Raw genomic sequence first — 72,089 nt, forward strand, 5'->3', positions numbered from 1 at the left:
TCACTTGACTGTTTAATTAAAGTTGACCTATTGAGCTTTTTTCCAGGTTCATACTTGCATTTTGGGTTTCTACTAGAACATGTTTAAATGCTTTCGTTTTCAAAACCACTTAACTTTTCTCATACTATCTGCCTGAATATTCACCCTCTGTTTGAAATGCTCCATTTTCGTGTCTGTCTCTTTAAGCCCCCCTCCCGAAAATAGCCCAGTCTGCGATGATTGGTCCGGGTCATGCTTCTGCGATCTTGGTGTCATTGCAGCTGGGTAAAGAATGTAATGTTGTCAAATTGAACAATTTGTGCGAGTGAATTACATGTGAAGTCAATGTAAAGACATAATAACAAAACTTTAACTTCAGCAACCAATTTGTGCTGCAATAGCCAATCAGCATTGAGATCCTCTGGGGATGTATGATGCCGAGGATGTACCGGCAGAAGTTCATTCATTGATTCAGCAATTTCACGCACGTATGACGTTACTCACCCGTATGAAGCAGTCAAAACAAAATATTCTAGCCTTCAAAACTTAAACGTGTAACGCAACACCATTCTCGGAACCCATCGGATGTATTCGGTGTCTGACTTCCGGCAGACGGCGATACAGCCTCTGGGGGCAGACCCCCGATTTTTTGGCATTCCGGTTTGATTTGGGCAGAGGAGGCGAATTTCCATTTCCAATGTAAATATGCTGAACCATTGCGATGGATTCAGAGTTTGCAGTGACGGCAATTATGTTCTGCCTCTTTACTTCAACGCACGGACCGTTTAACCTGGCAACAACTGCAGCCGGCTCAAATGTGATTGGTCAATATCACGCGGACTACAAACAGCCTACAACTGGAAACCAGGGCTCTTCCGCTCTTCTTCCGGAGGCAAGATCTCCAGGGTTTGCCTACAGACTCTACATTCACTGAATGTAGAGTCTGTATATAGAGACTAACGCAACACAAACATTTACATCACATTTGGTGGTTTCTGCCCTGAAAACCTCCAACAAAAGTGTTTAAACTTGAATCTGATTCTGAAAATTCTCCAGCAGGAATATGATCCAAAATCAGCAACATCGGCAACCAAGTTTGCATGTTCTCCTGACGTTAGCATGTGGCTAGGGGTTAATTGTACATATGTTCACCTTGGTATTTGAAACTGCCACGTTTACTATAAACATCCAACACTGTAACATTGTATGACAGATAAAAGGGAAAGGCATAACAGGTCACCTTTAAATCTAATTTGCTAGTTTGAAAGATTGACTCTGACTAACATTCATCTCTAAATAATATCAAGAATCTGTCAGTTGTCAGGCTACAAAAGACCATATCAGGTAGAGGTCTATCTATAATCAAAAATAGTGCTGATACATTTTAGCAGCTGCAGCTCAGGTAGATCAGGTTGGTTATTCATTTTAGGACTACTGGTGCACATGTCCTGAAAAAAACCTATTTTAATAGCATGCTACTATTTGAAGGTATGTTGTTCAGGATTGTCAGCAAAAGTTAAAGTAGAGGCCAACCCCATATTCACTCTCGTTTGGTGTTTCCCCTCCCTACATTTGCACTTTTTTCGGCACCGTGTCTCTTAGATGCCTGCTGCTTACGGTCTGTTACCTTTTTATAAAGTCTCAACCTCACCTGAGTGCTGTGGGGGTACACACACAGAATGTTTTGAAGACAGCAAATAAGAACGAAATAAGAAAATACAGGCAGAGGGCAGAGTCACCGCCACACACTGAGAGTGGGTCATAGCACCATATTCTGGGCCTTCTGCATAAGCAGTCTCTTGGGGCCCCCAGCCCTTGCTCTATTGATCCATGCCTCTCTCACGCACCTTTTGAATTTTATTTATTTTTTTTTACCAAGTCAGTTTTCCTTTTCTTTTTTGGAATCCTGATTTCCCTCTGGGGGAAAGACATGACAGTGAATATTGGTGCTCCAGCAGCTTAAGCAGTCACTCAGCTTCAGCTGCATTAAGAGTCGAGTCCTAATGCGGGGTGGACTAAACCATTTTGTGCCTTAAAGGGGTTAAAGAGACCTATGAGAGCTTCCACTATAAGTTCAGTATTTATAACAATGTATTCAGTCAATTTAAATTAAGCTCAGCGAAAGTTCAATCAGGAAGACTTTCTTTGCGCTCATCCATCCACAATTCTTTCCCTCCCTCTCCCACTGCTTCATCGGCTGACTATGGGTGTTCACTCTTCTAGTTATCCAATCAAACTTTGCCACAATCTCTATCAGCCAGCTCTCTCCTCTGCTGCCCTCCTGTTCACCTCCAGCCATCGTATCGAGTCCAGGACAAGCTCAACAGAGGCTCATTCCTCTACTCATCCAGATCACAAGCACTTCTCCATCTTCTCAGCATCTTAGCTTCACCACCTCTATCACCACCAGCGTCTAGACCGCGGGGGGGTCATTATTCAACTATGGATTCATCATCCTCCTTAAATCATACCATCTCTACGGGGTCTTATCGCCAAAGACGTTTCACATTTTTCATTCTTAGGTGCGCATGTTAACATTTTTTTCACTAAAAAACACAAGTCTCTCCTGATTGACATTTAGTTATGTCACTAATTACTTACAAATTAAAAAACTGCAATCAAAGGCAGACTTTTCATTCAAGGTTTTTTGAAAAATCCTGCATGGTGTATTTTTGAAGGCATCAGTGAAACACTAAATGGTCCAAATCTGATAATAGGACAAACTGAAACAACAAATAGACAAAATTCTGACCCAATGGCAAATGTACATTGTGGGGACTCAACTTCCTTATGGGGACAAAACCTAGTCCCCATAATGAAGGTTGATCATTAAATGTAGGATGAAGACTTGATTTAAGGTTAGGGTTAGGGTTAGGTTCAGATTCAGGGTACAGTTACACAAGTGGTGAATATGGTTAGGGTAGGTCAATGTAAAGTCCTATGAAGTGATGGAAACACGACTGTGTGTGTGTGTGTGTGTGTGTGTGTGTGTGAGTTTCAGTGGTGGATCTCGGAATATCTCCAAAGTTCAGACTGTGCTCGAGGCTCACTGTCTCATGCTACGTGTCATCAGTCTGACAGTTTCTCACTCACACACAGTGTAAAGGACAGAGAGCAAGAGTGGCACAATGATATGTTTATTGAGAGGCTTTGGATAATAGAAAAGGTGGTGGCTGCTGCTGGAATGTCACAACCATTGACAAAAAACATGGACATGAACTCCCTTATCTAGACACACACATACGCACTCACTCGCACTCTGACACGCACACACTTGTGACCTCCACCGCCATCACTCCAAAGAGAGAAAAAACTCACGGCAATGCACAGGACAAGACGATAATCACAGTTTCTACGAGCTCATTTCTACATGAAAAAATTCACAGTTACACACGTATGAGGGAGATTTTCTTCTTAGGCACGGCAAAAGCAATAAGATGTGTATCACAACAACAACAAAATAATGATAAAAATAAAACATTTTTGCACATGTCATAAATCCTCAGGGGGCCAGATGGACTGAATATTTACACTGGATCTGAGGTGGAAACATCCTCTGTGTGCAGCCCGCAGGGACGCAAGGGAAAGGTCGCACTTGCAGTCAAAGGAGACAATGGTATAGGGCGATATGGCAATAAAGGTGAAAGGACAAGTTAATGTCTGCATGTGTTTTCTCTTAGTACCAGAGTAAGGACTCAGCTCATCTGTTCACCCCCTGTATACATCTTTATAGTATCTCTCTTCCTATACATATACACATTTAGGATTTGCAGAACTTGGGACTGAAACATTTAATATAAATGTAATCCCAGGTCAGAAAGAAGAATGGCTATTAGAAGGTTGTCAGTCTACACACAGCTCCACTGGTCAATGTCCAGCGGTGACAACGCTTTAAAATGATCATATACGAATAAATCACATAAAGACAATATCACAGACAGTTACTTGGGCTGTTTTTTTTTTTGTTTGTTTTTTTGTTTTTGCTCTTTTTCTATATTTTCCATTCAAGTTCAGAAACTTCACTGTGTTGTCCTGTCTGTGTAGAGCGCTTCAGGAGTACGGTAAATATATAACAAGGTAAGCACTGATAATTTAGCAGCCCTCGTCTGTGCGCTGACACAACAAGAACACCAAGGCAGACCCTCACACTCCTCCTCGCCTCGTCTTTGGAAAACCTTGTGCTCAAATAGGAAAGACAGCCAGTGACGTTCTCCCTGTCTCTCCCTCTCAGGTATTAATACATCTACTGTGGCGGCTTGACTATGCAAAACACGGTAGCTCTTTGACAGGATGTAGCTCACACTGTAGCCATGTACTTTTTTTAAATGAGCACTGCTGAGTAGTAAGCTGGTGTTTGTATTCGTGTGAAGGGAAGCGAGCGCATTTGTTTAACGGGCCTAGATTTTTGTTGTCTGTTATTCTGTTATTTAGTCAGTACCTTACAGTAGCCTCGGGGAACCACGCAGTCAAACAAGGAAGCACTGAGGCGATAAAACAGTTGGTTTCCGAGCAGTTTGACAGCACTGAGTAGAAGAAAAGGTGCTCAAGAACTGAGGAGTATTGCTGGCATTTATAGTCAATTTCCACACAACTACTACACCCAAAAAAACCCATCAAACCTAAGAGATGTTTCGCTTTAAATTAGGATTTTAAACATGAATTCAACTTCCTTTTCAAATAAACTAAGGATCGTGATATTTGGCAAAATGATGTTCAGTCAAAAGTGAAATTGAAATTGGTTTAATTCAATCAAAGTCCACACACAGAACCCTGACTGGCTCACTGGAGTCAGCAACTCTGTTTCAAATTAGGTAACGCCTAATTAGTACTCAACTTCTTGGAAAGAAAAAATCTAACGTAAGAATGAGGTCTGAAATGAACATCCAAGCGAAAATGCAGGTCAGGTATAGGATTAGGGTTAAGTTTAACATTGAACAGCTTGGACTGCACATTTCATTTAGTCAAAATAGCTTACTTGCCAAAATCAATCTAAAAAAAAGTTGACAGACATCTAACATCATTTTATATTTACAGATATTAATAGATAGCAGTTGGGTCACTGCATCCCATCCAATCATGTCTTCATATGTTAATCCAAAACTGACGTCTAAATAAAGTAATTAAATTACAAATTTATGGCCGTCCCTACCTCAAGTATTGATATTTAGCCTGCCAATCGGAACTAAGTTAAGCTGTGATGTGTTTTCCTGAAGTTACGCTACATTCATGCCATATCAAAGTTATCGTAATTATCAGCTTCCACCTTGTGAATGTTCAATCAATATTCAACTAATCCAGTCACTGACTTGCAGGACTAACACACACAAGTTGTGAGCATGGGAATCTCTTCTATCTCTACGATCCATCCCTTATGACATGAACGCAGCATTTTTTAAAGACGGACCATCCAGACTCTGTATTTCATCATAATGAGCTAACAAGGCCTGTCACATTTCAAAGGCTCCTTCACAAAAGGCCAAGAAACACTGCCACTCCTTTTTTATTTAACAGCTGGCCCCTTAAGATCCCTAAATCCATTGTGCGCTGATTGACTGCTCAATGAAGCATTCAGGCAATCGTTGTCAAACTCGTAAATTCACGCGATCACGTCACATTGACCAGGTACTTCATCACCGGTAATCATTTCACATGGACTACACCGACAAGAGGTTGTAAATAATGGAAGGCATGAACTCCACTATTTGCAGCATGGACGTGTTGATCACAGGGCATTACAAATAAATGGAAGTCATACGTATATATCTACCTTCAACCTGGGCCACGTGGTGTTTAACATCACAGCTCTTACTGGAAACTTCATTGGCTGTTTGATGGCAAAATCCTATGACTGAGTTGACGATGAGCGCCTGAATGCATCATTAGTTTTTATCTCTGTAAGCCTAGACTGGCATCTCATTTGGCGGGGAGGAGCAGGTTCAACCTGACCTTCACAGGGCTGCATCCTTCGGAGGATTCGGCCCCTGACACATCTTCAAACTGCGTGAAAAACAATACAACTTTAAATGAACCATTTAAAACATTGCACATTAAAAACATCTTCTAGAAACTTTTTCACAAATGTAGACGGCGAAATTTTGAATTCCTGATATTATGGGTAACTTGAAGCTGGTATATTTTTCATTTATACACTTTCACTCTCTTGGGCTCCTGTTCTGAATGTCTGGCTCTGTGCTACTGGCTGAATTAGCTACCACAGTGATACTATTGCTTCACATACGGTAACGATTGCTGGATGCTCAGTGGCAGTATTCAAAGCAACAATATACACGTACAGCAATGAGATGGCATGTGGGGCAAGATTTATTTTAGCCAAAACTTGTTAATTTGAGATCAAACTTTTCATCTTCACAGCTAAAATGGTTTATCACAGTGGAGATGGCATTATGGCGCAATGTGCGTGTGTGTGTGTTTGTGTGCGTGAGTGTTTTCCTGCATGAGTAACAGATGTGTTTGTTTGCTGTGTGCTTGTTTAGATAAGCCTGTGCCTGGATGTACGGCTTCCAATGTTTCCAAGCGAGTGTGTGTGTCAGCTCAGCAGATGGAGTTTGATTCTCACCACTGGGAAATCTCAATCCCACAATGCACTGGGAGTGGCGCCAAATGAGGAAGCAGCAACAGCAGCAATGAGGAACCAATCACAGTTTAAATACTGAGAAAAAAAAAAGTGCTTTCCCTCTCCCTTGTTTTCCAGTGGCCATTGTTGTGCTATCCATCGAAATGAATGGGGTCTAGAGCATGAGTGAATTCTCAACTCATGATCATTAAAACACACACATGTATCACAGACACAGTAAAACCGATTAACACAGATCACAAAGGAAAATGGGGACAGTGTGTTGGTTCCCCATCAATCCCTTTTTGTTTCTGAGCAGAAAAAAGCAAACACAAACGTCTGGAAATCCTGACTTCACAAAATGTCTTCTTCCCCACAACAAAACCGACTGTCTCATCACTCTCAGGTCTATAGGGGGAAATTATTCCAAATTTAGGCCTACTTTTACATGGGATCTCTCCCTTTTATTCAGTGTCTTGTCCCAAATCCCCTGATCAGTCCGAAGGAACGTCTTTTGTTGGATTGCTGAGCCATGGAAAGAGAGAAAGGAAAGAGACGTTGATCGTGTTTTCCCAGCATCTTCATAAGAACAGTGGAATTCACCTAAAACACAGCTTATTATACACCTACCAGCAGTTAGGATGAGGATTCAGTAGCGACCAGTAAAAGCACAAGAATGAACCCGAAAATAAGGTGCAGTACTGCGAGATGATCTGTTATATCGTGATTTGTAAAAGCCAACTGATGACATCACATTCCCTTGCCACAGCAAGGTGGGTTCAGACTTGAAAAATCAAGTCATTGTTACGGTGCCTGAATGCGTGTGTGTTCGTGTGTGTGTGTGTGTGTGTACTAGGGCTTGACCGATATGTCATCCTGAAGCCAGTGTACGACGCCAAAACTCAGCTTTTGAACTGACATGTTATTATGTCCAAAAAGCATCTTAATGTCTGCTGAGACTTTTATTGTCGGGATGAAAAAGCCTCTAAAGCAGCATTTAGCTCACTGAGGGACAGTGAACGTTTTCACTGCAAGCAAGACTAATGACATTAAGGCAGAGTGAGGCAGGTGTCATTGCGGGTTTTTGAATGTGACACCATGGAATGATTTCTCTGGCCGGACATCAGGTTTGTTATGATCAGGGAATGAACTTTACCATATCAGAGATGGATGACGACTGATATCTGTTCATAACTAAATGTTAGCAGCTGCCCAGTCTCTACGACAGCAAAATCATATATCGATAGTGTTTGTATGTGTTTGCTTGCTCATAGCGAAAAAAAAAAAAATCCATGCCCTGTAGCCCTTCTTTGGCGGGTCTGGCACAAATACGAGCTCTTCACTCCCTTAATAACCATCACAGTTCAGCGGTGGATTGTGAGATTGTCAACATAAATGGCTACAAACACCTCGATGTGAGGTATGAGTGGGGAAAAAAAAAACAAAAACACTGAGATAAAAAGGGAGAAGGAGAAGGTGGCTGGTTGGCCCGAGTTAAGGGTCTTTATCTGATGCTTTCATCGAGGTGTAGTCCAGTTAGTCGTCTTTTCGTCCCATGCTACTGCAGGCCCAGCAACTGAACGCTGGTTTCCCATAGGCTCAGCTGCAGCTGGGGGTCAAAGGTGGGTGGTGTTGTCATCTCCCTACACCCATTGGCCCAGTAGCCTCCACCACACTCTCCCTCCAGGGCCGGTGACAGAGCGGCGTACACAACAGTGGCAGCGCCCTCTGCAGGAGTCTGAGAAACACACACACACAAACACACACATCTATAAATATATATGAATATATACACATATCTGATTTTCTTTCCATAAGCATCAAAAGGAATTGGAGTGACTGCAGGATGACGAGTTCAACAACAAGTTATAACTGCAAAAAACAAATAATGTGTCTGAATGTGTGTGTTTGTTTGTGTGAATGCCAGAGGAGGACCGATGTCACTGTATGTTAGCGTCAGGGAAAACAAGGCTCAGGGTGTGTGTGCGTGTGGGTGTGTATGCATGCCTGTGTTAGTACTGATGCATTTTAACAATGATCTCAGTGTCAGCTGTGAGACCAGGAGCAGGTTTCAGAGCAGAGAGGGGATCACATCCTGCGAGCATCAACAGTACACTTGCATACTGAATCATTGTGTGTGTTTGTGTGTGTGTTGTAGTACTCCACAATATTTCCAAACATGAATTTTAATTGTTCCTCTGAATGAATTAGTATTTTGCTTGCAGGGCTAAATCTTTCAGTACAAGTGACGATACAGGCAAACACTACTTTTACTACATTATTTATGTTGCTGTGTTTTCACACACAGAGAAGGGTTTAATTGTGGAGAGCAACTTTTGGTGAGAAGAAAATCAAACAAACATTTCCATGGATACAGGCCAGTAATTTCATTGCTCATAATGTCTGATTGCTTATGACTTTCCAGCAAAAGTGTCAGACCTTCGCCCTTGTAATTTTTCTATTGGCTGTCTGGTGGTATTAAAGGGGCTATTAATCTTTACTTCTTTCAGGGTTCCCACACATTTTTACTAATGAATTTTTCAGAACTTTTCCATAATTTTTAAATAATATTTAACCCCATCTCCGTGACTATATTTAACAAGTTTAAAATGGGTAGGCCTTTTAAAGCAAAACTGCTAGTGCTCGCTCACTTTACTTGCTTGTTAGACATACCTGCTGCCAACTGGCTGCTTACGCCAACAGACCAGACGGTCACCTATGAGTATGAAGGCCACACCCCTTTTGGGAAACAGAAAACCAAAGATTCTACTTTTGTCAGTGCAATTTGCCAGGTCTTCAGATTATAGTTGTGACAAGTCTGTATGCATTTTCTTGGCAAACAAACATTTGTTTCGTAGACATGTCAAATAATTGTTCGCAATACCTTACGAAATTAAGGTTGATCGCTGCCATGACCCGTCAGTCTTCCCTCATCCACATGGATCTGTGACTGGAAAAGGGGTGTGGCCTTGGGGATCATGCAATAATGTGATGATGAGATGCCAGTGTGGTCTATGTGTATCACACAATAATAGTGACGTTTCAATGGTCACACAGCGCAGCATTAAATTTTAAATTATTAACATTAGGAATGTATTTCATGTTATATCAGACATGTTTTGGGATTTTTATGAATGTATATTAAACAATAGCCAAAAACATATATATTCAAAACTTTTCCAAAACATTCTCTTACTTCCAAACCATTTCTAGGCCTGGATTTTCCTGCCCATGGGATGTTGTATTCAGCAGCATTATTGTGTCTTGTTTACTTTTGTAAATGTTTCCTGTCCTTTCCCTTCCTCTCTGAGATGTATTTACCCATATTTACCCAAGACAGAATGTCCTTGGTGTGTGATGTTTCAATACTTCAATTGTTTTCTTGAAAATAACAAAATACATATATATATAAAAATATATATATATGTAAAAAAATAAATATATTTGTTAACATATAAAAGGCTCAGCAGTAATGTTTTTTTTAACAAGGGGGTTAGAAATCTACATGCCCAAAGTCATTTTTTTACTTATCCATATAAAAACAGTTTCATTTATAGGCGGTTATAAAATAACAGCAAAGGACAAAAAGACGTGCCTGTGTACAACAACCCCGTTTTACCTGCCTTGTTCTCAACAAACTGCACATTGCATAGTTGGAGTTTTGCCACATCCTCTAACACCACCCAACTGAAATCCTGTTTCCTGGGTAATTAAAATGCTTGCCTGTGCTTCAGTTCAGAAGCTTTGTCTTAACCAATCGCCATTCAGGAGAGACCGATCAATACTGCGTATGTGCAACTGTCAACAGAGATAAATAGCAAGTGAGATGGCTCACTCCTTAGCTTCTTCCATCATCAACTCCAGATACAACAATGGGTTTAATTATTTATTACCACAGAATGACTGACTTACATCCACATAATGGAGGGGGACCTCGCTTACAGAGTCTCCCATGTTGTTCTACAGTAGCAGAACGGACAACCAAACACTGGCTCTAGGCAGGATCATTTGTGCTTTTCACGTTGGCCACCAAGTGTCAGTTCTGCAACCCCACTGCTAGATGCCTTTAGGCAAGAATGTAATAATATTTTTTTTTACTTCCCACCTCTGGAAAAACATAAAACAAGATTTTGACAGTTCAATAATTCTTCATTAGGGCATGAGAGACTTATGTCATTGTAAAAGGACAGATACACTACAGCTAAGAACAGGGAGATATTTGTAAGAAAGTACATTTTGATCGCTGAACTAAAGAAGTTAGAACAATAGTATATGAGGGACCCCAACGATTCAGAATGAAAGACATTAGTGCTACTTGCAAACTACATTATAGTTCATGCAGAAACATAATTTGTTCTACAAAAACTTCGGAGAAAATAGTTTGGGAGAGGTGATAAAGTGATCAAATATTAGCCTTAAAACTGAAACAAACCCAGAATAACTCCTCATTTCCTGTCATTCATAAAGACAAGAACTAATATTTGAACCTCATAAAAAAAAAAATTCAAAAGAATAACTCAAAACTATATAAATCTGAATGTTTGTCTTTGGCTTTGTTGAAAGAAACTGAGATAGAATATTTGGAAAGACAATTTCTCATAGTCAGAGATAAAGGCTGCCAGCAACACATTGGCTCTTCAAAAAGCACCAGGAAAGGAGTGTCACAGTATTGACTTTCATAAATGCAGTACTGATCCCCTTCCTCACTTTACTATGTAATAACATTATTGTCAATCAGTCAATGCCGCACAGTACGAATTTTACTGTGATTCTTCTGTTGCAAAATCCAGGCAAAGACCATTTTGCAAATGAATAATTTCCATTACTAAGTCTGCTGAATAATGATGTGTTTTCAAAGATGCTTGCAATACATCTTGAGTGAGTGGTTTCATCTTTAATTCATGTCGATCAAGTGGGGTTTCACGCTGGCCGCCTCACCTCTAGTAGCACGAGGACGCTTTTAAATATGATGTCAAGAGCGGTACAGTTCAGCATCCAGCTGGGGCAATGTCGATGGATGCTGAGGCATCAGTTGACAGGATTAAATAGCCACTTCCCCCCCCCATATTTATAATTATACTTTTAAAATTGGGCTGTGGTCCAATGTGTATACAGTGGGTTAAAGCTTTCCATTCATGGGCCATGGCTAAAGAACTTCATAGATGCCTTTCTATTTCTGGGTTATCCCTGTCTTCATGTCCAATTTGGAAGAATTCACTATTCACGGCTGTAGGGTAACTGGTTTTTAATAGGGTTTGGCAGCAGAAAAATATTACTAAACTGTGTCAATTGCTTTCTGGTGCTATTAATATGCGAATGAATGAACTGATGAACTGAAAATGCAGTATCATTTAAATGATGCCAAGGGCTTTCGGTACAAACAGTTAAAGATTTTACTAGGAAGTTACATTGCTAAGGGCATCACCGCTAAACATAACCACTAATGACAAAAAAGCAACAACAAAAAGGCGGCAGTGAGTGGCAAAGAGTTTCCCAACTTCAGAAAACTCATGTCATAAACTTTTTATAGCTGTTGCATAAATATAAGATCACAGTGGCAAAAAGACCTAGGAGTATTTCTCACTATGGCATTGAAATTTTTTAATCAAATTGTGTTAGATGTAAAGTCGTTCGGCAAGGTAAATGGAATGACAGTAGAGAGGACCGTACTTGCTCATTGAAAACTGAGAAAACCAAATTGTTTTGACCTGGAGAAGAGGCTTACAGATTATTTAGATTTGATATCAGTCGAACGAGCACCCACAGCTCTTCAGGAACGAAATAGCGGTCTCACAGACACTTGGAATCTAATCAGGTCATCTCTGAATATTTTCACATCAACTGGATCTTTTTTTTTTTTTTGTTTGAAGTAGTCAGTATGCTGATGATTTGTTCTTAAGTAAAGAGTGTTACTCTGGTCCTCCGTGCTAGGCTGAAGGCACAGCAAAGAGTTTGGCTGGTGGTGTCTCCACCTCAACACTCCTTGTTGCTCCAAACCTCACATTTGACTGTCTGTTGTTCTGTGTCTGTCTCTTGCATGTCCCAGGTATTAATTTTTTGGAATACAAAAACCTCAAAAGAGGCTACTCATTTCTGCTCACCTGTTGCTTTGTTGTATTAAACTTTACTGCTTTGTCTGCCAAGAATACCGTATCTTTCCCCACATTATTCACTAATTACAATGACTACTTCCTGCAAATATTGATTGCGGCATGCTACCAACAGGTGCTGCCGGTTTCATCGACTATTAAAGATCATCACATTGTGATTTTAGATTATTATGATTTATGCCTTTGTCAATAATTACACCGATAAGGCACAACATTAAAACCACTGACATGTAATGTAAATAACATCTATCATCTCTCTACAGTGCAATGTTTGCCTAGGAAACCTTGAGTCCTGGCATTTGTGTGAATGCCACCTGACATGCACCACCAAGTGAAACACTATTTCAGATCAAGTACATCTCGTCATTGCAACAGCACTCCCTGATGGCAGCGGCCTCCCAAGCAGGACAATGTGTTCTGCCAAACCTCAAAAACTGCTCAGGAATGGCCCGGGGAATGTGATTAAAAAACTCAAGGTGTTGACTTGGCCTAAAAAATTCCCCAGATTCCGAACCAATCAAGCATCTATGGGATGTATCAGTACCCCACCTTGCAATGCACAGGGCTCAAAGAGTCTGGAGCCAGAGGCCCTGTGTCCATGTCTCGACAGGTCAAAGCCATGTCTGATCCACAGCGATCTCTACGGTACCACTGTGTACCATGGATGTTCAATTGGATTGGGATCTGGGGACTACAGAGGTCGGGCTGATGCCTTGAGCTCTTTGTCGCATTCCTTGGGCCATTCCTGAACAGCCATGGACACAGGACCTCTGGGGTACCTGTATGTCCCACAGATAAGGAGGTGTACTTGGTCTGCAACAGTGTTTGGGTGGCGGGTGCATGTCATCCACATTAATACCAGGACCCACTGTCAAGGATTCACAGCAGAACACTGCATTGTAATAAAATGATCAATAGTATTCACTTCATCCATCAGTGGTTTTAATCTGTGGCTGATAGATGTATTCCTCATCTACCTCTTTGACTGTTCTCGTCCTGGATTAATAAAGTCCTCTTTCTTCTAGCTCTTCAAGTTCTCTCTCTACAATATCTCCTAGCCTTTGGCTCTGCATGCACCTAAATGTTACGGCTCTACATAAATAGGTGTCGTAATGGGAGAGAATCACAGGTTGTGTGTTTGTGCGTGTGTGTGTTAATGATTACATGCATGAGTGTGTGTGATTAATGTGTTTGCGTATGTGGGGCAGAACCATCCCAAAGGTTGTGCTCGAAGGCAAATGCCTGTGACAATTGCAGTTTTGGGCACGCACACACACACGTCTCCTTCCATTAAATCCCAGGGACATTAACAGCAGCCTGCGGCCAGCGCTTTGAGCTAGGCAAGAAATGTTTTAAAATATAACACACAGTGAACAGCCTGCCTTGATTTCTAGTAGCAGCTCCATTTTCAGTGACGTGGATAGACTGTGTGTATGTGTGTGTGTGCATGCTTGAGTATGTTTCATCTTGTATAATAAAATCGTGAATGTCTGCACTTGAGTTTGTTGTTTCAGGTCACTGCAGTAGGTTAAACAAAGTTAAACAGTGTCGCAGCAGCTCCTTAACAAGAGAACAGACCATGTGGACTGCAAAGTTACTGCAATCATCACCATTTTGCTGCAGACATCCAAGATTTCATCTTCAACAGTTCAGCTTTAAAGTCAATCAACGAAAACCTAAGCTCCTCTGGGTACAAGCTTGTACAATGTGTTTTATCACTGCAAAAGACTTGGATTGCAGATCTGTTGAGTCCTTTTTTTTGTGTGCATGTCTTTCACTACGGAAGCCGAGAACAGCTGTGTTTGCAGTTGTTTTAATGCCGTTATCTCAACATCACAAACTTCGTTAACCTGAAATAACGAGATAATCAACCCGTTATCACAAGAAAACAATTATTACTCATTACTAACATTTATCAGAGGTCAGGAGTGACATGCCAGCATGTATAGATGTAAGACATAACTTAACATCAAATACTCTGACAACACTGTGATCATGGACACCACTGACTCACCGGGACAATTACAGACTGAGTTGGACACTTTTGCAGGGTGGTGTAGGCAGAACTGTCTTGACCTCAACTCCTCCATAACAAAAGAACTGGTGATTGACTTCCATAAAGCCGCCTCCATCATCCCTCCTCTGTCAGTTAACAATCAGCCAATTGAAAGGGTCAATTCATACAGATATCTCGGGACCATAATCGACCATAAACTCACCTTTCACACAAACAGTGAAGCCATCTTCTCCAAATGTCAGCAGCGCCTCTTTTTTTCTCAGGAAACTTCACAGACTCCAGGTTCACCAATCAGTTTTAGCAGCTTTCTACAAGTGTTTCACTGAATCAGTTATTTCCTTCAACATATCAGCCTGGTTTGGTTCACTGTCCAACATCCACCGCAATCCACTAAACAAAATCATAACAATGAGCAGTAAAATAATCGGACTGGCACAGGAACCACTTCTCAGCATCTACAATAGAAGGACTAAACAACAAGTTTTTCAGATAGCTTAAGAAGACACCACCCACACACTGCACAGCCATTACAAACTCCTACCCCCAGGTCTCAGGTACAGATCTCTTGCTTTTAAAACAAAGACAGCCATGTCCAGCTTTGAACCCTCATTCATCAGATTATTGAATAACAGCTGATTTGATCTGGTATGTGTATGCTTGAGGGTGTGTGTGTGTTTGTTTATTTTCTCTCCTTTTAACATTTGTATTTGTATTTTTAACTTTTTAACATTTGTATTTATCTATTTATTTTGTTTAATATGCACTGTCGCTCTTCACAGACGAAGTTCCTAACGGAAAAATAAAGTTCTTTGAAATGAATTGAATTGAATTAAGAACTAACAGTTCTGTTATGAATCCTCCTCGACAGTCATGGCGATGATTTTGAAGGCTGAAATCAGGTTTGATTGGATGAACCAGAGTTCTCCATTGTCATCTGTTGATCTCAAGAAACAAAAACAAAAGTTGTGTTCTTGTGATAAACTGTCTCTTCATCTTGAGCAATCTGCCTTTTATTTTCTTGAGAATAAACAAAAATTGACTCTTATCACAAGAAAACAAGCTGTTATCTTGAGATAATTGAAAAAAATAATTACAAGCACCATTGTTCTCGGCTTCCATATTTCACAGACCTTTAGAAAACACTTAGATACATCACATTATCTTATGGACATTTAGATAATAGAGATCTAGCAAGAACAACAGCAGAATAAACTGCAGTTTGAGGGATCAAGGAAAATTTTAAAGTAACAAAGATTAGGGCCTTGGTGTCCTTCAAATGTTCCGTAACCATAAAGTAACTGAATCAAAATCGAGGATTAGAGACAAAGTATTTTGAGCTGAGAGGGAAAACTACCCATTGGTAACGTGGAAAAACACAAAGTATACTCTTCAACAGTAAAATTACTGGGGAGAAAAATTACACACCCTATAAAAAGGCTTTAGTTAATAAATAATGCTATCTGGTTTCTGATCAAAAACGGTGGAACTGTGTTTAAACCAAAGCTTTATTTTTCCACAGTTAATTATCACGTGTGCTTTAATATTTGTCATGTCTGCTTTGCTGCCTTGCAGGGTGACATAAATCAAATGTGTGAATGAAAGATGAAAGTCAGGACAGTGTTTTACCTTGAAGAGCAGGCGAGCAATGGCGCTCTGTGCCAGGCAGAGGGGCGTCCAGAGGTGGCGATAGAGAGCAGTATCCACCATGCCAGGATCCACAGCACATGAACTCAGTGGGAAGCCTCCACGCTGCAGCTCCTGGTGGAGGTGGGAACTAAATAACAGCTGGGCCAGCTTACTGCGACAATAAGCAGCATGGGCTGAATAACACTGGCTGGAGAGGGGGAAGGCAATAAACACTGTCAGACCTTTACACTGGAACTATGAAATGAGCTTCTGTTAAATATAACAGACAAAAGCAGGTAAGCAGCTGTTTTCTCTTCAGTTTATTCTGATAAACTGTTGCCACATATAGGTGATATTTTTCCATGTCCTGCTCAACAAGGCCAAGTTCTTCTTTCAGTGGAAATATAACAAGACCTCGCTGAATCATCAGGCTCAACCAGCCAACAAGGCCGCACAGTGTCATTGATGTGAAGCATGTGAAACCAAACAACATCGTTGGACTGCCGAGCTGCAGTGCCAGCTATCTACAAAGATCTATGACTCAGGAATTCCAGTCCAACTTGCACAGACTATCTGCAATGAAAGTGACAGCAGTTTAATTATTTTTTACTGTTTAGCAGAGGCAGCGCACAATACATGTATTATACCAGATACGGATAAAAGCTAGTATTCATTTGTAGTTCTTGAGTGGAAGCCACTAGTGACGCAAAGAGTAACAGAGATTAAAAAAGACATGTTGTAGTAAATCAAAACCTTGTGACAGAGGTGTAAGGGTAAAAACAGACAGTTCATCTGCACAAGAAATTACCAATCAGTCACTCAGTACCAGTGCTGGCTACCTTCAGTGTTTCGTAGCTCAGTGAAAAGTATATCCAATTTTCACACCAACCAGGCAGTCAGTGCTAAACTGCAGTTTCTTCCTTTTTATCATCTGCAGTTTGTGCCTGTTTGAAGATTTACAGCTCAGATATACAGCTCGCAAAGTGATTTTAATATCATTTTGATAGCACTGAATATATTTACATATCTGTTGATTTAAAACGTTGATGCACAGACTCCCTGTGATATTATACTAATATCATATGCAAACAGCTTCTCCTACTAAAAGACACATCTGTGAAACAAGATTAAACTGCCTGAGTGTATGCTCACTTGAGGATAATGATGCTGCATGTTATATTTTTATTTTAGCAGGTGGTACAAGTGCAACATGTAAAACCTCTCTCACACACACAGCTGTAAAATCAGAATTTGTTTTAACAGCTATTACTTTCCTTTCCTCTTGTGGACAGTACTGACGGGTCCTCACACAAGACTGCTGCTGTAACTCTCCTTTCCTTTACAGTAGGTAAGTCTGTCAGTTAGCTACAAGGCAGCTACATTCAGAACCTCACAACTTAAGATCTTAGCTTTTGGTAGCAAATTGCTGTTAAGCTAAAATCGGGTCACAGTTATATCTTGTAATATTATATTTCTGTCATCTTCAAATGACCCTTGTAGGCATCACTGAGGCCCTGCCAGCTATTATAGTGGACACCTGCATTCAGAACTGAAACAAGTTTGCGTCAGCTTTGGATAGTTTACATTACTTTATATTCTTTAACAAACTGGGAGAGGCTAAGCACATTGGTGTGTGCCTTTGCCCAACACAATATAGATATTCAGGCTGCTAATGCTTCTGGACAGCTGTGCTGCTAAGTGGAATGATACTGAGCCAACTGGAGCCAACAGCTGTCCACTAGTGCCAACAGGAAAATGAGATACTTGTGTTGGTGATGCCAGCACAGAAAGAGTGCAGGTGAGTGTGACAAGTTGGGATTTGAAATGTTTTTGCAACAAACAAAACAAAACAGGTAAAGTTAAATTCTTGTTTACTACTATGGTATTACTTTTGTAGTTTTAGTCATTGGTGTTTGTTTACATCCTGTTTAATTATCTGATGTCACTGTGTTCCCGAATCTCTCAAATCAAGTTGGTCCAATGTTGTTGTTTCTTATAAGATTGTAGGAAAAGTAAAAAACTAATTTCCCAGTAAAAAAAAAAAAGAGTAATCATTTACAAATTGATTAAATGTTCTTTAAACGTCATTCTTTTTGTAAAAGGCCTGCTCTGTAATATATCATCTGATATGGTTGTGATTACGTGTGTGTGTGAGCCTACCAGCTATTTAAATCGTTAAGTCTGATCTTGCCGATGCGATGGGCAGAGGAGGAGACGTTGACCACACGTGAGAAGTGACCACACTTCCCAGAATCCTTCAGTGTGTCCAGGAGCAGGCAGGTTAACAGGAAGTGGCCTAAGTAGTTTATGCCAAAGTGCTGCTCAAATCCATCCTCAGTACGGCCCTCAGGAACCAGCATGACACCCGCTTGACACACAGAAACAAAAACACACACACATACAATCACTTAAAGCACACAAAAATACATTTCAATGGGGGTGTAACAGTGCTGAAACTGACTCAACTGCAACATAAATGTCCACTGTTCTCGTGTTGTGGTGCCAATTTCTGCCACCTCAAGAAATCCAGCCTGTTGAGCTATCATTACGTTATGAGGCGGCACCCCCAACATGGCTGCTAACAATGCTGAGATTTCATGACTGGTGATGAGTGGGTGACTGGTGCCACACAACCTGGGTTTGGGTGGGTGAGGGGGTCAAAAAGTGACAAAGCCGAGTTCTGAGTAAGACATACATAACTTACAGAATCATTGCATGCAACAGTCCACCTTCCACGTTCTCTCCCACTCTCTGTCATTGTCTTCTCTCCTTCTCTCTCCTTAACACACATAAGTATGTGCCATGGCGCTCAGTCCTTGTCTCTGTCCTTGTCTCTGTCCTTGTCTAGACTGATAATCTTTATTTAGTTTATTTATAAGTTAAGTTCATTCATAAAGTTAATCAACCTCAGTTTTCCTTAGTGTTCTTGACATGTTCTTGTACTTGACTTAATACGGCCCAGATTTTTCCCATTTTTTCTTATTCATCGGCCACCCTCTAAACTATCCCCTCTGCCAGCAATCCCTGATAGGACCAAAAAAAAGTGATTAAAACAATGGCAGTTTAAACTGAACTGTGAATTTGGAAAATCATCACACCCCTACTTTTCAGTGTTTGAAGTTGACTGTATTCCCAACATGGTGAGTAATTCCTTTATGAGCACTAATATCCAAGTTCTTCGGTAGGCCTGATGTGCCTGATGCATCTGACACACAAGATAGAAGTACACACAAGAGCCCATACTGTGCAAACAGCTCCGAATCGGTGAATAATATTCCTAATAACCTGTACCATGGGGGTCTCTAATGTGTCTGCAGTGTTCAGCACGGAGTTCATTATGTGTGATCACACCTGTGATCTCTTTAGTGGCTCATCCGTGGCTGACTCATCAATAAGAAGACAGATCACAACTGTGGCCTGAACTCGAGGTGCTGAGATTGAAAGTGCATGAAAACTAGCTGACAGGTAAGCAAAGAAGTTGAAATAGATTATAACGGAACTTTGACAGAATACAATCAAAGAAAGGAGACCCACTCTGAACACTGACAATTTCAGGATCTCTATGGGCCTTTTCCCATTGCACAAAAAACCCACTGACATCCACTAACATCTGGCTTTTGTCTTTAGTGGGAAACGTTGCAATGGGCATTCATATTCAGGACAAATGACTCCGCAGTAGTCGCAGGAATTTATACACTCCAGCTCTGATCAGCAGTGATGGATACATGACACACAGATGACCACGCCAACTTTCACCCCTTTTGCGGTGTGATTGTTGATAACTTCTGTGACTCTTTGTCATCTCAGCAGCAAATTCTATCTGTCTCCCTCCAAGCAGCACTCCAACAAGGTTTCAAATTAGAGACAGATATTGAAAAAAGAGATAACCACCGTAACATTTTCACTGGCCTTCATGCTGCTATCTACTGTTTACTGACCCTGTTTTCTAGTGTTTGTGATGTCGAACATGATACACCAAAAAACTGGCAATGAGAAAGGAGTCCATCGCATATTTTAAGCACATTTTTCCAGTTTAAAAGCACAGGGCTTAAAGAATCTGGTGCCAGACACCACAGGACAGTCCTCAGAGGTCCTGTGTCCATGCCTCGAGAGGTCAGAGCCATGTCTGATCCACAGGGACCTCTGTGGTACCACCGTGTCCCATGGATGCTCGATTGGATTGGGATCTAGGGACTACCGAGGTAAGGTCGATGCCTTGAGCTCTTTGTTGTATTCATTGGGTCATTCCCGAACGGGCATGGACACAGGACCTCTGGGGTACCTGTATGTCCCACGGATAAGGAGGTGCACTTGGTCTGCAACTGTGCATGTCATACACATGATAACCAGGACCCATGGATTCCCAACAGAACAATGCATTGTAACGAGGTGATCAATATTATTCACTTCACCCATCAGTGGTTTTAATTTGGTGGCTGATAGATGTATTCCTCATCTATCTGCATATTTTAAGCACATTTTTCCAGTTTAAAAAAACTTCTGGTTTAAAATTCTGGTGTAAGTACTGTGTGAAAAAGAATTCAACTAAATCCACTTTTATATCATTAAAAGTGTTAAAAAACAGTTTTTTTTTTAAAATCAGTTTAACTGAACACATTTGGAGGATAAAGGGTGGTGTCTATGAGGGGGTACTTGAGCTCAGCGGATAGGGCTGTGGGGACACATAAGACATAAAAGGTTGTGCTAATTGATGAGCCAGCCAGATGGAGCACATACGAAACACAGCACTTGCACAAATGCTAAAATATACTGTGTGTTAAAGACTTTTCAGTGAGCTGAGTTTAATGCTTTAAATCCTATGAAATTCAGTCAGGTAACATTATCTAAATTACACCGCTTTGTAGAGGATGTCTACCTTTCTCACTGGTCTACTCTATATATGAGGTATACAGCCCACATGACAAGAACATGCCGTCTCCATCACTCACCATTATTGACCAGAATGTTTAACGGCAGGTCCCGCTCCGTGAAGCTCTGCACAAACTGACGAACAGACTGCAGAGAGGCTAGGTCCAGTTTGGTGAACTCCACTGAAAGGGACACACACACACACACACACACACACGCACGCACGCACGTACGCACGCAGACACAGACACACACACATCAGAGCCATTGTAAACGGATTATTTCTGCTGGCCATTTTGGCTGTAAGACATCAAAGAGTGTATTAATCATCTCTTACAGCGGGCTTGGTGAGTTCTTAAACTACAATACTGGCAGCGCTACGCTTCTGTTGCTCCAGCACATTATTTCAAACCTAATACTTCTTCCTGAGCTTCATCAAAGCTTAACACACCATTACATCAGGTCTAATGTATGATAAGACACAGGTACGACAGCAGTGCCCAGGAGCTGGTATCATCAGAGCGTGAAAGTGACTTTGTGTGCTTAAGTGTAAGCGTCTGTATACAGAGAAACACTTAAACATAAAAAGCTTGACAGACAGGTCATCTACTTAGCACAGTACAAAGAGTATCGATGTTCAAGCACCACCACTTATTGTAATACCTGCAGAGGCAAAGACAGCAATGAAAAGAGACTTCCCCTTAACCTCTCTGTCAATGTTATGGTGTCTGTCTCTCACGTCAGTCATGTCACTGCTCCAACCTGTTGAAGCGTGTGTCATATTGAACTGTCACATAATATTGAGTTGAGGTGTCGCACTTTTCCTGCTCTGGCACCATGTTTGTGTGTGTCTAAGAAAGTAGAGATTCAAACTTACTCACAAACTGCTAGGCTGATAGAGTTTTCCAAATTCAATTCTAAAACTTATGATTAGGCATTAAGCTCTGAAGCTTTGCATTCACCGCTCCCTGTCTTCTCCTTTATTTGCTGTCGCGATAAATAAAAGTAAAATGTTCTTTCTTTTCCCATCAGGCTCCCTGTTGTTGGAATGACCTTCCCAATCCACAGGACTGCAGAGTCACTCCTAATCTTAAACAGTAAATTGAAATCTCATTTCATCTAGAAAGCCTTTAAATTCCCACCCTACGTCCTCCTCTGAGTACGCATTACACGCTCTCATTTCATTTCCCTGCACTTCTCTGCTAGCAAACAAATTCTAAGACTGTAAAAGTACTGCACTTCCTATTGTTCTTCTTTTCTATGTGAAATTTCACAGCAAGTGGCACTGCTTTGCACCAAATCACTAAAAACAACTTCACCAATCCCTCCTCCAGAACATAACAGTAATATAAATGCAGGGTGACAATATAAACACGTCGTGAGTATAAAACACATTTACCGAATGACGTTCCCTGGTGCCATATTTCAGGTTTGCTAATGTGTGCAGTGTTTGCAACGGCAACGGGTTGAGGTGTTTCATTTTAAGTGTTTCCTTAGGCTGGCGGGGGAAACCATAGAGTTATGATACTCAGTGGTGGCATTGTTCGCCTCTCTAACACACTCCCGCTGGAGAGGTGACAGGGTAATATTCTGTATCAGCGAGAGCAGTGAGAAGAATGAGACTGTAAAATAAGGAACCAGGAGGTCATCCACAATGACAAGTCTGCCTCAAGATGCACAAAGCCTCAGGGCTGATCACTTGTTTGGACCCCGCTTTTTATATGTTGTTGTTAAAGCTCTGTCAAGTTGCACTTTGCCATTAAGAAAAAGACAAAGCGGTCAAACGTCGCTTGCAATTGTCATTTCTTGTAAGTGCACAAGCCGTGTTCGAATTAAGACACCACCTTGTCAAAATTAGTGCGCTACACAAGTACATAGTGTACATAGTGTCATACATGGAAGTATTGAGGTATTGTAATTATGGCACACGTCTTTCCAGAATCAGAAAAAATAACATATTGTTCGTCCCTAAAGCTCCGGTAAGCCTGCGGAGGGTCAAATAATGGACAAAGACAGGAAGAGGACTGAGGAAGGAGAGTTGATGGAGCTGATAGAGTAAAAAGCCACCGTGACAGATGAGAGTACAGCCATTCCTGATGAAGGTCTGATAGCGGCGTTATCTCCAAGCCATGCCACTCACCTGCCGCTGAGTGTGTGTGTGTGTGTGTGTGTTTGCGTGCAAGAGAGAGAGGGAAAGGAAAAGAAAAGAAAGACAGAAGCAGAGAAACCAATTATGTACATTTACATGACCATAAGTTTAATTATATTTCAGTGTGTGTGTGTGTGTGTGTGCGCATTTCAATTGTATACAAGCAAGCAAATGTGCAGGACCACAAGCACATACTGTATTTGTGTGTATGTGTGTGTGTCCTGCCTGTCAGTCCTTTCCTGTCCTCTTGAGTGGGCTCCCTTGGGATGGGGCCCTTTCAGACAAGCCAGTCATATCTCGAAAGCCCGCTGGGGGTGAAATGCCATCGATCTGGCGTGAGCCTGCTGCCACCAGCCCTCAATTAAGACCCCAGGATCTTCTATAAAGCTCGGCTTCCTCCACTTGAACACACTGACTGTGTTTTTATGACAGAGGAATTGTTTGAACTGACAGCAGGAAGTGCCTTTTTAGACACGCACATGCTGTTTACGACCTAATGAATCCATTCACAGTCTTCATTTCTAATTTATTATTATTATCATTTCAGCTGCATGTTAAAATAAATTAAACTGTGCACTACAAATTAAACCACTTATCTTTTTTAACCAGTTTTGAGCTAATGTAATAGCAAAATGGTGTAAGTGTTGATGTGTTCTGTAACATGGGAATTTGTGTAACACTGCTGTCTTATCCGTCAATTTAATGTAATTTGTACTGTACAATTTCAAGTTGACATTTTGATGAAGTTTTAAAGTGTCACTTTCTTCTAAACTTGATTTTTTTTATAATTTATTGTCACTTTTCAGTCTTTCAAATGGACTAAACCCTATTTTAGTATCACTTATGTCCTCTGTGCAATCATTTTCAGTTTAATGACATACCAAAGTAATCTAAATCAACAAACAACATAGGTATGCAAAGAGATGGTCATACAGTGGGTCACTGGGTACAAGTTTGCATGATTAAAATCAAGTATCGAAACCGGTTTTATTGTTAATTGAAATGTGTGGCACAACCTTGTTGTTGAAACAAGGTAGGGGAAGAGGACGACTGCTCAAGGGTAGGGAACAGACACTCAGCTCAAGGGTTGCAAAATTTATAGTGCTATGATTTTAAAATGTCTTCGTCCTTTTTGTCCTGAACGACCAGAGAGACAAACCTGCCACAGAAAGGTCTCAAAAGGATGATTTCAGATTTGATAAAATGCCTAAATCCCACTCCCAATCTTCACTGTCCATTGATTTCATCTGCTCATTCATCATGTCATTACAGACAGATTCTAACATGCCACAGTGGGAAAAACACAGGTGTAAATAGTAAAATTAATGATGGCTGAATTCCATTTAGCTGCTTTGGATTTAGGGTCCTGGAATTCTTTGCGCTGGCTCGCTTTCACTCTGTCATGACCTACTGGGACACTTGAATACAGCAGAGCCATGGTTAATGTCAGTCATAACACCTAATACTGTGCTTGTCCTTTAGTGACAAGTCCAAATGTCTGCCCTGAAAAAGGTAAAAGGTGGAGGTGCCATTTTGTTATTGTCTCCCCACACTAGTGTTGCCTCCAAAACAGCCGATTTTTGCCACAGTGTGCTTTTTGGTATTACTTCCAAACAAAGACACTTGAATGCACCATGTCACATTTATGACTTGTGAAGTCTTGAAGGGGGCAAAAGTCAAAGGATGGTTTCATGGAAGAGTAGCGATTTCTAACCCTGCGTCAGAGCTCATGGACCAACACCTTCCTCTTCCCCTTTGTGTTTCCTCTGCCACACAAACAGCTATGTCTTTTTGCGAATGGAAAAGCAGACACAAGAGTTGTTATGTAATTGCATCTGTAATTTTTGAACACTAAATGTGATAAGAAATGGGTGCTGTCACATCAGTGCACAATAAGACCCACTGTAGTACCACAAGAGCTACTGGAAAAATTAGAAGCTTGCTTCAACTGAAAATCTCTCAACTGTTTACACTGGGCTTCTGGTGGTGAAAAGAGCCAATTAACTAGAGAGGAGCGAAAGTAAGAGCGGTCTAACACGTAATACAAATAACACGACATGTGTGTATTAGTTGTATTAAGCTTATATAATAGGAGAGTGTGTGCACTGATGTTTTTAGCCTGAAAAATGCCATGTCACTTAACAGTTCTCCAAGTTGAATCTTTTTGAGCTAATTATTTCAACAGTGGACTGAAACATCTTGTGCCACTTTCTCAGTAGTCAATCCTGTTTCATTTAGCTTGGTGCAATTGTGATTTGATTTTGTGAAAAGGTGCAAATGCACTCTGGGTTTTTTTATCCAGCTGAGCTTGAGCAGGCAACAGTTAACATCCATGAAAATCTCACTTCTACATGCTCTGCTGCTCTTTCAAAATACGAGCGCAGTCAACACCCTGAACAGCAGGTAATTAATATGTAAGTCGGCTAATGCCCATGCCTCATACTCACAAATCATAGAACAAGAGTTCGATTTCTTGGCCTTTATGCTGCAGTATCCTCGTCTGCTCTATTTGGTGTTTCTTTGCAAAAAGGAATAAGTTTAAAAAAGCAATGCAGAGAAAAACAAGGGAGTGAGAGAAGACTGCCTGCTCCTCTCACTGTAAATCCCCTCTTTCCACCTGGCTTTAACATGCATCTTGTGCCCTGATTGTGACTACAGTAGACATGATTAAGCTGGATTACACCTAAATCTGATATTAAAATGCATCACTGGTAAACACATTAAATTTTCTCTACTGCTTGCCAAAAGGCGAGAGATCTTGCATTACTCACATGCTTTAAAAACTGACATTATAAAACAGATAGTTAAGCTCCTCGATTTTGAAAGGTTGAGCCATGTTCGAAGCCGTTGTAAAACACTCCATATACACACAGCTGTGTCTGCATAATAACAGTATTACTGCGCCAATTAATGGTTGTTTTTCGAAATGTCAGATTTTGTTGTGAATTTTGATTTACTGGGCTGGTTAAGCGTGGATAAGTGGTAAAAAGAGATTGACCTGATAGAGGGGAAAGATACAAAAGAAAGGAAACATGCTGAAATTAGCGGGACAGAAACTGCTGAGCTGGAAAAGTCAAGAGACGACGTTTGGATCACTAAAAAGACTGTGGTGTTTTCGCCACTGGGGTAGTGAAAAAACTTTAAAGGACGTGACAAAACATCCCACCACCAAGTGTTAACAGAGGCAGACTTTCAGAAAATCAAGCACTCTCAGGCACTGAATCCAAACACACCTGAGGGTCTTGCCAACAAAGTCTGATTCGATGTGCAGCTGCATATGAGACGCAGAGCAGTGCCGTCGATTCATGTTTGAGCAGCCACTGTGTCCTGACGCTTTGCTGGAGAAATAACTGTTGTGGCTAGTGCCCAATCCACCGGCCTGTTATCTCCATCTAAACCAAACAAACTACACTTTCTGTTTTGTGTGTGTCACTTTTGTACCATTTTGTGTCCCCTTTCTAAATTCTCAGATTTTTACAGGTCCGTGAACACAGCACAGGCGTAGGTTCTTCATGAGTTATTCTTTTCCTCAGCAGCAGTTTGTGGAGTTTCAGTTGTGGAGGTTGACAATTAATTGGCTCAGAGCTGATCACATCAGATTGATGGATGAGAGAAGCAGCTGCTGTATGGAGCTATATTTGTGTCTTTATTGCATGCGAGAAAATAAATGATATGAGAGGGAAAAAAAATGTTTGAGAGAAAAAAAAAATATTTGAGAGAAAAAGTTTTCACACTGATAGCAAAAAATAATAATATTTGAGGCTAAAAAAAGCTTTGAGAGAAAGTATTTTGTCATAGAATATAAAAAAATAATTTGAGATTTAAAAAATGATTTCCAAGAAAAAAAACTCTGCTATCAATGTGAAAACATTTTCTCTCTCTCAAAAAAAAAGTTTCTCTCAAAACATTTTTCTTCTCTCTCTCAAAACCTAAGTCTTTGCTCTCGTGTCAGGATTTTGCTCTCACTGTGAAAATAATGTCATGGGCAGGGCCACGTTCCTATTGGCCAGTCTCAATCGAATTGACAGCTAGGTGAGGATTGTCTTGGGAGTCGAATTCAGCTGAATCATTCATCCACCATGGTGGATTCACCGGCATAGATGCGCTGCATTATTTGGGAGCGGATATGCATACATTAACGTTATGCGTGTGTGGCCAAATGGAGAGGAGAGGGAAATGAACCGACAACGCCACCTGTGGAATTGCACCCCAGGGAATACACTCAAACCTGTAGACTACTCTTAACAACACAGATTGCATACTGGTAAATATGGGTACAGGAGACGGACTTCCAAATATAACAACACGGAGGTCCAAAGCCGCATGAATGCACAGCCGCGTTACAGTGTGCTTTAATCAGTCTGTGGAAAACCGGCAGAACAGCAGTGGAAAACGGAGCGGCCGCACTGGGGCTGGAGGCCGTGGATAGCTGTCCTTCAGGATGCCCAGCTGACGGCCCACGTCATCGGGCTATGGAGTGCAGCCCTACACAGTGCGCAGAGGAGGAGAAGAAGCCACAAGCTGTGGCCTCAGCTACAGCAGGACAGAGACCAGGACAACCTGTTAACATAAAGGTAACAGAACTAGCAGAAGTAGAAATAAAAAAACGCGAAGGGAGCTTAACACACAGCACACAGCTCAAACCCAGTCACCGTCTCGCAGTGAGGAAGAGCAGACACCACGCTTTTCAAAGTCCCCTCCGAAGCTGCACACAACAGGAACAGCCAACGCCGCTGTAAAGCGAAGAGTCACGGCAGCTGTGACACCATAATACGCTTTAACAGTACACAAACATTGCAGCACCCATGCCTACCTTATGAGTCCCAAGTTTGGGTACAGAAACCGGAGCACGCCACACACAAAGCACGCCAACCGGAGCACGCCACACACAGCCCTCACCAGGTAAATGCCAGGTAGAAGTGCGCGCGCCCATGAGGGGAAGACCAAATAACGCAGGTGCCACCACTGCGCAACTAGGCTCCGACAACTGGAAATTAGGCCCAGCTGATGCCAATTAAGGGCGGAGGTGTAGCAGCGCTCAACCTGCCACACATGGAATGCTGGAAGAGAAAAGGACCGTAGTAAAGTAACGTTAATGGGATAACCTAGCTAGATGTAAAGTTAACACTAGCTGGCTAGTGTAGTTAATAACACAATCTCGGTAAAATAACGTCAGGTGAGAAAAGGGATTCATTATAGGAATGATTTTGATAACCAACTTGCTCAGCTAGCTACCCATCAATTGTGTGTGTCACCATCTTACCCAAACATTGGAGTCTCCGCTCCCAAATGACGCAGCACATCTATGCCGGTGAATCCACCATGGTGGATGAATGATTCAGTTGAATTCCACTCCCAAGACAATCCTCACCTAGCTGTCAATTCGATTGAGACTGGCCAATAGGAACGTGGCCCTACCCATGACATTATTTTCACAGTGAGAGCAAAATCCTGACACGAGAGCAAAGACTTAGGTTTTGAGAGAGAGAAGAAAAATGTTTTGAGAGAAACAATTTTTTTTTTGGAGAGAAAAACACTGATAGCAAAAAAATAATATTTGAGAGTAAAAAAAAGTTTTTTGATTGCGTTTTTTTCCTTGGAAATCATTTTTTAAATCTCAAATTAATTTTTTTTATATTCTATGACAGTTTCTCTCAAAACTTTTTTTAGTCTCAAATATTATTATTTTTCTCAAACATTTTTTTCCCTCTCATATCATTTATTTTCTCGCATGTAATAAAGACACAAATATAGCTCCATACTGCTGCAGAGGTGGGTCAAAGCAAACTCTAAGACCAAGTGCAACAAATGGTTCACTTTCACTGTGCCTGGCATTCTACTGCTCCGTCTGTGCCCAGAGTACGTTCTGCGTTCCAAGAGTGTGGTGCAATGAATAATCAAACAGTTATATATGCCAACACACTCCTAAAAGACAGTCAAGATTAATATGTAGCACCCCATGTTGACATCATAGTGAGCTGCCACAAACACATTCATTTGTGGGAAACCCTGAATAAATTATTGCATTTTTTCTTTCTGTGTATTTATTTTAAAAAACACTGGTGTAACCATTTTCTAAAAGCAATAAGCCACGAGGGGGCATGGTTTATGGAGACTGTAGAACAGCTAAGGGGGTTTTAGGCAACAACGCCTCTTAGGTGTTCTAAAACCACTGTACACCACGGCCTCTAAGGCTTATTGCCAAAACAAACACCTTGACGCGACATCATTTTTGGCAAATGTTTTACTGTCAGAGATCTAACGAGAGTTTGGACTGAAAAAACAAGGTCTTAACGTGGTCAAATGTGACTGTCCATGTTCTCATCTGTCTGAATGATCACTTCTATTGATTTTTGCTGTAAATACAACACCGTAAAAGATCAGCGTCAAGTCATAAATTCACCCGAGTCTCAAGGTATATGTACCTTTTTTACATCACATCCTGCTGCAGCTTCTCACCTACCCTCCCACCTTTACTCTCTACAATACCGTTTAAATAAAGAGTGAAAACACAAAAGGATGAATGAAATGCCCTGCCTAAAGTAACCTCTTACGAGGTGACAAGGAAGTATAAATAGTTTCCCTTTGAACTCCACGATAAACAACACAGTGATATCTAAGAATATTAAGTCTGGGCATCGTGCCAGTGTTAGCTCCTCTAAAGACATTTTCATTCAGCTGATGTGGGAGAGAGGAGGCTGGCTGTTGCCCCAGTCAATTCCAGCATGTAGTGTTACAGGGATGATAAAGTCAAGACAGCTGTAAATTGAAATCTGTGTGTATTGTAAAGCTGTCGTATGTACACAAATAAAAAAGCACTAATACAAATGAACATACGAATATGTACACACACACAATTACTCAGAAATAATACACAGAACATATGCGACAACATGCACATTATGTCAGGGTCATATATGCACAAAAACATATTTGTTGAAGTACAAACACACATTCCAATGAGGTCAGTGTTTCATAAACTTTCACCTTAGAAATGCTCGGGTCAATGACTTTTATGAATGAACTACATAAACTAGGCACCTAAAAATGATGTTAATTGGAGTGAAAGAGCCTAGGTGAAATGATAATAGTTTTTGTAGGGAAGGGAGCAGCTGGGTTACCTAAGCGAGAGAAAATGTAATGTGTGTTAAGCAGACAAAATACACACAAACACATACACACGCAGGTTGCCTTGGTTCACACTGTTAATCTAGGCCCATGGTTTGAGGCACAAAGTGTTGCTTTCAAGTGCACCGTGACTAAAGTTAGTGGACAGACAGCATTGCCTGTGGCAAACATGCAAAAATACTGTGTGTGTGAGTGTGTATGTGTTTCTATAATTTAAGGTAAAATGCTTTAAGCCTCATTGACTAAAGCCCAGTTGCTGTCGAAAGTCATTAGCATATTTCCACAGGATTGTACTTGGGGTTTTCTAGGGACATTACCTTTGTTACCCCAGGCAATACAAAACAACATGGCACTAAATGGGATGAAAAACACCTCAATACATTTAACTATAAAAACACATGCAGTATATGCATACACACATATGCCAAGAATTGTAAAACACAAATGCCTGCATACTGCAAGGTGAAAGGTTCTTGGACATGATTTTCACTGTAATTTGAATTATATCTTAAGTATAATTATGTGTACATTTGGAATGAAATCTTATCTAAATCATGCCTACTGTGTCTTAGATACATACTACAGCTAATATTGTATGTTCAGGGATAGATTCTAGTAGACAAGGCAACCTAGGGCATGCTCAATTGGTACTAAGGGGCCAAAAGTGTGCCAAGAAAATATCCCCCACACCATTACACCACCACCAGCAGCCTGAACCATTAATACAAGGCAGGATGGATCCATGCTTTCATGTTGTTTACACCAAATTCTGACCCTACCATCTGAATGTCGCAGCAGAAATCGAGACTCATCAGACCAGGCAACATTTTTCCAATCTTCTATTGTCCAATTTTGGTGAGCTGGTAGGAACTGTAGCCACAGTTTCCTGTTCTTAGCTGACAGGAGTGGCACCAAGTGTGGTCTTCTGCTGCCCATCGGCTTCAAGGTTCAACATGTTGTTCGTTCAGAGATGGTCTGATGCTTGATTTAAACTTCAGCAGGTTGTCTTGACCATCTCTACATGCCTAAATGCACTGAGTTGCTGCTACATGATTGGCTACTTAGCTACTTGCGTTAACAAGCAGTTGAACAGGTGTACCTAATAGCAGTGACTTCCTAAAGTCATTGCTGATCGCCTGGCACTCTTAGAGAGACAACAAGACCAAGTTAAGCTTACTAGACAAATATAAGAGTGGTATCAATTTTGGTAAGCCTTGGCAAGAAGGGTGAATAAGCGCACCTCCCTAAATAGATTCAAACATACTTACATGTGCAGATGAATAGGCAGCTGGTTTTGTTTGTCAGCAAGTTGCCCTAGACCCCTATGTAGTTAGCTACAGTAGCTAGTTCAGAGGGGTTATTTCAGTGATTACTTTCCAGGCTTAGAGGTAAGTGTTAAAAATGATTTATGTCAAATTGAATTTCTTTTTTACAAACCTTTCAGAGCCTTGCCTCAATATAAGTTGTCTCGCCACTGTTGCAATCCCCGAACCTCTACAATGGAGGTGGCAAGTTCATAATTAGCATGCCTAGTCTGATTAGTCAGAATTATGAGAATAAGACCCAGTTTAATAAATACTGGAATTTTCTTGTATTAGTTTTCAAAGTGACCCCAATGAACGCAATCTTTTATATTCTACAAAAACACGTCAAAATGCTTTCTAGTGAAATTAAATACTTTGTCACTGGTGACACCTTGAAATACCCTGAAGGACCTCTGCAATTGTCTACAGGTCTTTTTAGTTTTAGCACCACCTCTGCAGCCTGCGTGTTTATTATGAGCTGTCTCCCATTTCTTATAACAGACAAATGTGCAAACACTAGGAAGGATGCCAAAGGGCATTTGGACAGAGATGTTTAAAGCTCCTGCCTCACATACTAATGAGAATCCATTACCGTCTCATTCAAACACACACAAACACACACACATGCACACACACACACTCACACACATTAACACATTCTCATTCAGTGCACAAGCATCTGGCTACAGACACCCCCCTTGTCCCCTATGCCTCAGTGCCTGCCAATTACAAAAGAAGTAATCAATTCCACCACGGCCCCGTCCAGGGAAATCGACTTCAATGACACCAGCTACATGGCCGCTGTCTCTGTACCTGACAGCCACTTACACACAGGCAGGGACCCAGCCAGCCGGCTTTCTGCTGCTCTCCACCGCAAGACAAACTACAGCTTGCTTCCCAAAAGGCAGCACTTCATTCAGTACCATACATTACCTGTAGCCAGCTCCACCAGTGACAACTTGTTAAGTACTAACTGACATAGTTACAGTGGGTGTGCTGTTATCTGATGATCAGCGTTTCACTTACTCAAGTTTGACTTCAAAGACATGTATTCAGTAAATTGACTGGAAAATCTCCAGTGGTAAATTTGTCTTTTAAAATGATCTAGTAATGAATTAGCGTTAACCCTGTTTGCTTTTGTACAAATGAAATTAGCTGTAATCACCAGGTTGGTCAGGATGTTACTTTTTCCCAGTTTCTAATTTAGCAAAGCAAAATTTGAAGGTTCAATTAATGAACCTTCCTTTCTCTAGTGATATAATATTTGACTCGTGTTCAATTACAAGAGAAAGAAAATGTGAGTTATGAGAGGAGAAATAAAAGGCACACCAAAACTAAGTGATGGAAATGGATGGAAAATAGGCAGTAAGAATTGGTCTTTCAATTAACATAATGTGCAGGGTTTTTATCATTCTATAAGCTAAGAACATGGCCAATTTGCACAGAATTGAGAAAAAGGTTTAAATACATATCTTTGGTATTTGTTTTGACCTCAGAATAAGAAGAAATTCAGTATACATTCATTGTTCTGCAGTGACAGTGCCACCTACATTAATGTTCTGCAGTGAGCATTAATATTTTTACACTGACTGATGATGTTGGGGCAGTTTTTAAACTGAGGAAATATCTGTGCTTTCACCGTGATAATTACTTTATTTTCAACAGCCCAACAGGCAGAGATCAGAGAAGCATGGTCAAGTTTGTGTGTGTGTGTGTGTGTGTGTGTGTGTGTGTGTGTGTGTGTGTGTGTGTACTAACCGGTCTCCAAACACAGGTGAGGTTTTAACCCCCCACTGTTTATCTCAGATTTCAAACACTGCACCATCTGGCTATCATGAAATATTGACAGTTGTGAACAAACTACTGTACTGGTTTAAACCAGCTCAGGTGCAACGAACAAAACATAAACACAACACTTTTGTTGTAGCTCCCATTTTTCATGAGCTGAAATCTGAGACTTTTACTACACTGACAAAAATGATTTCTCTCAAATGTTGTACATAAATTTGTTTGAATCTGTGTTAGTGAACACTCTGCCAACATAATAATAATGGTAACTTTATTTGTATAGCACTTATCTAAACAAGGTTACAAAATGCTAGCAAGCCTAATATCCTCAGGCAGAGAACTCTGACAGGAGTGACTTATCAAGATGGTGATTAAACAGCATCATTACTACACAGGTGTGCCTTGGGATGGTCACAATAAAACGCTACTCTTAAATGTGCAGTTTTATCACACAACACAATGTCACAGATGTTTCATATTTTGGAGGAGCATGCCATTGGTATGCTGACTGCAAGGCTGTCCACCAGAGCCATTAACCACAAACTGAATGTTTATTTCACTACCATAAGCCGTCTCCAATGTTGTTCCCGAGAATTTGGCACTACATCCAAGTGGTTCGGTGAGCCAGCCCAGGAACTCCACATGAAGTTCCTTCACCAGCTACTGAGATGAGCGCCCGGGTAGCTGCTTTCAGACAATCTGAATCTCCAGCAAGTAAAGGAACTGGATGTGGAGATGCTGGCTTGGCATGGTTGTACATGGTCTGCGGATGTGAGGCAGGTTGGATGTACTGCCAAATTCTCAGAAACAACATTGGAGATGCCTTAGGGCGGTGAGTGGTCATTCAGTTAATTGCAACAGCTCTGGTGGACAGCCTTGCAGTCAGCATGCCAGTGGCACACTCCCTCAAAACTTGCGACATCTGTGACATTGTTTTGTGTGATAAAACTGCATATTTTACAGTGGCCTTTTATTGTGACCAGCCCAAGGCACACCTGTGTAGTAATGATGCTGTTTAATCAGCACTGTGATATGCCACACCTGTCAGGAGGATGGATAGATCTTTTATTTCAAATCATGAAAAACGGCAGCAAAAGAAAAAGTGTTGCTAAAACGAACCCATGAAAGGTAACACAGCGTTCCAGACTGAGCGCAATTGGCTCTTGCCTGGTTACTGTTTGAAGCATATTTGCATGAGTTGAGCTTTTCTCTTGTTTCCCCTGTAGTGCCGCTGGGTGCCTTTTAAATCTCTGTAGCTCAACAGGCTGCATTGCCAGGTCCATTCACAAGGTATAGCAGCCCAGCACTCTCCTGGCTTTTGAGTCTGCATGTGTAAGCAGGACATCGTAAGCAACTGAGGCTCGAGGTTTAGACACTGTTTGTACAAATATGTCTGGCCACAAATGTATACTCTTTTAAAAACTGGAAAAATTGGTGTGTTTTTTATAGTATGATAAAATATTAAGTGAAAAGAACTCAAATTTGTGTTTGTCTTCAAAAACAATAATTAAATCATCACCGACTTTAGTACTGGTACAAATTTTTGAACATTCCTTGAGGTAAACACCCAGACAAGTTTTGCACAGTGATAAAGACCCAAGGCTGTATACAGAAAGGAATAACTTATGAGTTTCATTAGTCATGAGACTATGGTGGAATTTATGGTGCAGTGAAGGTCAGCCGAATCAATTTCTCAACATGGGAGTTACAGAGAACACTGTAAACGTTAGTCAATGGAGTAATAAATCTCTTCGCTGTTATCGTTTGTCTCCTCTCATCTCCATCACCTCCTCTGCACCTCCATTTTCCCTCTACCGCATCTTTCTTTTCACCCTTTTATTTTCCTACATTTGCCCATTTGTCATGTTCTCCTCCACGCCTCTGCCTCCTTCTGTGTGCGTCTCTCACATTTCGCTTGACTTATCTCCCCTCATCGTCTTCTCGTAGCCTTTCCCCTGTATCCTCCCCTTCCTCGCGGTGCGGCAACAATACTCCTGACATTGCAAAGCCAGCATGGAAGCACTGTGTGTCTCTGCGTGAGTGTATACCTGCAAGTGTCCAATTATGTGCGTGTGCCTAGTAAAAACTGTACAAACAAGCCTGAGGGACACACTGCTGCAAGTTTGCCCTTTATCTTACAACACTGGCATACAAAACGCATACACATGTGCACAAGCATATCTGTGTGTGTATGTGTTTGTGTTCTCAGAGATGCATCGTTACCTTTGGCCTCTTTGTACTCTTCACAGATCCTTCTGACGGCTGCCAGACCCTCCTGCTCATCCCTACCACCTGAAAGAGGAGGAGACACACAGATTAATACAATGTCTGACGAGCCCTTAGAGGCTTTTAAAGAATACTGATTTTCTTCTATTCTTCTCTCAGTCCTGTTCTTTCATCCTGGAAAAACATATTTTCAAGAAGGATTCTTCAAATGGGAAGAGTTCTTGATACAACTATTTAGCCCTTAAGGAAGACTACAGGACTTAAAAAATACAACGAATTTTACCATCAATCATATATATTACAGATGCACTAACGAAGATCCTTCTAGCCATTGTACAGGCTTTAAAAAATAAACTGGATGACCTCAGTGCCACATCAGTTTCCAACAGGATATCAGGATCTGTGTTATCCTTTGATTCACAGAAACTTGACTTAAGCCTGAACAGCAGCATTCAACCAGTTGACTCTTTTTCTGTATACTAATCCGATAGCGCAAAGGACTCTGGCAAGAGCAATAGAGGAGGTATGTGCTTTACTATGAGATGCTGTCCTGTTCCTGCTGATCACTGCTATACGCCGTTCAGAGGTGACTGCAAAGTGATGCTGGTGTGTTTGGGCAGAGTGACCTTATGGCTGACTTGAGGTCAGGATGTGTGGACTGTTAAATCCTTCCACAACCAAAAACCAAAGATTACCTGAACCATCCAGAGACATGGACAATTATCAAGCAGCAGCCATCAGCCAAAAAGACTAATTTACAGAGCTCAAGTTAAAGGAGCTGATGGGATCACATTTCATTGGAGTTGCACCTTGTATAATTGCACGTGACAAATAAATTATTGATGAATTGATTCACTGATTCAATCAAACACATTCATGAAACAACCTAGGGCTGGGCGGTATGACCTAAAATTTATATCATATATAAATCGAATCCCTTCATGGTAACGGTATATATCGCGGTATAAATTTAAGTGTAAAAGTTATAATAGAAGTGTTTCTGAATGGGTTTTGTAGTCCCTTAGCAAAGCTAAATTGAATTTAAAAAAAAAAAAAAGCAAAGATATAATGTATTTTTTAGAGCATTTATTGTGCAGAATGCAGATCTCAAAACTCAAAATTAAAACCCAGTACTCTATGGTGCAAAATGTCTCCTGGGATCTATATCAAAAGGTAATTTCCTTCTTTTAGCAAAATCCTAAATGACTGTGTTGTGTTTTTTCCACCTGGACCTTTATGCTCTGCCATTTCTCCTCTAATCATCACGCTGTAACCTGTGACAGGCTGCTATGATACCACAACTATCACACATTCACATATGGAGTTTTTTGTGGAGCCCCTAGCGTCACATAGGTTTACATTACCAAAGGTTTATGACAAACTCTCTTGCCGAAAACCAACTCCCATGTGCGCACGGCGAGAGAGGAGAGGGAGACACGCTGTGCTGCGGCCAGAGGAGACACTGAATGAGTTCCCTCTGAGCGGTAAGTCGCTAAAAGAGTCTGAGAAGTCCGGGGCTGTTCATAAGACATTAACTCACTCACTCACAAGTTCTCCAGCAACACATGTTGCATGTGCTACGCTAAATCACGGACGTGAACCAGTTCCTCTTGCTCCCCTGCCTCTGTGCTCGCAGCCATTTTCACACTGAGGCAGATGCGATGACGTCATCGACGATAGGACGGTAGAGCGCAAATCTCTACCGTGGGCCAAATTTATATCATTTCTACCGTCTACCGCATATACCGTGCAGCCCTAAAACAACCCTTAATATAACTTTGATAACATTTAAAATAACTGCGACAAAGGACTCTTTGGCCTGTCATACAGTACAGGCCAAAAGTTTGGACACACCTTCTCATTCAATGCGTTTTCTTTATTTTCATGACTATTTACATTGTAGATTCTCACTGAAGGCATCAAAACTATGAATGAACACATGTGGAGTTATGTACTTAACAAAAAAAGGTGAAATAACTGAAAACATGTTTTATATTCTAGTTTCTTCAAAATAGCCACCCTTTGCTCTGATTACTGCTTTGCACACTCTTGGCATTCTCTCCATGAGCTTCAAGAGGTAGTCACCTGAAACAGTTTCCACTTCACAGGTGTGCCTTATCAGGGTTAATTAGTGGAATTTCTTGCTTTATCAATGGGGTTGGGACCATCAGTTATGTTGTGCAGAAGTCAGGTTAATACACAGCCGACAGCCCTATTGGACAACTGTTAAAATTCATATTATGGCAAGAACCAATCAGCTAACTAAAGAAAAACGAGTGGCCATCATTACTTTAAGAAATGAAGGTCAGTCAGTCCGGAAAATTGCAAAAACTTTAAATGTGTCCCCAAGTGGAGTCGCAAAAACCATCAAGCGCTACAACGAAACTGGCACACATGAGGACCGACCCAGGAAAGGAAGACCAAGAGTCACCTCTGCTCCTGAGGATAAGTTCATCCGAGTCAGCAGCCTCAGAAATCGCAAGTTAACAGCAGCTCAGATCAGAGACCAGATGAATGCCACACAGAGTTCTAGCAGCAGACCCATCTCTAGAACAACTGTTAAGAGGAGACTGCGCAAATCAGGACTTCATGGTCAAATAGCTGCTAGGAAACCACTGCTAAGGAGAGGCAACAAGCAGAAGAGATTTGTTTGGGCCAAGAAACACAAGGAATGGACATTAGACCAGTGGAAATCTGTGCTTTGGTCTGATGAGTCCAAATTTGAGATCTTTGGTTCCAACCGCCGTGTCTTTGTGAGACAGAAAAGGTGAACGGATGGATTCCACATGCCTGGTTCCCACTGTGAAGCATGGAGGAGGAGGTGTGATGGTGTGGGGTGTTTTGCTGGTGACACTGTTGGGGATTTATTCAAAATTGAAGGCACACTGAACCAGCATGGCTACCACAGCATCCTGCAGCGACATGCCATCCCATCCGGTTTGCGTTTAGTTGGACGATCATTTATTTTTCAACAGGACAATGACCCCAAACACACCTCCAGGCTGTGTAAGGGCTATTTGACCAAGAAGGAGAGTGATGGAGTGCTGCGGCAGATGACCTGGCCTCCACAGTCACCGGACCTGAACCCAATCGAGATGGTTTGGGGTGAGCTGGACCGCAGAGTGAAGGCAAAGGGGCCAACAAGTGCTAAACACCTCTGGGAACTCCTTCAAGACTGTTGGAAAACCATTTCAGGTGACTACCTCTTGAAGCTCATGGAGAGAATGCCAAGAGTGTGCAAAGCAGTAATCAGAGCAAAGGGTGGCTATTTTGAAGAAACTAGAATATAAAACATGTTTTCAGTTATTTCACCTTTTTTTGTTAAGTACATAACTCCACATGTGTTCATTCATAGTTTTACTGCCTTCAGTGAGAATCTACAATGTAAATAGTCATGAAAATAAAGAAAACGCATTGAATGAGAAGGTGTGTCCAAACTTTTGGCCTGTACTGTACATCTACAGGGCTCAACATTAAGCATTTTACTTGCTGACAGCCAAACTTACTTGTCAGAAATCAAAAATGTATAAAATATGTATTAAAAAATAAATAAATAAAAACTTAAGAAAATTAAGAAGATTGATTAACATATAATTAACAGATAGCATCACATGGCTTGGCTGATTCTAACTTAAAACATTGCCCCTTGGCCAGTTTGAGGTGTCTGGAGGAACATTTTAAGCCAAAAACAAGATGGTCACTTGTTACTCCATTCTACACTGCATTTGAGATCAGAGCTGCAACACAGACTGACACACGAACTCTTACAAGTCAACAGACTCTACCCAAGGTGTCAATGTCGGCTAATTGATGGCTAACAACAACAGATGTTTTCAACATGGAAAAATGGAAACATAATCACAGAAGACATTCAGTTTTGGATTTATCATTATTGATTTGTTTTATAAAGTCTCCAAAAAGACATCAAAGTTGAAGGCTGGATTACAGAGCCTCCGAAAGGGATATGATTGCACCAGACAACGGTTAGCTTCTGGGCTAAAAAACCCCCCAAAGGAATAGTAAGTCTCTCTCATGCAGCATTCCAGATCAGTAATGTTCTTTCTTCTAAGTTTCAAGTGTGTTAGATTTTTCTCATCAGTGCCTGGTGGTGAGACAGACTGGCTGCAACTCAGCAGGACAGCTCTACTTTAGCGATAGAGTGCGCAGGTTGTTTTCAGTTAGATGAGACATCATATTTATATTTCATTTGCCTGATCGAACAACTGCATGAGGCATTCACCTACCTAACACAAACTCAACTGGCCCCTGGCAAGCATCACTGCCGAGCCATATACCTGTTTAAAGTACAACTACTGAAAAAAAAACTTCTCTGCCTCGTTGCAGCTCATTTCATTTGTCCTCTCATCCAGGATGTGAGATGCGGAGCTGGAACAGCCGCAGTGACCACAAAAAAAACCATCACAACATTTAGCCAGCACAACACTGATGCGACAAAACAGATAAAAATCGGACACCGCCATCTGTGAATGTCATCTTATTTGTAGATATGCCATTGGCATTGGATGATAAATCGGTGCATTACTTTAAGATATCAAATAAGAAGTAAGCCCGATGGTAAATGACACTATGATTCAAGCAATCCAGGAAAGAGAACAACATTTTCAAAACAGCTGTTGTCTCATTTTGGAATTTGACCGGGAAACAACAGACCAACTAGTTGTCAACAAAACATAATACTGGGTGTTAATATTTTTCTCTTAAAAGGAGAGGACCGTAGCATGTTGATAAGAAACAGAAAACACCCACTGCACCAAATACCAATCAAACTTCCGCTCTGTTATTAAAGTAAGATAAAGAGCAATAACTTTAATTTGTAAATGGGTGAACTATAAATAATCCTAACAATACCTAACCTAAAATAACAGGCACATTAAACATGTTAAACACGTATCAGAAACTTCACAAAACCGTGTGTTGTACTTTTAACATTAGATGCAGCGCATTATTATTTAAATATCTTTAACACGCTCAGATGCCCTGGTGAAAAACAGTCACAGACTCTCTGACTCAGGACAGAGTTTCTGTTTACAGAGGATGTTTGCATACAAATGAACCCCTGCCTCTATGAAAGAGAGAAGAAAGTATTTAGACTCAGAGGTTAAAAATATCAGACAGTCACACGGAGATGAAAGAGCTGAGAGCTGGTGTCTAATACTGACCCTCGTTTTCAAGGGAACCACTTCAAGACAGTCACATAAGGGCACCCGCAAACACACACACAAACTTCATGCACTCACTCCCTCCAAATTAGTGCTGACAGTTAGTCAATTAAGAGATTAGTCAATTGACAAAACACTGGTTGATGGAAGTTTTGTCGAACATTCGCCGGTTCCCAAATAAACGTGCGGATTTGCTGCGTACTGACACACAGATTCTGTGAAAACACACACAAATGCAAACTCTCTTTTTACTCAAACTCACACTCACAAATAGCCCACACTCTCATTTCCTCTCTGCATACACACACACACACACACACACACACACACAAATCTAGGATTATCATGCAGGCCTTTTCAAGGGCACAGCATCATTTACCCTGATGCACTGCAGTTCAAGGATGCAGCGCCTCTGAGTGACGTGTCACAAAGGGTCACACAAGCAGGACAGACATACAGTGATCTCGCGCTAAAAAATTTCATTGAATAAATCGTTGCTCTTCAACAGGCTGCTCTGCTTATGCACCAACAGTCACTGAGAACACTGCATGTCATTAAATACACATTTCTGCACAACTGCATTCAGCCAAAGCTCTCCATTAAAATAGCCACTGATTAAAAATATGCCCCGAGGTATTAATTTGCCTACTAAATATTTTTGGCTGGGGGTTAAAAATGTAACCTAATTAATTTACTTAAATAATCTTGCTGCAGCTGAACAAACGGATAAACTCGGCATGACGCAGACGAAGAAAGTCCTAACATACACACTTGGAAAATTATATCACACCTGGAAGAAAGTTCAATATTAATCAAGTCTGTGTGTTAACTAGAGAGCTGAAGACACCGTGGTTTGCTTAATTTGCAAATGCAACATCTAAATTGCGTGTTGGAGCTATTCCCACACATCCATGCAGTACTTCTGAGCATCATCTCCGGTTATATAAGATTTTATACAGGCTGCCATTAGTATGTGTGCCCTGCTGCCCATCCTGGATGTGGGACAGTGTAAGAAGGCAGCAAATTCTCACCACTTGCACAAGATGTCCACAGGTGTCAGACACTAAAATATAAAGGACCTTTTCAAGGTAAATTTAACACTGATGTTGGGGAAAATCATCTTTTTCTTATTCAAGCATAAGTGTAATATGGTAAGTTAGGTTAATTTACATATAAAGTAAAAAGAGAGTATTAGGTTCAGTGGTAAGATTAATAACATCAGAAATGAGGACTTTCAAGCAGAACTTTCAAAGCTTAAGTCCATCCTCTCTCTCAATGACACGAAGTCCGTAATCATCGCATTAATCTCCTCAAGGCACAACTACAGCAACTCTGTACCTGGGCACCATCTTTGTCTCGCCTGCAGCTGGTGCAGAATGCTGCAGCGAGACTTCCCACTTGTACCAGAATAAGGGCCAGCATTACACCACTACACACTACCTATTAAATACAGGATTGATTTTACGGTTCTTTTACTTGTTTTTAAAGCCGTACATGGACTTTCACCACTGTACATCGCTGAACGTCTCTACCCCTACTCCAGCTCTGGGCCTCTTAGATCTTCTGAACAATGTCTTTTACCTGTCCTTTGATTGAAGCTAGTGGATAAGGGAAGTCGTGCCTTTGCAGTGGCTGCTCCAAAGTTATGGAATAGCCTTACGCTTTCAATCAAATGTTCCTCCCTCTATTGACATTTTCAAGACAAATCTAAAGACGTACATGTTGTCAATGGCCTTTGGTTGCTCTTAGTGGTTTTAGTATTTTAGTATATTGTAATCTTTATGTATTTAATCGAGATTCACAGGTTTATTCAGATTTAGATTTGTGCGCATACAATGTTGCTTTGTATTTTCTACTGCCATTAATTGTTGTAATTTTTATTTAAATTTTAACTACTATTTGTGTGCCATTCATTTTAACTTGGAAAGCAGTTTTGGTCAACTCTGTAGTAAAGTACTACAAAGTAAATTTGATTTGATTTGAAGAGCTTTACTCATTTTAACATTACAACAAATAAATTAAAAGATGTTAAAAGTTATGAATAGAATTAGATCAAATGTTTTTAGCAATTAAGACCTGACAAATTCAACTTTAAGACTATTACATGGCTTTTAAGGCCTAATATTTATATAACTAATGACATTTTAAGACACCCTTTTACGAGATCTGGCTTATTGGTGTTGGGTTGAAACATTTCCTAAGATAAATCTGGAAAATATGTACACTTCTTGTGTCTGCTATGGTAAATGCAATAATGTAACTGTAAATAATGTAACTAATGTAATAACTTTAAAAGGACAAAGACGATTTCCTTTGCAAAACCACCGACTCAGACCCACATATCACAGTGTGTTACAAAAACCTAAGTAATAAAGTAATGTGTTCAGCTATTACTGTGCATATTTAAAAGGCTGCTAAACTTTTTCTCTTATTGGCATCAGCCTTCACTCATGACTTTATGAAATGTAGGCACTGGCACTGCTTAGGAGACAGATGGAGACAAGAAATTTTGCAGATATTGATTTCTTTATGATAGCTGAATTGCCTTGTCTGGATATTAAAATATTATGTCCAATTAGGAGAATGAAAACACTAAGTCTTGCTTTCATTTTTTTTAAAACCATGACAAGGCTATCAAGATGCCCCGTTTCCTTGTTATATCATTACGGTAATTAAGTTACTGAATTCACTCTGGGGATCAATAACGGCTTGTCTTATCTTGAGTCTACAATGGCTGTTGTGTTTGTCAAAAAAAAAGGTTATGCATTTAATTACTCAAGAACAAAGGCATTTGTTCTGCACATTTGCTATTTTTGTTCAGTTTGAAATGTTACATTTTACATTCATTTACTTTCTTGGTGGGATCTTCTAGTGTTGCTTTGCACAATATGCACACACACTGTAACTCATGTATTTCCAGTCGTTCTATTTATTCTCTTCCATTCATATTTTGCAGCTGCAAGGACTTTTTCCAACATGAATTATTTTAAGCTTTATTATCTAATCTTAAAAATACTCCAAAAGGGATTATTTTAATTCAAGACCTACTCAAAAACACTTCAAGCACAGTAGCACCCTGGTTAATATCCAACTGATATTTCACAGAGCAGATGCTCAAACCGTAAACTCTCCTCACACTGGCGCTATGCTACCACTCCACCTGAAATATGCATCCACTCCATTATCACAGAGGGATCCACTTTACCATAAATATTCTCACTTCATGAATTATCTCAAGAGGTGTGGTTATTTGAAATGGAGATTCACTCAACGTCCTGTGGGATCAGCAGCTTCGATACAGATGGGATTGTACAACAGACACTTAACCAACTTCTTCATATATTGATTTTCTGTGTGTAATCATACATAGGGCTCAAGTCTCATTTATGTTCAGTTCGAACCGTCTCCAAGGATACTCTGACATTGACTCTGTGGTGTACACGCTGAATGAATAAAGCAGAGTTTTCTTTAAAGTTTTGAAGCTCGTGAACTGAATGAAAAATGTGGTCTCGCCCTGGAAACCAAGAGCGAGAAAACATATTGCTGTTCTGTGCACGGCATCTTGCAGGTGTTTCGATCCTGCGGTGGAAAGAAAACAATTTTGTGCAAAAGTAAATTAAGAACATTATGCATTATGAACAGCTTTTAATGGGTCGCTTTCAGTAGTCATCATTGTCAGCTCAAATGTCTGTTACTTGTCTAATTGGAATGCATAACAACATGTTTCCTCCTCATATTCCTCTTTGATGGCTGTCTTGACTCGACACAGTCAAGCAGCTGTGATATAAATTATAATTATCAGGCTACACTGGTGCATACGCAGTTCAGTAATTATTTTCCCAATTAATGGATTGAATGCTCAGTCTGTAAAATGTCAGAAAACAGTGAAAAATGCTCACTGTAGTTTGGTTCATCTGGTCAGGACCAAGGGACAAAATTATTCACTGTTGCACTGTTGTTCTGGTTCGGCTCCTGTTCACACTGACTTTTTACAAACAAACCAAGATTAGTAAACATGAAGTTATGAATTATTGGAGAGATTTGGCATCTGCCATCCTGCATCATACATGCACCATTATGACTCGTGGGGAAATCAAATTCTGGGGACTGACAGAAGTTTATGCAGCATTTTAGTGCTTCTGGTGTCTATATTTATGTTGTCTGCTGTCACGTAGAGTTCATGAAGAAATAACTGAGCACAATTAGTATTGTTAGACTGTAAATTGACCGCAGGTTAATGACTAACAGGTAGAGACAGGATGACATAGGAGGCATCTTGTACGGTAATAATTCGGGGCTAATTACTGTGGAATCACTGTCACAACCTTTTTAATGGGCTTGATGAACAGACAAAGTACAGAGTCGGATACCGGCATTGCTGTTTTAACAGCTGTCTAATCAGGGAGAATACCCACATTTATGTGCATGTGTGCTACCGTGGTTACCAAATGTTAAGCACAAGTACAGTAAGTTATGGCCTTATATAGGTCATTGAGACTGTGGACAGATTTCATTATAAGCATATGGCTTTATAAGTGGTTTAACTTTTGAAATCATACTAAAATCACATATCTGCTGTCATTAAATCGTGTTGTTGATTCTCATGCTTTCACACCACAAAGAAACCACACCAGAGTTCGCTTGGGAGTGGAAGGAGACCCACTTTTCCAAGCAGTCTTGGTTCTGTTGCTTGATCTGCACCAGGGTTCGATTGACAGCTTTCAGACCAGCCCAAACTAACGGCACTAACTGCGCAAACGGCCCTGAGTTTTGTTTCGACCAAAACAAACAGGTTAGGTGTGAAAGCGGTTCATATTTGTAAAACTGGAACCAGGAACTGTTTGCATTCATCCTTAAAACAGACATAACCATTTATTCAATTGTCAAAGCAGACATTATTTTGCTGTCAATCGACTTGAATCTAAAGGACTTTATTGACTGAGTCCTTCTTTACCGATATAGAACTCAACAGCCAATAATGTAATTCTAGTTTAGTTTATATTTTTAGACTGTTGTGCGGTGGTGTGCAATCTTTTATTACACGCCATGAAATCAGTTTCTTTAAAGATATGAGTGCATAATCTGTGAGAAGAAAGTTACCGAACCCTAACCCCTAACAATCACACTCAGCAAGTTAAATTTTCCTACCTTCTTTTCTTCGCCTCTCTATTATAGTTGCATTAAGTTGCAGTGAAGGTACTGCATAAACAGTGGTGGAAAAAAGTTTTCGGACACCCCATGCATTTGTGAAATATTGCATTAAGAATCACTCTTAGGTCTTCAAGTGCAATTTCTTTTAGTACAGTCACAGCCAAAATACTAAATAAATCCTAAAAAAGCCATTAAAAACTTAAAATTGATTGGTTCCATAAAAATACATAAGAAATTTTGAGTATTGGGTCATTTTGGTACCAGTGATGAAGGTCGTTCTTTTTATTAAAAGACACAATTTTGTTGCCAAGCTTCGTGTCTACATAAAGCCAGCACATTTGAAAGTTCTTCAGACACAAAATGGCTAAAACAAGGAACCTAACGCAGGAAACACGCCTGAAGATAAAGATTCTCAGCCAGGAAGGGTACAGCTGCCGCCAGATAGCCAGGAAGTGCAGATGCAGTCCTTCAGCAGTTGGATACACTCTGCAGAAATACAGACGAACCAACAGCTTGGAAGACAAACCAAGATCTGGGCGTCAAGGGTTTCTTCAGCAAGAAATGACCGCATCCTGATCCGCATGTGCATGCAAAACCGCCGAATGACATCACAGGAGCTTCAGCAGCAGTGGTCAAACCAAACTGGTGTCCAGTGTTCCACCCGCACTGTACGTGGCCGACTTTAGATCATGGCTTAAGGTCCTACAAGGCTATCAAGAAGCCCCTGATCAATGAGAGACAGAGGTTAGCCCGGCGTCGTTGGGCCCAGGCACACAAGAACTGGACAGCCAGGAATTGGAAGAAGATTTTGTGGTCAGATGAGTCCAGTTTCCAGCTTTATCTTCCTCCTACTAATGTGAGGGTACGAAGAAGGCCAGGCGAAGCATTATCTCCAGCATGTACAGTACCTACTGTCAAGCATGGTGGAGGCAGTATCATGGTTTGGGGATGCATGAGTGCTGCTGGTGTTGGTCATCTCACTGTCTGTGATGGCACATTGAACTCTACCAAGTATTGTACCATTCTCGAAACCCACATGCTCCCTTCTGCGCGTGCACTGTTCCGTCAAGGTAAAAACTGGATGTTTCAACAAGATAATGCCCCTTGCCACACATCCAAGGCCAGCAGAACTTGGCTGCAGGAGGACAGTATCCAGGTCTTAGAGTGACCAGCTCAATCCCCGGACATGAGCCCCATTGAAAATCTGTGGTGGATTATCAAAAGGTCTGTTTCAAAGCATAAACAAAAGAATTTAGAAGAATTAAAAGCAGTAATTCAAGAAGAATGGGACAAGATTACACCTCAACAGTGTGAAAGGCTCGTGGGGAACATGCCAGCCAGGATTAGAGCTCTACTATGTGCCAATGGCAGGACTACTAAATATTAATTTGATGATGTGATGGTTTATTTATTTTTTGTTCAGTTTTGAACACATTCTCTGTTATTTGTTGACTTTGATACCGACAATGTTGAGAACTGACATATTGAAACTGTCAAGAATTTAGTTTTGTTAGTTTTTCTTGTAAACAATAAGCAAAAAAATATAATTTGTATTTGTTTGTATCTGTCTAATGCAGCCACACCTTTTAAAACACAAAAAAGATTTTTCCACAAATATTTCATGATAATATTTGAGATTGTGTAAAATTTTAAGGGTGTCCGAAAACTTTTTTCCATCACTGAATTTGCTTTAGATTTGTATGTTTTTTATTCTTCACCTGGGTTGATCATTTTTGCCTAAAAAAATAAATAAAATATAAGATAAAAGCCATTCTTTCATGCCAAAAAAAGGAAAATGTAGTGTTTGTCTGACCAATAACGAGTTGTAATTAATGCAAATACACATCATAATGTCTGACTTTGGCTCCTTACCAATAACATGCAAATACAGTTCAAGTGATTTTTACAGTATTTAAAATTCCTGTTAAGCTGTTCCAAGTGAAGCACTCTCTGCATGACTATAGGTCTCTCAGTAACTGTAGACTACAAGCAGAGGGTAAAGAGTAAAACTGGATCCTATTAGTTTAATGGGAGCAGCAGAAATGACATCAAGCCCCACGGGAGTGAACATTTGAGGAGATGCTAATGGCAGTTAGCCCAGCTGCCAGTTGTGAAGTGTTACTGAGAAATGTTAGAAGAAAAGGAAAATGCACTTCATTAAAACATAAAGCTCTCGCAAAACCCTCCAGACAATTGAACAAAGCACAACAATACAAACAATTAAACAGGATGCCATCTTACCACTCCTGTGTCTCCACCACAGAGAAAACTACAGATGTAACCAATCGGGATATAAACAGCTTCTGATGCTTTCGGGCAGATTATGATTAGGCACTGTCACTGTAACAGATCAGTTGAACAGTTGTTTACCAGGCTCTGCATAACAAATAACTGAGTTTTTTCTCATAGAAATGTTACTGTAATGATATTTTCATATTTACATTTATGTACTAACACACACGTGGTATGCCCTAGTGTCCTGGGGGTTAAGATGGGCCATAAAGTCCCCGAATCAGGACCTTTTTTTGGAATGTTACTGCAATCTCTGACTCTGCTCGTTTCCTGTCATCTATCTTACTTTCTACATCTCCGTAGCTTATATGCCGTTTCCACCAAAATAAGTGTGTGAACTCAGGTTTTTAAAACACAAGTAAACCTGCTAAAAATAGGCTATAGACTCCTTTCTCACTGCCAGTAGTACATGTGTACACGGCTCTGCAGTAGATGAGTATGCCTTTCTGTGTGTGTTTGTGTGGGGGATTTTTTCGGTCAACGTCAAGGAAGTCAACATCTCTCTTTCAAACTCAGTGCAGACTAATTTGGAACAATGTTTGAGTGCTGCTTGGGTGAAGACGAACTGTGCTTTGTGATGGCGCGTCATTGCATCCCGCCAGTCAAGGGGCTAAAATTAGCATGTTCGCCTACGTGTTGTGTTCCCATAAATGCCGATCGGAGCCGGAGGCAATAAATACCCATCATTATGGCAGAGTCATTTGGCCCAGGTGTGATCGTCAATTTAAATATTCCCATTGCATTAAAAAGCCAGATGTTGGTGGGTGTTAGTGGGTTTCTTGTGCAGTGGGAAAGGGGCTTTAGAGGGACTGCAGGCTCCTGCGTGGACATCGGAGCACCACCAAAAAGATGAAGATTGTAAGCTCCTCTGTGAACCCTGCTGTGTTTGTCAGTTTTGGATATCAGGAACTTGGAATTATGCTTCTGCTAAGATACCCACAAATATTTGTCAACCTACAACGAGAAAGGCTGCATGCGCTAGGGCTCTCTCTGTGAAGAAATTTCCTTCCGGTGACTAAGGGTATCTCAGCAGTGCAATATGCCGTATTACCGCCATTTTTTTTGTTGTTGTTTTCGCAAATTCCTTAATTTATCCTGATTTTAGTACATTGTAAATAAGCTTTATTGTTAGACTATTATTAAGAATATTTTTGCTTTCTAAATGAGAAAGATGAGTTTAAGACTAATCAAATACTTGTCTATTGTTACTTTATATGCTTAGGTTGATAGAGAATAAAGGCAAAAGTTAAAAAAAAAAAAAACAAAAACCATAAAAAAGAAAATGGTTGTGTGCCTCTTCTGGATGAAGAGGAGGCTGAAGCATGTAGGGAGAGAGAACGGACCCACCAGTCTATGTGGGTTCAGTTTTAATTTCCTCTCCAATGTTGTTGTTCGGCGATGTGATGATTAGTCTTGTGGTATATGTCCTACTCCACTGTGATTGGATGGCTGGGCAAAAAGTGACAGAAAAAATAATCACTTAGCACCTCGTCACATGAAAAAAAACCCCACAACAAATATGGAGGTAACGGTTGTGAAGGATATCTGCCATCCTCTGCAGCTGGCTTGTCAATATTGCCGTATCGCAATATTGTGGTTATCCCAACAGCCCTAGCACAGACGTTGTAAAACTTAACGTGTCATGACGACCCATGTGTCAGAAAAGAAAGTAAATATTATACAAGCTGTAGATGGAAGTACAAAAGAAACGGCCTTACGAACGTCTCTGAACAATTCCAGTGCATGTTGGCTTATGTGCAGCCTGGAAAAGCATGTTTCAGCCATAAGTAGTCGGGATATGATACTGTATCTCCCTCTGAGAAGTGAATTTATTTTCTGCTTTTGCAACACCACATAACAAAAGCCCAAGGAAAACCTGTGAAGCTAAACAGAGCTTTCCAGAGCTTTCCAACTAACTCTTGTATACACACACACACACACACACACACACACCATATATCAGCATTGAAAACTAATGCTCCAGGGAAACTTCCTCGCCTTAGCTCACTGACAACAACATAGCGCCCAGAATACTAAACTTTCCTTATAGCGAGAGGTTCTTCCTCTAACAGTCATCTGTTATCAACAACAACAGCTAGCCCAGATATGACAGCCGATCGGTTTGAGAGAAAAACACGTTCTTTGGTTAAAAAGAGGCCCTATTTACAGACTCATCAATGTGCACCAAATGATTCACTCCAGAGCCTCGAATCAGAGGGCTCAACAAAAAGCTGAAGTGTGTGAAGGAGCTGAACCGTTAATCACAGACAGAGCCTTGGAGTGCATAACATTAAAGAGAAAGACAGGGAAGACATCAGAGGTGTAGTGATCAACATATTTTAGCAAGTGGCTCGGGGGATGCAGAATGATTGAGTGATCAATGTAGTACGTCACCCTCTAAATGCGTCACTTGATGACACTTCAAAAAAAGAGGAGATATGTTTAGATAGATATAAATATATATGGGTAATCTGAGTTTATTCAGATGAATCTACAGTACACACACAAATACAATTTGTATTTCTATGTCTTCGCAGTTTCACATAGAAGCTGAAATACAATATAAAGCATGAAGCAGCCACTTCCTCTGCAAGACGTGGCTGTACTGCATTTATCTGCAGTACAGACAGTAACAGTAAATATTATTAAATAATTAGTTGAACAATACCAGACCTTGTTTTATGCAAAAAAAAGCCTCTCATAATCCTAAATTTACATTAACACTGGGTTTGATAGCAGCCTTTTAATCCCAGCTGATCCCAAAAGGTCTTTACATCATCTCACAGTGGAGCATCACACATATTTTCTAATGATGAAAACAAACTGTTTTTGATGTTATTCCAAACTTTAAGACGGATCAACGGCAGTGTCAAGAGGCATCTGAATGTGCTGTTGACTGTCTTATCATAATTAAGGATCTCTGACAGCGACAGGCTTTTAAGTAGGCACACATAGAAGATCCCTTTAATTTGACTAGCACTGCAGGGCGGTGGTTTTGTTCACTGTACAGTGCACATTATTTTATTAGAAGAAGAAGATGCATCTGTAGCCTAGCAGCTCAATAACCCCACCATCATGGATCATGGATGCCACTCTGTTCAGTTAAAAGATGGACTGTGTTTTCCCACTCGACCCTTTTGGACTCCAGCCATGCAGATAGCTTTTATTTTGATTGTCTGTAATGTGAAATATGCCTCACTTAGCCACAGACCTCGCTGGTAACATTTTTCATAAAGAACATAGTGTAATAATAATAGTGAAAACCATCCCCACAGGTTTTGTGGGGTACTCTGCATAATCTGGACCAGTAATTCTTTAAAGTCCAGATAAACCAAAATCAATTATTTCTTAAATACATTACACATATTAGAAAATACTTGATAACGGGAAAAGTAAGGGAACTATATAGTACTGAATTGTGAAGTTGGACCATTAAACTGTTTTTCACAGTTCTGTAACCAGGGTCTTTTTGGGGGGCCTAAAAGTATGCACAATGACAAACTGAAGCTATCCTTAACATACCCCCTTACCTACTATATAAGTACAACGTTACTACTGACATTAGAACACAGAGCATCAGTGTAATTTTATTGATCCCCTGTGTGAGAGTGGCGAGTTTGCTAGGTTCAGCAAGTGCTCTTAGCTCTTTCAGTCTCATAAATACACAATTAAACATCTCTATTAAATGGCACAATCATATAAACACAAGCAAAATAGCCATCGTTAACGTTCGTTTCAGTCTTTCTGGCCAAACTGGGTACTCAGCCCGCAAGCAGTCACCGGTCACTGCTGTGGGTGTGTGCTTTGTGCTAACGTTAGCTCGTACCCTGGTTTGGTGGGTGTTTGTGCCGTGCAACCGTAGACTGTGTGTGCTGCTGAGTTCACTGGTAATGAGAGTCTGTTGCATTCATTTGACTCAGCCATTAAAAAGAGTCTGTTGCTGCGCAGTGGCTTGTTCTTTGGCTCAGTGGTCGTGTTTTTTGACTGTACTACTTGGTTAGCTGCTGAGGAGAGTCTGTATTAGGGCTGGGCCATATAACAACTATGTATGATACACTGATATATTTTCGAGTAAGGTATAGGTTTAGACAATACCGTTTATATTGATAAAGGGTCCAAAAAGCCATGCCAGTGTCCACCTCTCCTCTCACACTCTCCGCACAGCTCTGCCCCGCAACACTAAGAGCTACTCTGTTTTATCTGTCTGTTAAAGGGCCAGTGTGTCAAAATGGGTTGAAAACCGCTGAAAACAGTGACATCAGTGGTCAAATTCTAGATTGCAGGGCTCACTCGCTCACCCCTCCCGTCAGGTAAATGACGGTGGCCTCGTAGGGACAAAAAGCCTTGCGCAGACACGAGTTTTTCAGGAGTAGGTCTATCTAGTGACGAGGTGAATATTTATTTAGAAATCTAAACCATGTTACAATATTGTAATGAATCCCTCACGAGCAGGAGACCAGAGTAGCTTTCTGGAAAAAGGTCAGTTTATTTGAGCACTCCAAAAACTCTGGTAACAATCCAGGGGGTAGCACGTAAAAGACTCCGTCCCAAACTCTGACTCTTCTAGCGTAACACACACACTTCATACACACACACACACACACACACACTCACTTACAGTACCCAGCGGGGCAGCCCTCCCCTCTCTGCTTCACCAATCTCCAGCCCGCACACTGACTGACAGCATAGCCTGTAAACAAAACTCAGCTGTTTATTTACACAATAACTATCGGGCCGATAATTATCGGGCCGATAACAGGAAATTATACGTCATTCCGATAAGTCCGAAATCATGACGAATAGCCCCAATAACATATATAATTTTGTCAGCACGGCAGTGCCCCGCTCCCACTATGAGACCTGAATGGCCTGCAGTGTATGCTGCGTTCAAGTGATGTCGGCATAATCAGAAAAACTCTTTCTGACTGGGAAAATTCAAGAATACCCCCTCATGTCGGAAAACAACTCGTTAACTCGGTCATAATTTCACAGAGACGCGCACACTCTCTCTCTTTCACACACACACACACACACACACACACAGATGCACACACTCTCTCACACACTTTGCACGGTATACTGGTACCAACGGTAGACCACGGCACTAAAACGCCACAGTACATATCAGTGTGTGTCGCCGCTGCTAAATTATTGCCGCCGCTGCTGCTCCTTCAAAACATTTTTGCAAATGCACCACCACTCTGAGACATCTGTGCACTTGCACAGCGCAGCAGCCAGTATAGTGAGGAGAACAGCGGTGTGGGGAGTGGGGGAAGGCTCCTATGTAGGGATGTGCCGAATATATTCGGCCAAATATTGCAAAAAAACACACACTCGGTATTCGGTGGAATAAGCGAAAAGCAAGGCCGAATAATAGCGGCGTGTTTTGATAAATGTCAGCAGTGTGGCGATAAACAGTAACGGCGAATCCCGCGGTTGTGGGTTGAACGGGGGTCACAGACACGGACAGGAATACGTATTCCTGTCAAATACGGCGGCGCATTATAACGGCTTACCAGCGAAGAAGTCCGGCTCCAGGTGAATAACTGTCATGACTGCCCAAAAGTACCTGAACAGCTGAGCCATGGCGGCACACAGTATGTGGCGTATCAGAGGAGAAACTTTAGGGACTGTTCGTTACTTGTGAAAGGACTTGTCAGGGGAGGAGGGTGGCTGGTTGATTTTCATTTCATTTATTTATTTTATTTTGATCCCCTCTATGTTAATCACTTATTGATGCTGTTTTTGAAGTATGAATAAGTCAATAAGTAATTTATTCCATTGAAATATCATTGTACTATAGAAAAGTGATTTATCTTTTTATAAATGACAAAAGGCACATCTGCCTCATTTTTGCTGTGGTATAGTGATACTACTCAGAACTGTGATACTGTCACTGGTATCGTACCGTGGGTCCCAATTTTGGTACCGTGACAACACTATCTCAAACACACACACAGACTCTGTGTCTCTGTCTCTCTCTCCTAATATGAGATAAAAGAACAACTGAACCCCATTTACCTTAGTGAAAAGGTATTCATTTGTATGGAACCATAAGCCAAAATTCTTTAAACTTATTTTTTTGTTACTATGGAATGCACTTTTTCAGTTTGTTTACATAGACAAGTCTAACTTGTTCAGTGCAATCATTTTCTATATATATTTATTTTTTTGACCTTCTGGAATGAACTTTTTCAGTTTGTAATCCCGATGCATGTATTTGCATCAGTTCAAGGGGTCTTTATTTTTATATCAGTAAGTAATGCACCTTATTTAAATTGATGTTCATTTGAGATATCAAATAGATTTTTTGTTTGATATCTTTTCGAAAATGTTTATGTATATATATATATATATATATATATATATATATAACGTATATGTGTGTGTTACCAGTTATCGGTATCGGCCTTTAGGAGCTGAAAGTTATCGGTTATCGGTATCGGTTTAAAAGAAAAGTTATCGTGCATCCCTAGCCGGAGCATACAGATGCTGAGCGGGCGAGAAGAGAGGCTGAATCCTCCGCTCCCATTTTACTGCACAGAATGGGATTCAGTGCTACTGCTACCATCGTTGGGGAGATATATCATCAGGAGGAAAAGCGCCGCAGAGAGTACATCACAAGGAGTGAAGTTGCGTCTTCTTTTCCTCACAGATGACGGTTCGGGTTCATTCTCTCCTGCTGCGTGGTAAGTGTGGTCCATTCGCAAACTTTATTACTAAAAAAACTTTTCACTACTCTATATCGAGGAACTACTAACACTCTCTGCTGTTTCCTCCTCCTTCTTCCTTCCTTCCACTGTCTTCGTTGGTTTATTTATACACGCGAAACGCGTTCTCTGGCTGGCTGGATTGTCCGCTCGGGCTGCCGTACATACATGGTGGTGCAAGATGGCAACCTCTCTAAAGCAAGGCCCTTACTATATATATATATGTATAAAAGCATAATTATAAGGCTACAACAACCAAACGAATTTTATTTTATAGCGATTATACACTTATATAAACATATTAATGGGTAGAATATTCAGATTCAGATTCAGATTTGACAATAAACCCTGCCAAATATTACACACTGGCCCTTTAATTAGTCTACAGTGCGACATTGGTCTGTATGTTGCACATGCTATGCTAAATCAGTCTTTGAGATAAATGAAATTACCACAGTAACATGTGCAATACAGTGCTGCACTACATGTGTGGGAGACAGAGCTGCTGATTGTGTCAGGTGAGCATTTGTTTGCTTGTTTGTACATGAGGTGTATCATAGTGCATTGCTGTTCTCCTTGGTAGTTGTAGTCTATTGTGTGGTACTGAGACAGCGCCTGGATGCAGGCGGCAGATCTGTTAAAAAGTGCAGCAGCAAGTCAGACGCTTCATATACAAGACGTGGACCAGTCTCTGTTGGTGCTATGTGCATTAATAAGATAAATAGCCTAAATACATAAAATATTTAAATCATTTTCCAGCACTAGATTCATTTGAAAGGTCATGGAAAATGGCTTTTTAACAAAGATTTTTAACTGTTTCAAACTACAATGGATTTAGACCTACTTGATACTTTTATACTCACTTTATATTTTTGTATCCTGTGCTGCAAACCTTTAAACCTCTGTAGCTCTGGTGCTATGTGCAAAAAGTTAACATACAGCCCTGCAATTTATTTTATATAATTTTCCATTTACATGTCGTGCAGCTGTATATTTTCAATCAGGGAAAAAAAAATACCTGTCTTTGCATTTTAGTTTGATCACAGTCAATGTCGCTTTGACTTGCAACTGAACATGTAGCCTGCTTCTTAGAAAATACCTAGATACTGTATATATCGCGTTTCACCATTCAGCCTGAAAGATATGAATTTTTATCCATGCCGTCCCGCCCTATTCTGTTGCTGTGCTGCAGCTCGGTGTGTGTGTTACTGAGCTATTGGCTTTGCTCCAAACGAGAACTTGCTGTTTCACAGTGGCTCAATCTCAGTCTTTATTTTACCTTCTCAGAGCAAAGAATGCAGCTCCTTTTTTCATGATTTTGAAACCTAATATTATATATTCTGCGATATTTTTAATCATTCACATTTGGCTGGGTGGTTATTAACACATTTTTCTGTGATGTGACAAACTCATTTTGCTACATCAGGACTTTAATAATTGCTCATTGCTCTAACTTGTCACTCAACAAGAAAAAAAACCCCTTCATTCATTAACTTATAATTGTTTTACTGTCTAAAAGTCATACCACCAGTTTGCTGTCCTCTACGCAGCCTGAAATTTAGTTTCACTTCACCCTGTATTACTGCTGCACAACTGGGCGAAACTAATCTCAGCCTGTTTAGCAGTGATTGAGGCACCATTATCTGTGAGACGAGGCTCAATTGTGCCATCATTTTTGCATCTGCATACAAGTACTTGGACAGATTGCTTTGTCATGTTTGCTGCACAGCACAGGTGATTCTGACTTGGACACAATTTGCACTCTGTGGTAATAATTTCATTTTTATGTGATACGAATTTAAAATAATCACTTCACTTGCCAAAGCATCCAGTCTACTGTATACAACTGCACTTGGTTATTTTGAAAGGCACTACCTGACAATATTAATATCATTATTATTGCGCTGTTTTTCTGGTTGTTGTAAATTTGAATGTGAAGAGGTGGAAGCCAACCTCTTTATAGCACACGTGTTTCTCCTACTAAAAGCTTGTATCTCCTGCCCATAGTCCTGTTTGCATGTCAGTGGTGTGGTGCTTGATACTGTACCTATGATAACGTGTGCCCCCAGTCTTGCCATGTGGCGGACTACCTCAAAGCCGATTCCCCTGCCTCCTCCTGTCACTATGGCAACCTTGCCATCTTGTCTGGGCATCACTGGCAGAGGCAGAAGAGGACACACAGATATCAGGGAGAATGCCATTTGATAAGGAAGCTGTTTCAAGACGGGCCACTTTTTCAAGACATGAGAAGTCCTAGAAGTAAGACTGCAGATGGTCTCTGAAACTCAGATGGTATTTACACTCCTATACTTTTGCATGAAAATGTTCCTTTGCTCTCTTAAATAATTTTGTATCTTGTATCTTTTTTCGTTGTGTTGCTTGTATAGTGTCCATAAAATAGATTTTTCTGGACTCGTGATTGGCTGACCGATAAGAGTGATGTACTAGAAAATGTATTAACTTTACAATATACGTCCTCTGAGATGTTATCTAAAGTAAGCTTTTTATAGTGCACATCATTTTGTTAAGCAATAGATGATACCCACACACTTTCCTGAGACTTATTCCTCTTTTTTTTATATATATTCGTGTTTCCTAGTTAGTAACTATGGTGGTACTTTGACAGGGATTAGAAATTGTACTCACATCATATTTGTTCTTGTCCTGGACATTGTATTTTGTGTTAATTGCATACTGAGGTTTTGATTCATTTGTTGTGTGTGACAGTTGTATGTCTCCTTGCCTTGTTGTAACTAGTAACAATGTTTCATGCTGTCCTCTTGGCAAGGTTACTCTTGAAAAAGATTTTTAATCTCAATGAGACTTTAACCTGGTTGAAAAAAGGACACATAATTCTGTCTCATTTATTTTGTGTATTTATGTGGTAATTACCATAGATAACTGAGTATGTCATGTTTTTTTGTTGCAAAAACTAGTCAATTTTAAATCGATTAATGTCAATTAAACACAAAGTGATTTGTAATGTATGTGTGACTGCTGAAACAGCGTTAGTTTATTCACACATTTATCACCATATATCAAAATATTCCTCTAAAATTCTTGTATCAATACTATTCCTGCAACAGTATCTATTGAGTGCACACGTGAAGCACGCTTTTCTTTTAGCAATATTACGCTACTGTACTTTATTGGCTGACAGTCGGTTGAACTGTCAGTCAAGCGTCTTCATTAACCTGTAGCAGAGTTACGTTCTGTATCTCTCGCCAAAGTCCATTGTAAAAAGTGGAAATTTTAACCCGCATCAATTGGCAACAAATGTAGACGTTTTCAAGATCATAATTAGGGAACAGGAAGAAAAATTAAGTTCCTCTGGTGAATTCGGCAGTGATAATACACGTTAACCCTTTCTTTCACTCATGTTTCGACTTTTGCACTTCTCAACTAGCGTTAGCTAACGTTGACAAAGCTAGCGTTAAGTTATGCTAACGTTACTGCACCACGGTTGGAAACCACTACTAGCTAAATGTACCAAACATTTGTATACAGGTGGTAATAACTTGCTGCTAACTACAATGAACCAACGTCTATGACTCACAAGACTATGGAAATGTCTTGCCGTTATGTGGACACTCGTCAACGAAAGTGCACCACAAGAATTTATTGAGTGTTGAACCAACCTGGCAACCTGAAAGGTCTGCTGAACAGCTGCACCAACAGAACCTTGAAACCAAGCAGGTACAGTTTGATAATTGGTAGAAGATAGGACCGGACAGCAGAAAACATCTCTGCCTGCTTCTGTCACGGAGTGAGCGGTGCAGAGGAGGAGCAGCTCCGGGTAACAAGTGCAGTTCCGTGTATGGGACACGTTCCAATATGAAGTCGTCCATCCTCGCTTCTCTCCTTGTTGTACCTTTCAATGAACAGCGGACAGATAGCGAAGCAAATTACCGGAAACCCATTCACGGTTAGCATTTCTTGAGATTAGCTAAATGTTCTGACACCTCACTGATTAGTTGACCTTGACAAACGATCTCTCGCAGCTGTCCATCACTTATCTACAGAGATGGAGATGAAGGGGACTCGCTGCTGCTTGGCTGCTTGATGTGCCTTGTGACCCCTCTCTATAGATCCATCCAGCATATTGCTCCCTTCAGCTAACTGACTATCTCATTAACTGCTGTCAGAGAGGTCACACATGATAGAAGCAACAGAGGCGTGACACACTGGTTTGGTCCGTAATTTCCCAGGATAAGCTTAAAGAACATGTTTCTGTAGCAGTGCAGCTGTCTGCAGCTGGTGATATGGTTTCCCTCCTCTGGGATCACTTGAATCCATCAGACCAGTCTACTCTTGTTAGAGGGTAGTCATGCTGCTGTGATTATTAGTCAAATAAGACTTCAGCTGTGACAATCACGACTCTTTTCCTGCCATCTGATCACAGATACTATGATTTAATCAACACAGTTTTCCCTAAAGACATATGCAGAAAAAAATGGCATTCCTGTGACATATGTTACACGATGCATGAAACTATGATGTAACTCAAGTTTGCTGCATGTATATCTAGGCTTACATAAGCTTATTTAGTACATACAATTTAAAATAAAAATGTCTAACACATTTCACAAGAATGTTGATTGCAGCTTTATTAAATCATTTTACATTTCTGAGATAAGCTAATGCCTCTTACACCCTGCATCCTGAACATATCTGACTTTTCACTGGGTAAAAAGAACTGAACATCAAGATGACATTTTTAATAATGTAATAATATTATCTTTTGAGGTTTACTATATTTTCTGCAGCTGAGTTTGTCACTTCCACTTCAGCCCCCTGGTGCTTTGGAGAACAATGATTCTCAGCTGCTTCAGTGCTGGAGGGATCACATTTTGCCAAGATGCTAAAAGACTTGTCAGATGCACTACCTGTACATAAATGGAAATGTGTAATTACATGAGCAGCTATATCAAATACAAAGAGTAACCAGTTAAAGCCAGACTTCACTCATGAGAGCATCCTTGCAAATATATGCTTAATGGTCGGGTTTCTATAAAATTAATGAAATTCATTCATCCACCTCCTTTCAAGCAAGGCATACCCTCCTACAAAAGCTCAGCTGAAACATGAATGGCCCGACATGCGTAATTGATGACTGTGAAGCAACTAGGGATTGATTAAAAGAGCAAAATTGTCATTCAACCTTTTCAAGTTGAATGAATGTTTATTTCGGTCTCTTGGAAATACCATGAAAGGACACCTGCTGCACTGAGTCACCTTCCCATGGCACAATGTTAAAATGGTAATGACCATCATTAAGTCAATTCAAGTGCTAAGGCCTGTGTGAGAGTGGAAAATGATTAAGGGTAATCACTGGATCTACACTACCGTTCAGAAGTTTGGTAAGGCCTGCCACAGAAAAGGGTGCAGACAGTTAGGTGGCTGAGGCTACTCTAGATTTGAATTGGGTTAAGTACTTTTAGGTTGTAGTAAGTACTCTGTACAAGTAGATATCATTTTGTATGAAGGGTTGTGTTTTGTACATGGAGGACAAATTGCTGGAAAATGGTTAAACTAGACTGATGATTAAAAGGGCAGAAAGAGACACTCTGAGCAACAGGAGAAAACACCAGTCATTAGTAAAAGACATTGGAAGCTTGGTGTCAAAATGTGTTTAGTTTAAATAATAACAGGTTCCTATTTCAGTGTCAAGTGCTCAATAACGCCTGCAAGCTGGAATTAACAAGCAACATGTTGCTTGAGCAAAGCTATTCTTCAAACGTCACAATCAGTCTACCACTGAGTTGACTGCCGAGGGCCCAAAGAAGAGGTTCTCAAAAATATTTAAAGACTAATTGCACTGTTAGAGTTAAATAATGATAAAGGGTCGCATCTGCTTGTCATGACTGGGAAATAATTTCGAGGCAGTGTTTGGGCGGGGGGGGGGGGGGCTCTTTCCAATGGAGTGTGCCAGTAAACCCTGAACTCTGTTAGCGCTTTTAGCACTAAAAGTCAATACGTTTTTTGAATGGGATTTTGGTAAAATGCCTCAAATAAGGTCTGTGGTTAACAAAAGCTTAAGCGAGTTTCAGGTTTTGTTCTACGACATAAAACACGTCAGTAAATACCCTACTTGTGAATTTTGAAGCTTTTACATGCTGTAAAAAAGGCGGTTGCTAACAAGTTGCTCAATACGACTACAAACCCTGTCGGGGACATTAAACGTCATGACCCCCGTACAGGCTAGAGTGCTGGCAGTCCACCATTACAGCTTCTTATTTAGCTTAAACAGTCCAATTTCCCCATTTTACAATGTTTTTAAAATAAAGCGGCCGAAATCAGTTGAAAGCTTAGTGGCGGTGACGTCATGCGACCGTGCCTAGTCATGTAAAGCCTAACGTTAGCTTTTTACTTCTGGTGATCTCATTTAAGCTTCAAATGTGGTATGAAAAGTGTTCATATGTGAAGATTATCTCACTGAACAAAACCTGTAAGTACCATGAACATGTGTTAGCCACAGAGCTTATTTTCTGACATAATCCAAAACGCAATGCAAAAATCACATTCACTTTCTCTTCCGGGAACCAGCACGATGTTAATCATGCTACACTGTGGGGGTATCGACAATGCGCTTTAATACTTTTTTTGGGCCCAATTAAAAATGTAGTTATTACATTCGGTGTCGTAGTCTCGTAAACTAGTAACCAGTAAACTAGTAGAAACTAGTAAACAGTATAACGTTTTTTGCTTTGTGGTTGATTGCTATGCCAATTTCCTCCTGTTTGTTTTGCTAACGAAGCTAACATTAGCTAGCGCTAAAATGTTGCAACAGTATTTCCTGAGTGCACAACTGGAGCACACTTTTCTTCTAGCATTATTATGTTACTGTACTTCACTGGTTGATAGACAGTTGTACCGTCAATCAAGCGTCTTCGTTTACCTGTAAAAGAGATACGTATTTCTCCACCAAACTCCGTTATAAAAAGTGGACATTTAAACTCAAATCAACTGACAAGAGTCTGGAAGCCAGCACAGGGTTCTGGTGTCAAGGTCCTACCAAGTACTCCTGCCATCCATCACACCCTCGCTGCAAAGCCTACGTGGTACATTAATGTAGTGTTTTATTACCTGAAAGACATTTTATCTCTGAACATAATCCACGCAGTGATTACGTTGCCACAAGTATGTAATTAAGAAAGCAATTTAGTAACATACAATCATAATTTCTAGGAGACAGGGCTGGTTAAAACAGCCAATACTGAAAAAAATTAAGAAAAACATAAATATAACAGGTGATTCCAAATTCTTGAACAGTGTGTATTTAGTGTTTACCATTTTATATAGATTTGTAATGTATTAATTGTCATTTACAAACAGTAGGTCTACCAAAGAGACATTTCCCCTCCTAAACTCTCTCATGGCTTCCTTCAACCCAGAGAAGTAAAACAAGAGAAAAGTCCATAGGCTATATAAAAATCTTTGTTGCAGAGCTATATTTTTTTTTCTCCTCTTCTTTCCTTCCCCATTAATCATTTCACACCTTAGATTTATCTGGTGAAAGATTAACTACTGAACTGTAGCTTATATCAAGTATTTTAAACTGGCTCCACCTTGACAGCTATAACAGTAAATGCTACATGTGCACTGATGCATTTTACTGTCTAATAATGTGATAATAAATGGTCACAGGGGTCATTTTTCTTCAGAACAAGTACTTTTACCTTGATGCGTTAACCCTCCATGGTATTGTGTTGCCTCTAGGTAACATTTCTGGCCGTTTACACTCACACAATACATCCTCAGTTATGTTGTAATACTTTAAAAAAGAGTCAGGGCCTGAATGAAACCAATAGCACAGTTTATATTGTAACGACTCTCTGGAGGCTATGGTATAGCCCCCTCTTCTCTCTCCACTAAAATGGCCCGAAAGTTTCTCTTTCTGCTAGTTTAAAATGGATTCACAATAAAACATGAGTAAAGTTTAATTTTCAATTGTTTAATTGACTGTATTTGATTATTAAGTGAAGGAAAATTGTTAAAATGCAAATGATGGCTTGAAGCAACATCATACATTTTATGGAATCCAACCATGACATTTTTTGGTATTGTGTATTTATATTTTATATATTGTTCAAATGCATAACAGTCAGAAAGTCCAACATAAACATCACAGGACTGGCAACATTTTAATCGACAGTTGACTGACACACACCTCAGGACTGAATATTTGGCCCAAAATAGTGAGACAACATCAGACGATGTTATCTTTACCAAAAAAGATCTTAAGCATAATATAGAATCTATATTTTAGTCTCTGTCACACAAACCTGAACAGACAGCCACTGCTGTGATAGAAGGTGTTTGGCTAGCAGGGCAGGAACCAGCTGAATTATCGCTGGCCTTCAAAGTAGGCCAGCCTGCACTCTCCAAGTCCTTCTTTTAAATTACAATCATTTCTGTTAAAGACAGGTCTGGGGCACTCACAATCACGTCCCTTTTTTCGCTTGGCAGGGAAATCATTAGTATTAGTTTGTGTCTTGCCCACCATCCAATAGTTAAAGTCAGGCTAAAACAGCAGTGCTGACAAGCAGTTGGCCCTAGTTATTAAAGTCCGCTTAGAAGGCAGTTAAATGTGCAGCAGCATAAAGAGACTGTGTCATCACCACTGCCCTGATGGAGGCTGAGCTGTGGAGGCTGGGTGTGTATTTAAATGTGCATGTGTTGCTGTTAATTCAAGCTGAGAGAATGTGTGTGTTTGCGTGCACGTGTGAGTGTTTGCTCTGCCGCTGCCTGAGAGGTTGGGGGTCAGCGAGCCGAGCTGGCCTGCTATTGTTTAAAGGAAATCGCATCTCACGCATGACTATGGGATGATTATTTGGGATGATGGGACATCAGGGAGACAGTCCTCTTCACACATAAACACATAAACACACACACACACACACACACAAATGAAGACATGCATACACACACATACGAGACATGCTGGGAACAGGACATGACAGGAGGGTGTGTGATGTGAATAACATGTGAACAGCATCAAAATAGCTCCAACCAACAGTCACCTAGTCTTATATGACAACCACTGGCTGGCTGCAAAGCCCAACTCGTCTTATTTTCTAAATCCAGGCTGACAACAGCTCCACGGGATCTGTGTGTGAGTGTATGTGTGCATGCTGCCAGTTATAATGTTATCTTTATTTCATGTTTCACATAGATTTATTCCTGGTGAGAAGAGAAGGTAGAGGATGTTAGTTATATTTAGAAGAAAACGCCACTAACAGTTTTCAAATAGGACTGTTTTGAGACACTGTTCCTTAACACTTTACCCCGCGTTTGTTTTAGTCCCTCATCAACTGCCACCCTGGGGAGATGGCAGGTGAAGTGTCACATTGTGAAGAAAGGGGATTTTCCGGGTGTGTCACGGGCAATTTGGGCTCTAAAGTGCAACAGCTTGTGTGAGTTGATGCTGTCTTTGTCTCATAGTTTGAGCTGCCTCTTTCAGAGATTTCTTTGAGATGTCTTCTCTGTCTGAGAGGCAGACAGATCAAGGATGGATTCAAAGCTCAGAGACTGAGCCAGAGCTGCAGAACACACAATGTCCAGTCCCTAATGAGACAGCACATGTGTATGTATCATGTAAGATAGATGGATCCTAGGGGGATGCCTTCTTTTGCAACCTGAGGGACAAGGGTGAAACTGAGTGTATCTGGTGTGTGTAAATGGCAGCAGGTATTTGTCTATCTACGTAAGTGTGACAAAAACAGTCATCGTTTTGCAAGTCTCAAGTCCTAAACTTGAGTTTCAAGTCCAAAACAAACATTTTCATCCGCCTATCCGGGCCAGGTTGTGGGCGCAGCAGGCCAAGCAAAGCACCCCAGACGTCCCTCTCCCCAGCAACACTTTCCAGCTCCTCCAAGGGAACCCCAAGGCGTTCCCAGGCCAGATGAGATACTCAATCCCTCCAGCATGTTCTGGGTCTGTCGTGAGGCCTCCTACCAGTTGGACATGCCCGGAACATCTCTAATGAGAGGTGCCCAGAAAGCATCCTGATCAGATGCCCGAACCCCCTTAACTGACCCTTTTTTGATGCGAAGGAGCAGCAGCTCTACTCTGAGCTCCCTCTGGATATCCAAGCTCCTTACCCTATCTCTAAAGTGGGATTTATAGTTGTGTGCAGACTCTATGCACATATGCCATACGCCACTGTGAGCATTTTTACTTGTGCGGTGGTGTGTCTGTGTCGCTCTGCAGTTACACCTCCAAAATGCTAGTTGGCGGCGGAGGTTTTCTAAAGTTCTGGAAAGTTTAGTTGATTCAAAACACACATTAAACATGACAATTTCAAACACAAGTAGCTACACAAATTGGCTTCACTATAACTCGCAGCACTGACAGACAAACACTTAATCCAGACACATTTTCCCCACAAATACAATATGCTAACATTATTAGCACAAGCCTATGGCATTTTACATTGTATAAATTAGCCTAGCAACCCCCCCCCCCCCCCCCCACACACACACACACACACACACATTTCATGTGCTCCCCCTGATTTAAAAACAAAACCTATCCTCATATGCGGAAGTGTTGTAAATAGTTAGATTTCAGCAAAAAACTTGGATAATTTATAAACAGATGTTTTGATATTGTTTTGCTTATATTCCAATTTATCATCAATTTGCCAAGTTTTTGGATTCTTCATTCATCGTGGAGGCATGGGCGAAACAACAAAGTTTTCTTCAAAAATTCAGCATAACGCAGGGTGAGTAATTAATATACAAGTGATCATTTTGTGGGTGTGTTATTCCTTTCATAGTTGTACTAAACTATATACTTTGGGGAAATATTGAACATTTTACTTATTTTCCTACATTTATCTGATAACCGCTGTTGCTTTACCAAAAAAGATTTTACATGCAAAACACATTTAATTTAGGTGAGCTAGTTTCAGGGCTCATATTGACATGGCTTTACTGGGACACTTAATGTAATGGAGCCATTAATGTTTGTGTTTACACCTGTGCTTTGACCAGTCAAAATGTCTGCTGGGAAAAGGGTCTAGTAAAATTCAGAGGTGCTGGTAGGCTAATTCTTTCCCCATGCCTCCAGCCTTTATGCTAGGATAAGCTATTGCTTTATCCACATACAGTACTGTATTAACCATACAGAAATGAGAGTAGTGTTGAGCTTCTCATTTAACGAAGATGATGTGATGATGAGTACTTCGACTTCTTGTTTTGAGGAAGTCAAGTGTATTTGTATGGGCAAGTATCACATACAGTGTCTTAAAGGGTTTTATCGACCTGGTTGGGTTTCCAACCCAGTCCCAGTTCTCTAAGAAGATGGGGAAAACTACTCAAAAAATGAACACTAGCACTTCAACTGTAAGAGAAAAAAAAATAGAAGAAACCTCAGGAGAGGCAATTCAGAGAGTGATCCCCCCCCTCCACAGATGGCCGGATGTATGCTACTGTAGGAGCCGAGGGTGGGAAAAGGCAGTGGACTGTACGTGGGCAGATTTGGTAATTGTTGTGTCGCCTCAGCTGTAGCCGCCACAGGCTTTCCATGGGGAGGCAAGCCAAAGGCCAGCTTGTAAACATGAAAGTGAAACCTGAGATTTCTGCATGTGTTTGCAGTAGGCGACTGCACACAGCATATAACAACATCCTGGATTTACATCTGGTCTGAGGCTCATGTCCCTGATTTACAGGGTTTGTGACAAAAAGAGTCACAAATGTCCCAAAGGTGATTTTTTTGGGATGAGGTAAAAGTCACTCAGGAAATAACCCTGAGGGGAAATTTAATTTTTTCACTCCGTTGTTATTAACACACAGGTCCGAAATACACACACATGCACAAACAGGACCTATACTGTACATGCACAAAGTGGAGAGATCTCAGAGTGAGGGGGCTGCCTTGGTCAGGCGCCTTGAGCAGTTGGGGGGTTCAGTGCCTTGCTCAAGGGCACGCCGGCAGTGCTTAGGAGGTGAACTGGCGCCTCTCCAGCCACCAGTCCACGTTCCACATTTGGAGCACTGACAAGGACTTGAGCTAGCGACCCTCCGGTTCCCAACCCAAGTCCCTATGGACTGAGCTACTGCCGCCCCCAATTGGTTGGCAACAGGACGAGATTTTGGTAGTAGAAGTGTTCTGGTTTCCATTCATAGTCCGTTTGGACTATGAGTAGCATCATGTTTGAGAGGGCTTGGGTTTCATTTAGGTAAACAGTCCGTGTGGAGAGCCATAGAGGCAGGACACATTGGCTGAAATGCTATCTCTGAACCCATCGGCTATCGTCCGACAACAGCTTAGGTTTTTTATCAGTTTTATTCTAATTTAAATGCATTCATCTGTTTATAGAGATTCGTTGAAATACTGTCTAGACCTGTCTTAAACTGGCTCCAACAGAATATCAGCTGTTGCTGCCGGAGGCCACATCGTCATCAGACGATAGCTGATGAGTTTCGAGACTCATACAGTTATACATGTAATCATGTTCTGATTGCTTGTTGATCGGTTAGAAATTTGCATGTGTAAACGTGATAATACGCTACAAGGCTCTAATGAATGCTTTCAAGTTCTTAAAATCCAGTGAAGGTTTATGAACACTCTATTCCTTTAACTGTAATTGGTCTTTGCTTCCACTTTTCAGTCTTTCTTCAACACCTGAATTACATTTATGGAAGGAATAGCCCGGGGTGACTAAGTGCCAATTTAGGCTCCCTCAGCTCTTCCGGCTCATAAGAGAGAAGAGAGAGAGCTGAGCTGGAGGGAAAAGCTTTCGATTTACTGGTCCATCTACGTCCCAACCCTCACCTATGGTCATGAGCTATCGGTAATGACCAAAAGGATGAGGTCGCAGATACAAGTGGCTGAAATGAGTCTCCTCAGAAGGGTGGCAGGGCTCAGCCTTAGAGATAGGGTAAGGAGCTCGGACATCTGGTGGGAGCTCGGAGTAGAGCTGCTGTTCCTTTGCATCGAAAGGGGTCAGTTGAGGTGGTTCGGGCATCTGATCAGGATGCCTTCTGGGTCTCCTGGGATACCTCCCGTTAGAGGTGTTCCAGGCATGTCCCATTTGTAGGAGACCCAGGGCTTACAAATCTAGTCTGGTCTGGGAACGCCTCAGGGTCTCCCAGGAGGAGCTGCAAAGAGTTGCTGGGGAGAGGGACGGCTGGAATACTTTACTCAGCTTGCTATCCCCCAACTCGCCTTCAGATAAGTGGATGAAAATGGATGGATGGATTGCAAATTTGAGTAGAGCAATAAAACACACCGAAATCAGTGTATAGGGTTTCTGTGCATAACTATTTTGTTCAGATAACTACTTAAAAAACATAAAAAACAGACTCAGTGTGCAAAGGCTTAAGTGCCAATTTAGGGAGCCAGCATATTTTTGAGGGCCACACAGGAACATTGCACACCACTCACTACCACATTAAACTGCCATATTGTACACCAAAATCACTAACTTAAGCTAACAGCACTAGCATTGATGACAAAGTGCAATTCCAATAACAAGGCATGCAACCAATAGCTTTCTACAAGATGTCACTCCTAACCATAGCCTGTAAAAACAATGGACATATATGGACATGGACAAAGAGGAGCATAACGTCACCCATTAGTCTGAGGACGAGTTCGGCACTTTGGCCATCGCCATTTTGCTTAATTTGGAGCCAGAAGTGACCATATTTGGGCAAGAGGCTGGCGTTGTAGAGGAGCAAGGGTTGGATCTGACTATTGGCAGACTGTCTGTCATCTAAAGCAACCTGTCCTTAATTTATAATAACTTGACCAACTATGGAATAGATCATGCAGGTGCAGAGTCATGCTGCCTTTTATATTTGTATAGCACCTACTTTAAAACCAGAATAAAAGCAGTGTGTCACAGCATCAGCTAAAACTAAATATTATGGATAGTTTCAACATCAATCAGATCAGGCTCAACTGATTATCTGTGAATGTTTTTTTAGATCAAAAGCCAAACATGAGCTTGTAGCTACGAGTTAGGACGATACATCAAGGTACATTTGTATGTGAGAGTCAATTACAGCTTGTAACTATAGCTGCTGCAAATAATGTTTTTTCTCATCCTTATAGATATTTTCATGTGTCTACAGATGCATTCTTGTGCAGAAATGTCAGTATGTACGCAAGAATGTGTGTATATGTGTATATATGTGTTTGTGCGAGTGTGTGTCTATTCACCAAATACATCCCAACACTGTTTCTACTCGCTGTCTTCAGGGAGTGGATGCCTTTCCATTAGTAGATGTAGAATGAGGAGCAGTGGGAGGGATATTTGCTTGCACCAATTAAGTCTGTCATTAACTCCATGCAACACACACACACACCCAAACACACACACAGTATTTAACACATTTAATTTAACAGTCTGTGAGTCAGTGTGTGAGCGCTTCTGTTTCTGCCTGAAACCTGTTGTCACCGAGACAGGACTGTGAGGAGACTCTTTCATCTCTTGCTTTCTCACTTTCTGTCTCCCTCTGCCTTTTTCCTCTCTTCCTGTCTCTCCCTTCACACGGAAAGACTTTAAGGTGGTGTGTGTTTTGCTTTCTTGGCTTTAAGCCCTTCACCTACCCCTCAGTTTAACCCGACAACACCGGTGCCTGAGCTCGGTCATGCAGTCGCATAAACACACACGCGCATTTTGTCTGGGTGTGTGACTGTGTCAAAGAAAATTAAATCAGATATCACCCGTCTGAATGTGATGCTGCCCCTGATTACTTGTGGTATGATGGCAAGATCATTACAGTGCTCAAGCCACAGCAGATGAGCGCTGGACCGGCATGGGTTAGTTATTGGGTGGCGAAAAACATTTTTGGCTAAATTTAGATATTTAAATGTGGCCATTTTCAAACTAAGGCCTTCCCAATTATTTTAAAACACTCTGCAGTGTCTCCCCATGAATTTTAATTCTAGTGAGGATGGAAAAGCCGTACCCAGGTGAACGAGGGGGGGGGAACAGTATTTGCATGAAAGATGATTAAAACGACTCATTATAATTAATACAAGTTAAGGTTTCCCCACCGGGAACCAGTACGGATGATAAATATATAATCAAACACAAACAGGACCAGATCTCATGTTTAATAAAGACAACAGCAAGCTGCATGCGTCTAGCTCTGGATTCAAGACCTGGTTTGCTCTGTTTACCAGTATCGATTGATCGTCCACCTGGCCAGAGGGATGGCGGATGTGATTCATGTCTAACGTGGTGTTTCCCTCCCAGACTGCGCTGAAATGCTAATAATGTATGCTGTTTGGGCTGGAAGGAGTCCATTACGCTGACTGTATCACATCTTTGTCCATCGGGGGACACACACTGGGGAATGTCGACTTAGAAGAGGAGAAAGGAAGGAAGAGTGAGAGGGGGAGAGGCTCGCACGCATATTCTGAGAAAAGAGTGTGCGTGTCTGTGCGAATGTGTGTGAGTGTGTATTGAAACTCGGACACAGCAGACACGTGTCACCTCAGCTCCAGTGCCGTCAAGCTAAACTGACATAAACAGCCCCAGGCGGCCCTATCAGAGATGGACTTTACATAACGGCTGAGTCACTCACAATCTATTTTTATGGCTTTGAGGTGTGTGTGTGTGTGTGTGTGTGTGTGTGTGTGTGTGTGTGTGTGTGTATGTTCCAGTGCTTCTATCTTTCTGAGAGCCAGTTTCAGTTTTAGACCTTCAGAATAAGGTCATATTTGTGACATCAGGTCATCCTGACCAGGATTCACTCCTTAAAAGAGCCAGTTTGAGGGTTCACACTCGGACAGATTGAAATGAAAAGATTAAACACAGATTAAAATGAACTAGTTCACAATTTGAATTTTGAATGAAGTTCACCATCCCAAAAATGGAACTAGTTTGCTTTTTTTCAAACCCGCCAGGCACAATTTGCATGTAAATGTGAGATTTTTTTTCCCTGTTGGAATCGGTAATGATTTGTTCATAAAATCCTTCAAATATCCACACAGTATGAATTGGCGTCACCAGTACTGGTAGCCGTGTTGTCTGAATTGTCACTTGCGTTAGCCATCAGTGTTGAGTAAGCATGCCAGATGCCATAAGTCCTTGGGTGGTAAATGGTAAATGGTAAATGGACTTGCACTTGTATAGTGCCTTTCTAGTCTACTGTCCACTCAAACTGCTTTACACACTTCAAGTCACAAACACACACATACACTGGTGGCCAAGGCTACCATACAAGGTGCCATCTGCTAGTCAGTTCTTGACACACTTGGAAAGTCTTCTTTATCTTGCAGACTGGAGGAGCTGGGGATCCAACTGTTGATCTTCCGATTAATGGACGACCCACTCTACCTCCGAGCAACAGCCACCCTGGTGCTGTAAAACGATGAGTGATGGGCGAGTGAATGATGCTTATGTTCAAGTTCATAAGTTGCAAACTGATGCGTTCAGTTCACTGTTCACCAAGGCAATTCCATAAATGACTGAACACAGTCTTTGACCCCATGGTAGCTATATAGTATGACTCATATGTGAGTAACTGTAGTTGCAAAGTTGGAGGGTCACAGCAGACAGCGCTAGAAATAAAGGGATGGTGTCTACTTGGTGCTCTTTCGAGGCGCTCTTTTAGCCTCCTTGGGCGTGCTCAGAGCTGATAGGAAAGGAGATGAGAGAGACAAGGGGGGTGATGTGCAACTGGATGCCCCTGGTATGTAATTTTGATGGTAGTGAATAAGTTGGGGTGGAAAAAAACACACAACACATGCACATTACAGAGAGATAAGGTGGGTGCTCAACCTCAAAAATCAGTTATTTGAAAAGTAAGAAAAAGGTGGCACACCATCAAAGCAGTTAACGTCTGCCCAGAATACCAATCTGTCCACTGTGTTAGGTTGAGTAAATGTCAGTAAGCAGAGCCATGGGATTTTTGAGGTTGATGTCATTATCAGTATTTTAAAGTTAAAATATTTTTTGATTGTAGTAGAAGTGTGACCTAGATATGTACCGAGAAAGACAGAGGGTCAGTGCCTTTTTTGTGG

General features: G+C 40.9%; 1 protein-coding gene across 2 annotated transcripts; it reads right to left on the reverse strand.

The window, feature by feature from the left end:
• Positions 1-5,225: 5,225 nt before the first annotated feature.
• On the reverse strand, positions 5,226-59,069 carry LOC125899466 (dehydrogenase/reductase SDR family member on chromosome X-like). Of its 2 annotated transcripts, XM_049593838.1 has the most exons (8): positions 58,742-59,069; positions 57,151-57,258; positions 53,012-53,083; positions 35,768-35,836; positions 21,256-21,357; positions 18,467-18,674; positions 16,307-16,514; positions 5,226-8,291 (listed from the first exon to the last, which is right to left on the reverse strand). In XM_049593838.1, exons 1-8 carry the CDS (start codon positions 58,845-58,847, stop codon positions 8,112-8,114), a joined length of 1,053 nt encoding a protein of 350 aa, XP_049449795.1. In that variant the 5' UTR covers positions 58,848-59,069; the 3' UTR covers positions 5,226-8,111. The 2 variants fall into 2 exon arrangements, with proteins under 2 accessions (XP_049449795.1, XP_049449796.1); XM_049593839.1 differs by lacking the exon at positions 53,012-53,083 and having other exon boundaries at positions 58,742-59,066.
• Positions 59,070-72,089: the final 13,020 nt, after the last annotated feature.

Source organism: Epinephelus fuscoguttatus, linkage group LG13, assembly GCF_011397635.1.
Source record: "Epinephelus fuscoguttatus linkage group LG13, E.fuscoguttatus.final_Chr_v1".
NCBI classification, from domain to species: Eukaryota; Metazoa; Chordata; class Actinopteri; order Perciformes; family Serranidae; genus Epinephelus; species Epinephelus fuscoguttatus.

Excerpts from the sequence above, each read along its gene's own strand:
- LOC125899466 (XM_049593838.1), bottom strand. The coding sequence starts at position 58,847 with ATGTTTTCTGCTGTCCGGTCCTATCTTCTACCAATTATCAAACTGTAC. Across the intron at positions 35,837-53,011 it reads GGGCTGCCCCGCTGGGTACT|GTGGTAGGGATGAGCAGGAG; the intron begins GTAAGTGAGTGT and ends CTCCTCTTTCAG. Across the intron at positions 8,292-16,306 it reads TTGCTCGCCTGCTCTTCAAG|ACTCCTGCAGAGGGCGCTGC; the intron begins GTAAAACACTGT and ends TGTGTTTCTCAG.